Source organism: Lolium rigidum, chromosome 3 (genome assembly GCF_022539505.1).
Source record: "Lolium rigidum isolate FL_2022 chromosome 3, APGP_CSIRO_Lrig_0.1, whole genome shotgun sequence".
In the NCBI taxonomy this organism is placed as follows: Eukaryota; Viridiplantae; Streptophyta; class Magnoliopsida; order Poales; family Poaceae; genus Lolium; species Lolium rigidum.
Genome location: NC_061510.1, coordinates 108,975,096 through 109,036,043, shown reverse-complemented (window position 1 = coordinate 109,036,043; position 60,948 = coordinate 108,975,096). Strand labels below are relative to the sequence as shown.

The following is a 60,948-nucleotide window of genomic DNA, read 5'->3' as shown; positions in this document are numbered from 1 at the left end:
TTTACCATTATTTTGGTTAACAATGTACCGGAGCTATTGTGTGTACTAATGGTTTCTATAAGTGTATACACATGTTTTAGTCCGCATATGAGGTTGCAAGGTGGTGAGAAAGGTTTTTAGTCCGCATACGAGATTGCAAGGTGACGGGAGACCCCCCAATTGATGTTATCAAGAAGCGACAGTGTTTTTACTCTTTTCTCTATTGGTTATATTTGAGTCTATAGGATTCACCACTATATTAAAATGGGTGGTCTCGATGAGCTTAAAGGGGATGTTGCCAAAGCCACATATACATATCCTACCATATAATCTTCACACCAAAAATGTTGAGAGGTATAGTTGTTTCGAGAAACTTTCCATTTGAGCAAAGTTGGGAACCATGGCATAGGGTTCGGGAGAAGGAGACAAAGCTCCAGGCAGACCGAGTGGTGATGTCGGGTCGCTCGTCACACAGCCCGGCATGCCTAGTGCTGCTACCGGGTTACTTGGCATGCAGCCTGGCATACTGGGTGCTTCTGCCGGACAACTCGGTGTGTGACCCAGCCTGTCGGGTTGTATACCGAAATTTTCGGTACTGCCGGGTCCTATGCCGGGTGCCTCGACTCTTACTTCCCAAACGGCTCTTTTCTCGGGAGGACTATATAAGGCTCTTCTTCTTCTTCCTTGAAGAGGTAAGGTGACCAGTGCAAAAAGCTTAAGATTTTTCTCCCTCTCTCATACTCCATTGTTGAGCTCCAAAACCTTCAGATCTCCCTCCTCCTTCGACCAAACTCAAATCCCTTTGGGGAAAAGCTTGAGGAGGCCTTGATCTATGATTCCACCAAGCCAAATCTCATTCCCCCTTGAGTTCATCATGCTAGCTGGGTGCTCTTGTATTTTGGCGAAACCCTAGGTGGCTAGAGTCACTCAGAAGCATCCGGGTTGTGGATTTGCTCCAAGAAGAAGTTTGTGAAGGTTTGGAGGCTGCCTCAAAGTCTACCACAAGTGAGTGAGCTATTCCTTCGTGGGATAGGCTCCGGAGAAGAAGGTGAGCCTTCGTGGCGTTGGAAAATCCTTCGTGGGACCCCACCTCTCCAAACGTGATGTACCTTCTTGCAAAGGAAGGGAACACGGGAATACATCTTCATCTCCGCGTGCTTTCGGTTATCTCTAACCGAACTTGTTACTTGTGCTATCTTGCCTGTGAGAGCCTTCGTGCTTGAGTTACTTCTTTTATCATTTAGGTTGCCTCGCCTAGTTTTTCATTAGGCACACACTTATATTCCACAAAGCCTAATATTGGAAAGAAAGAGTTAAAATTTGTAGAAGCCTATTCACCCCTATAGGTTTACCATCTCTGAACTTTCACTATTTCTTAGAAGTCTTTGATACGTCGAAAACGTATCTACTTTCCCGAACACTTTTGCTATTGTTTTGCCTCTAATTTGTGTATTTTGGATGCAACTAACACGGACTAACGCTGTTTTCGGCGAAGCTGCTCACGGTGTCTCGTTTTTGTGCGAGAAATCCAACTTTCGGGAAAAACCTCGGAATTTATACGAAGGCCCTATTTTCCCGGGAAACTAACGGAGCCGGAAGGGCAATTGAAGTGGAGGCCCGAGGGCCCCACACTACATGGCGGCGCGGCCCGGGGGGCCCGCGCGGCCATGTAGTGTGGCCCCTCGGCCGGCCTCCGACGCCCTCCTTCGGACTACTTATTCACCTCGACCTAAAAACACCGGGAAAAAAGTCGAAGTCGCCGGAAACCCTCCGAACGCCGCCACATCGCGAAACTCCGTCGCGGGAGCCGAAGTCTCCGTTCGGCACTCCGCCGGGACGGGGAATTGGAGGAGATCATCACCGCCATCACCGCCAACACCTCTACATCAACCAGCCATGTTTCCCCCATCCATGTGTGAGTAATTCCCCCGCTGTAGGTGAAGGGGATGGTAGGGATTGGATGAGATTGGTCATGTAATAGCATAAGATTGTTAGGGCATAGTGCCTAGTGTCCGTAGATGGTACTTTTATGATATTGTTGCAACTTGTTATGCTTAATGCTTGTCACTAGGGCCCGAGTGCCATGATCTCAGATCTGAACATGTTATTATTTCATCATGATATTCGTTGTTTATGATCTTACCTGCAAGTTGTATACACATGTCGCTGTCCGGAACCAATGGCCCCGAAGTGACGAAATCGGGACAACCGGAGGGGATGGTAGTGATGTGAAGATCACATGTGTTCACGGAGTGTTAATGCTTTGCTCCGGTACTCTATTAAAAGGAGTACCTTAATATCCAGTAGTTTCCCTTGAGGCCCGGCTGCCACCTAGCTGGTAGGACAAAAGATGTTGTGCAAGTTTCTCATTGCGAGCACGTACGACTATAATTGGAACACATGCCTATTGATTGATTAGTACTTGGATACCGTTTTATTATTATCCGCAAATGCCCTGCTATGATTGTTACATGAGTTTCTCTCATCCATGCAACGCCCGTTATCCGTCCCCGTGCCTACGGTATTTTAATCCTGCTGTTTACTATAATCACTACCGCTGTCTTTGTTACTCTGCTACTTGTTATTTCACTACGCTATCGCTATAAAGCGTTACCTATCGATAAACTCTTGCGAGCAAGTCTGTTTCCAGGTGCAACTGAATTGACAACTCCGCTGTTAAGGCTTTCAAGTATTCTTTGTCTCCCCTTGTGTCGAATCAATAAATTGGGTAATACTTCCCTCGAAGACTGTTGCGATCCCCTATACTTGTGGGTCATCAAGACTATTTTCACGGCGCCGTTGCCGGGGAGCATAGCTTTATTTGGAAGTTCACTTGGATTGATATTGTTCGCTGCAAATTCTCCATCATGGGTAAACCTCGCGATACTAAGATCGCCATATTACCATCCACTACAAGAAAAGGTACAATTCCGAGTACCTCTGCTACACTTGATTCACCATCCGTGATTGATAAACTTGTTTCACCGCCACATGCTTCGCATGCGGGTACATCTGCTTGAATCTGAACACTCTCATAATACTGATAATATTTCTGCTGTGCTTGATGATAGTGGTTCATTGGGAACTTTTCTAGATGCTTCCATTGCTAGGTCTAGACAAATTGAAAATGCTTGAAACTCCTGATGTTACTACACTGTTAATTCACACGAACTTGAATACTCTAGTGATGATCTTGATGAAGATTATGTGGAACTTGATGATGATTTTATTGAAAAATGCAATGCTACTACTGATGCAAGAAAAATTAAAAAGTTGCTTGCGAGAACATCACTGTTAGATATAAACTGTCTCCCGATCCTAAATTTGCCACATCTCCTATAAACATTAGGGATAAAGATTATGATTTTTCTCTTGATCTATCTCATATAGCTATTGTTGAGAAAACACCTTTACGTGGTACCGAAAAAGAAAGTGTTGTTGAACACATGACTGAGTTATCTACCTTGAGTAGCTTGTTTTCTGATGATGTTAAGAAGCGTACTTACTTTGTTGCTAAAATATTTCCATTCTCATTGAAAGATGACGCTAAAACTTGGTATAATAATTTGCCACCTAGTTCTATTAAAAGTCCAAAAGAATTGCTTGCTGTTTTCTTTCGGAAATATTTTCCTGCTAGTGCTCAACATGTCTGCTTTGCAAAGAGTTTATAGTTTTGATCGGGGAGATGAAGAGAAAATGCACGAGGCTTGGGCAAGATTTTGCTCTCTTATTAGAGCTTTGCCGACCATGATTTAGAAAAGCATGAATTACTTGATATATTTTATAGTGGACTAACCATTGATTCTAGGGCATACCTGGATAGTTGTGCTGGTTGTGTTTTCAGGAAAAGAACTCCGGACGACGTCGAAGAATTATTGGCTAAAATAGGCCGGAATTATGATGATTGGAATACGCCTGAACCAACTCCAACGCCAATAGTGAAGAAGAGGGGTTTAATTAAATTGAATGATGAAGATATGAGGGAAGCCAAGAAGTCTCTCAAGGAGAAAGGTATTAAATGCGAAGATGTGAAAAATCTACCTCCTATAGAAGATATATGTGAGATAATTCCCCCTTCATCCATGATTGAGGTAAACTCCCTTCAACGCTTTACTAGGGAAGATATTCCGTATTCGAAACCTCCTGCACAATGCTTAGATGAGTTTGATAATTATATTGTTAAGCAAGAAAATTTTAATATGAGAGTAGAGAATCATTTAATGGAAAATTCTCAAGCTATTAGTGAATTGCATGGTATTGTGGAGAGAACCTCCAATGATGTTAAGATGCTTGTTAAACATTTTCAAATGATTCAAACTCAAATTGATCAACTCACTAAAGTGCAAAATGACTTGTTAGGGAATAATTCTAAAGAGAAACATGCTTATGAAGTAACAACTAGAGGTGGTGTCTCTACCCAGGATCCTCTATATCCCGAAGGGCATCCCAAAAGAATTGAACAAGATTCTCAACGCATTGAACCTAGTGCTCATTCTAAGAAGAAAAAGAAAAAGAAACATAAAAATGTTATAGAATCCTCCGAACCCGTTAATGATCCTAATAGTATTTCTATTTCGATGCTGAAACTGAAAGTGGTAATGAACATGATAATGATAAAGATAATGATAAGAATGATACTCCTGATAAAGAAGAGGTAGAAGAAGAACCTGAAAAGCATGCTAAGAATAAAAAGTACACTAAAGAAGATTTTATTGCTGAGAAACATGGTAATGAAAGAGAACCTTGGGTGCAAAAGCAAATGCCTTTTCCTGCTAAGAAACTAAAATCAAAGGAAGAAGAACACTATAATAAATTTTGCGATTGGATGAAACCTTTATTCTTGCAAATCCCTTTGATCGATGCTATTAAATTGCCACCTTATTCAAAGTATATGAAAGATATTGTTACTAACAAAAGGAAAATCCCCAATGAGGAAATTTCCACTATGCTTGCTAATTACTCTTTCAATGGCAAAATTCCAAAGAAGTTGGGCGACCCGGTATACCTACTATTCCTTGTTCTATCAAGAATAATTATGTTAAAACTGCTCTATGTGACTTGGGAGCCGGTGTTAGTGTTATGCCTTTTTCTCTTTATAAGAGACTTTATCTAGATAAGTTGATACCCTACTGATATATCTTTGCAAATGGCTGATAAATCTACCGCTATTCCTGTTGGTATATGTGAGAATGTTCCTGTTCAAGTTACTACTAACCGCTTGATATTAAGCTGATTTTGTTGTGTTGGAAATGCCCGAAGATGATAATATGTCTATTATTCTTGGGAGACCTTTTCTTAACACCGCGAGGGCTGTTATTGATTGCAACAAAGGAAAGGTTACTTTCAATGTTGATGATAGGGAACATACCGTTTATTTCCCTAAGAGGATTGAGAAAGCGTGTGGAGTTAATACTATTTCTAATGTGAGAACTATCAAAGTGGGAACTATTGATTGTCCTATATATGAGCCTAAAGAAGAATATCAAACTCTCGTGATTGGATCCATATCAATACAATTCAAGGTAACATGATTGATTTGAGGTTTATTTCTTCTTATGCTATGTAAAATTTATTTGGTGGCAAGACTTGATCAACCTTGTTAACAAATACTTTTTATATGCATAGAGGAGGTAAACAACATATCTTTCTTCTTCCACTTGCTCTAGTTGCTGTAGCATTTTTAATTTGCAAAGTTCTTTAGTTATTTGAAGATTTCAAAAATTTTCCTGGCCAGTAATAATAAACTTAATACCCAGAAAATGTGCATTTTTCAAAGTTTTCAAAAATTTGCGAAAATTATACCGTTGGTCCTATTTTTCGACGAGCCACCTGGGAGTACCAGAGGATGACCTGTGGGGCACCAGAGGGCGCCACACCACTGGCCGGCGCGGCCAAGGAGGTGGCCGCGCCACCATGTGGTGTGGGCTCCCTCTGCCCCACTTCGTCATCTCTTTCGCCCGAACAGTCTCTCTCCGAAAAAACTCGTACCAAGTTCATCTCTCTCGCGTTTTTGCTCCGAGCTCCAGATTTTTCGATCTCTTTGCTCAGCCAGATTTCTGTCTGAAATTTGGCACGTTTGCTCTTCGGTATGTGACTCCTCCACCCATCCAAGTAGAATTTCATTTGGTTGAGTATATCTTGAATATTTTGCTGCTGTAGGTAACATGTTTAGTGAGCTTGCATGTTTGTTCTAAGTGATAGAAACCAGTTTTGATGCATGATTAGTACTCTAGCAAGTTTCTATGGTAGTTCCCCTCAATTATATGTCACCAAATCAAATTTTTATGTCATTTGTTGAAAATTTCAGAGAAGCTATGAAGAAGTTTAGCTTTGGAGAGTTGTTCAAGAAGGGGACAACCAGCACCGGGAGGCCTTCTAGGGCCGCCACCCGGATTAGGCAATCATACAATGAAGACATCCTCGCGCCTAGCTTCGCGCCTAAGAGGACCACGGTCCCCTAATGCTTCTACTTTTCCATGTTATGATTTTCTAAGGAATGCGGGGATACTGGAGGATTTCTTGACCCTTGTCAACAGGGCAGGGTTAACCACCTATATGAATGATGAAAGGGAGCAATACCACATGCTCACCAAGATTTTTGTCGAGAGTTTCAAGCTCGACAACAAACAATATGAGCCAACGGTTGCATTCAGAATCTATGGTAAGACTGTGACTATGCCATTGAAGGATTTTTGTTGTGCCTTGGACATTGCCCCTGTAGGTACAGCAAGTAGGATTGATGACAATCCCCGGGACTTGCTGGAGCTCTACCGAGGGATCACCGATGACGACTGTCGCACCATTCAGCGGGGCAAGATAAGGAACATCCAACTTCCCGCCATTAAGTATTTTGCATACTACATTGCTACTAGCATTCTTGGTAGGGAAAACACTAGTAATATTTCTAGCTACCATCTTGCTTTCTTGAACATTGCACTTACTGGTGACACCACCTATCATCTTGGTGCTCTTATTGCTCGCCGCTCGACTACCGAGGGGCCTATTTTTGGAGGAACTATCGCATTGCGTGTTTTAACATATCTTAATCTTCCTCTTGATCCTAATGATGTGCCATTGGCCCCTAGGAGACTCGATATTACTGCTATGAAGAGTCATCATTTCGTTACCACCGACTCTACTTTAGATAATATGGTGTATAGAATGTTGCTTTCTGACGGGAAGGAGAAGGAAATCCCTCTTCCCCAACCTGGTTTGTTAAGTATTGACAGGCAGTCATGGTCGTGCACTAAGGAGGAGGTGGATGAACATATGAAGATACAAGAATTCCACCAGCAACATGACTCCGAGGACGTCGGGACCTCCTACGACCACACCGTCACATATCCGGGTGCTTCTTCTAGCACATACCCGGAATACGACCCATCTTCATATTACGGAGACACTACTTCATGGGATCGATGGGATTGAACTCCACTTAGGCCAAAAGCCTAAGCTTGGGGGAGGTATACCGGCATCACTCATTCTTTGCATATTATGGTTGCTGGATACTTGTACATACTTGTTTTGTTCGTTTGAGTGGTTTTCTAATGAGAGGAAGATGATATTTGGGGAAGTGCTGCCTGAAAACAGATTCTGGAACGTTACTGTAAAAATCGTCAAAAATAGCCAGGGCGTCATTTTGAGCTGCCAATTTTTGTGCAGGTTCCCCAGGTTGTTATCTAACTTTCATTAGTTGAACACTTTTCGATCTGAGCAACGTAAGATTTTTGTTAAAATCGATTTCTGTACTGCTGTCAGGTTTTGGCAGATTTCTGCCATCTCGTTTTTCGTGTTTCTTTTAGTTTGTTATTTCTTGTTTTTGCTTTGTTTCCTTTCCAAAACACAAAAAGACCAAAAATATTTCTGTTGTTTCTCTTCACCATTTGTTTGCTTTGGTTTCTTGCATTTGTTTCACTTTATTTGCTATTGCTAGTTTGCTATAAGAAAACCCAAAAAGATTTTGCTTTGTTTGCTTGTTTCCTCTTGTTCTTATTTGCAATTTGAAAACACCAAAAATATTTGCTGTTCTTCTTTGGTTTGTAAAGTTCATCTTGAGTTCAATGGTCTTCGGTGGCTGGAGCGTGGTTTTCATTTCATATTATCCAAGCTACACAAGTGAAAAGGCAATAATGACGATCTACGACAATCCGATTGTGGTGAGAGGCTGGTATGAACTCTATTTGTTTTCATTTTTGTACATATACTCATCCATGTGAGCATGCTTAGTTGGTTCATGTGAGGTATATGTTATTTGAGAAAGTCTAGTAGTTTATGATCTCTCATGTTTAGCTCCAATCTATTAATATGAGTAGCATGTCATGGATGTTTGCTTGCATTGTTTTATTCATAAGTAAGTATGGCATTGTGGTATCCTCCTCTGAATAATTCATTTATATCGACTTGGCACATGCTCACGCATGCATATGACTGAACAAAAGTCAATTAAGCCTCAATGATCTATATTGCTTCGAGTTCTTGTATCACTTTTATGCCTCCGTTAATTTATTTTGCCGCAAGCATGATTATGACGATTCTTGCTCTCTTGATTTGTCGCTCCCTAGTCTTTTGCTAGCCTTCACTTGTACTGAGCGGGAACGCTGCTCGTGCTTCCAAACACCTGAAAACCAAGTTGTTCCAAAAGTGTCCACCATAAATACCTATGCATGGCATTTCAAACCATTCCAAGTAAATTCTCATGCGCTACCTTTAAAACCTTCAAAATGCTTCTCAATTTGTGTTCATGTTTCATAGCTCATGAGGAAGTATGTGGTGTTTAGCTTTCAACCTTGTCATTTACTTTTGACGGACTCTCATATGGACTAGTGGCACATCCGCTTATCCAATAATTTTGCGAAAAGAGCTGGCAATGGGATTCCCAGTCCCGAATTAATTAACTTAAATAGACACTCCTCCATGGTTTGTGATTGTTGGACGGCACCCGAAGGATTCGGTTAGCCATGGCTTGTGTAAGCAAAGGTTGGGGGAGTGTCATCATCATAATAAAGATAAAATAAAAAGGGCACTCCTTCATGGTATGAGATTGTTGGCGGGCACCCGAGGATTCGGTTAGCCATGGTTTGTGTAAGAAAGGTTGGAAGGAGTGCCACATAAATATGCAATAATTCATGGGAGCCGCTCTTGAAAGTCCGGTTGGCGAGGTAGTTAGTGTACCCATTACCATTCGTTGACAACAACAAACACCTCTCAAAATAATTTTACTCCTGATTTATAAAAATGAAAAGCTCTAGCGCATGTTAATCCCTGCTTCCCTCTGCGAAGGGTCAATCTTTTACTTTTATGTTGTGTCTCCATTATTTCTTTGAGTACTATCTTGAGAGCACAACTGTCATTCTTAGTACAATATGCTTGTCTCAAAATATGATTGATTGTGGTATAACTTTGATGCATTTATCTTTTGACAATCACTACTTCTAGTCTTTCTATGAACTCAAGAGGTGCCCGGGCATTTATGTTTTGCCAACCAAATACAGGAAAGCGAGATACCACTTTATCATACTCTCTTATGAACATTGCAATCCTGCTTATATACATGATTCATGATGCTTATTATTAATTGTTGGTACCTCTCCATGATTGACATAGGCTGTTAGATGATCTTATTTGCATGTATCTCATTATGAACTGCTTAAGTATTAGCCATAGCATGAGAATATATACATCATATGAGCAAATGTGTTCGTGAAAGTTCTTTTATCGCTCGGTTGTTAATCGAATTGCTTGAGGACAAGCAATAAGCTAAGCTTGGGGGAGTTGATACGTCGAAAACGTATCTACTTTCCCGAACACTTTTGCTATTGTTTTGCCTCTAATTTGTGTATTTTGGATGCAACTAACACGGACTAACGCTGTTTTCAGCAGAACTGGCTACAGTGTCTCGTTTTTGTGCGGAAATCCAACTTTCGGGAAAAACCTCGGAATTTATACGAAGGCCCTATTTTCCCAGGAAACTAACGGAGCCGGAAGGGCAATTGAAGTGGAGGCCCGAGGGCCCCACACTACATGGCGGCGCGGCCCAGGGGGGGCCCGCGCGGCCATGTAGTGTGGCCCCCTCGGCCGGCCTCCGACGCCCTCCTTCGGACTACTTATTCACCTCGACCTAAAAACACCAGGAAAAAAGTCGAAGTCGCCAGAAACCCTCCAGAACGCCGCCACATCGCGAAACTCCGTCGCGGGAGCCAGAAGTCTCCGTTCTGGCACTCCGCCGGGACGGGGAATTGGAGGAGATCATCACCGCCATCACCGCCAACGCCTCTACATCAACCAGCCATGTTTCCCCCATCCATGTGTGAGTAATTCCCCCGCTGTAGGTGAAGGGGATGGTAGGGATTGGATGAGATTGGTCATGTAATAGCATAAGATTGTTAGGGCATAGTGCCTAGTGTCCGTAGATGGTACTTTTATGATATTGTTGCAACTTGTTATGCTTAATGCTTGTCACTAGGGCCCGAGTGCCATGATCTCAGATCTGAACATGTTATTATTTCATCATGATATTCGTTGTTTATGATCTTACCTGCAAGTTGTATACACATGTCTCTGTCCGGAACCAATGGCCCCGAAGTGACAGAAATCGGGACAACCGGAGGGGATGGTAGTGATGTGAGGATCACATGTGTTCACGGAGTGTTAATGCTTTGCTCCGGTACTCTATTAAAAGGAGTACCTTAATATCCGAGTAGTTTCCCTTGAGGCCCGGCTGCCACCGGCTGGTAGGACAAAAGATGTTGTGCAAGTTTCTCATTGCGAGCACGTACGACTATAATTGGAACACATGCCTATTGATTGATTAGTACTTGGATACCGTTTTATTATTATCTCGCAAATGCCCTGCTATGATTGTTACATGAGTTTCTCTCATCCATGCAACGCCCGTTATCCGTCCCCGTGCCTACGATATTTTAATCCTGCTCGTTTACTATAATCACTACTGCTGTCTTTGTTACTCGCTACTCGTTATTTCACTACTGCTACTCGCTATAAAACTGTTACTATCGATAAACTCTTGCGAGCAAGTCTGTTTCCAGTGCAGCTGAATTGACAACTCCGCTGTTAAGGCTTTCAAGTATTCTTTGTCTCCCCTTGTGTCGAATCAATAAATTGGGTAATACTTCCCTCGAAGACTGTTGCGATCCCCTATACTTGTGGGTCATCAGTCTTGCAAGCAAACCATCTTAACAAGGTCAACTGTGGAAGCAGAACTCACAACATTAGATACAACTACTATCGAAGCGGAATGGCTTCGTGAGCTCTTGATGGACTTGCCTATGGTTGAAAAACCAATACCGGCTATCCTCATGAACTGTGATAATCAAACTGTGATTATCAAAGTAAGTTCTAAGGATAATATGAAAAGTTCCAAACATATCAAGATCAGATTGAAGTCTGTCAAAAAACTAAAAAAACTCCGAAATTATAGCATTGGATTATGTCCAAAGTGCTAAGAATCTGGCATATCCTTTCACAAAAGTACTATCAAGAAACATGATAGACCTTGCATCAAGGGAGATGGGTTTGAGACCACGTGAGTTGCTGAGGGGGTAACCCAACCTATGTGATCAGAGATCCCGTGAACTAGGACCTGGGAAAACAAACCGAAGCAACTGAGTTGAGAGAAAATCTATATATACTCCCACTTCGCTGCAGATGCAAAACACTCTCATAGTTATTGTAAGGCAGGTTGACAATATCTTAATGTGTTCTGTGCGGCTCTTGATGAGCGAAGACGCTGTCCTACATGGCGATCTTTGAAGAACACACCTATATGAGTGACACTGCTGGTCACAGTGTGGGAGATTTGGGTGAATCTCTAGTAAGCTCATGAAGGGCCGAGGAGTATGACTTATAAGCTCCACCCGAGGGGAAGGCTATGGTAGTCTAGTACCGTGCCAACATTGAGTGAAACTTGGTCCACAAGGCTGACAATTCAAGGCATAGTCCATTGTTCAGTTGTAGTCAAGCGTAGCTCCTTGCCTAGGTGGAAGTTCAACTTAACAGTCTCCACTGAAGTGCAGGTATATTAAACATTGAATGAAACTAATGTTCCATCTGCTGTGCATCTGAGATCTGGTGGGAGATTGTTGGATGTAGATGGGCTGCAGTCCAGTAAGGCAGCTCATATAGCCTACAATTCCTGAAATCTCAAGGCCCATCATGTTGCCAGCTTGGGGACAACCTTGAGGGACAAAGTATAGTCCCACATTGCTAGTTGGGAGGGAGTTGAAGTGGTATATAAGGGCTGCTCTTCTAGTCCTTCCAAGTGAGTGAGAATAGAAGGAGCCCTCGCGCCTCCTCCTCCTCCGCCCGCCCCGCCTCGCCTCGTCACACACGTCGCGTTTTGTGACTCGAGTTCGAGGCACACTCAAGGAAGCCTAAATTTTGCTTGGTGCACCAACTGAGTTGGGTATGTGTCGACCTGCATGTGCATAATCCCCGCGTGTCTCTTGCTTCTTACGCGTGGCAAGCGATCGGGCCGGCTCTCCTCCCAGGCTATACCAGGAGACAGAACAGATCTAGACTTACACACACAGAACACTCTAGTCCGCCTCTCTCAAGAAGAACTTTCTTTTGCTGCGTTCCACTCTGGTCTTCCCCATCCCGGCGACTGTGTGCACAGCCGTCCGGGAGGACACGCCTCCGAAACCCCGTCAGTCGAGATCATGCACCGGGAGGCGGGCGATAAGGTTTTGGGTAGCGTCTCGGCGCGACTGCTCGCTGTTGTTCGCGTTCTTCTTCGCCGGTTCGACTGTTTCCTCGACGAATCCGACTACACCATGAGAGACATCAACGATTCTCATGGTGGTGGTGGTGCTGCTGGTGCGACCTTCCCAGTCGCGATGTACGTGTTTTTCCTCCCTTACCTTGCACTGCTACTTGTTCCATGTTCAGATCTGATCCATGTGCTTAGTCTGATGTATGTGGTTAAGTGTGCTAGTGCATCTATAATATTAGTTTCGGTAATTAAACTCACTCGGAAATTTCCTAATACTCTAACAATATGTTGCTACTATTTTCTATAAAAATGGTCAAATTTTAAAATACCGGACTCAATAGATGTACACTTATTCAAGGACGGAGGAAATACTAGGTTTGTTTCTGTAATAAATTCTTGATCTCTAGGAGAACCATGGCATATGATGAGCATGGATTGATGCATGTCCACCCAATTGGGTTCGAGTCTTCGCACTCGCAGCATTGGCCTATGTTCAAGAAATCTTCTATAAAGAAAATAAGCCATGAGCCTTTTCTTCATTTTTCTCTTTAATTAAATTATTGGTCTATGGAAGTGGTGGCTCCTAATTTCGTGTCTAACTTCCCACATCAACTATAATTTGAAAAACCTCTCAAGCTAAGCCACAAAATACTCTAAAAAGGGATTGCTATATCCCTTCCGTTTATCTAGTTACAATCATTGTTTTCTTTCTTTATGTGCAAACATTACTAAATGTAACTATCGCAATGAAGATAAATAATAATAATTCGACGGAGCGAGATATTGTCTACCACAATACGTCAATACCAATAAGCTTCAACTTTATATCCAACTCATTATTTATAGATATGGTACTCTCTCTATTTCAAAGTAACTTTCTCAACCTTTTCAGATACGGGTGTGTATCTATAACTAAAATACCTCCTCCATGCTGAAAATGATGTTTCATATTTATATAAATTTGAATGTACGTATCTAGATAGTAGATGATGTCTAGATATATCTAAATTTTAACAAATCAAAGACACTATTTTTAGAACGGAGGGAGCACGTCTTTACACTTTCGTATCTAGGCAAAGTTGAGTATGTTATTTTGAGACAAAGATAGTATATAATTTGTAGTTTCTATCCGCCTTTTCTTTCCTCTTTTGTTGCGTCCAATTGTTTTGGCATCAGCACTCATCGGTTCCACTTATCATTATTTGTTTATTTATGACAAAAAGCTCGATGATGGCTGGCAACACGAGGCTAGCCCACTGGGGGCAGGTTGATGTTGAGTGATGTATCGATGACTCTGCAACTAGTCAGGTATATGAATGTCACCGTACAACTTTCCTTTCTTAGAAGTACTAGCTACGACTCTGGTAAGTGCAAATTCACATATGCGCGCGCGCACGGAGGGCCCCTTTGCTAACCTGCGTCAAAGCACTGCGCGTTCCATACAAGCTATGGGTTAAAAATAGGGTGTGTCTATGTCTTAGTTGACTAGATTTTCTTAAGTCTCAGTCAACTCAAAAAAGTGCAACTACAGTTTAAAGAAAAGTGCAACTAGCTCCAGTTGCACATTTCTGACAGAAAACTGCAATTGCACTTTTTTAACAGAAAAGTGCAAGTCAAGCAGTTTTTTGTAAGTGACTTAGACTTAAGAAAATCTCAGTTGACTAAGACATAGCAAATTTGTTTGATAATCTGGGTTGCATCGCTAGCCACTCAAATGACATTTTGTTTGGTTGTATACAAATCTGGGCAGATATAACTTACAAATATTTGGTAGCTCTCTATTAGTGTATGTAGTATTGTCTTGTATCTAGTAATCCTCTAATAACATCTACTTTAGCAGCTAACAAAGGCAACACGACGAGGCTGGTGAGGGTGCGGGCTAACGCGGTAGCAAGGACGCGGCCGGGCACGGGTCCAGCAAGGGTGCGGCGAGGCCGCCAAGGGGTGCGGTCGAGCACATGCCAGCAAGGGCACGGCGAGGCCGGCGAGGGGCCGCCACCGAGCGGTGAGGGCGCGGGGCCTGCGAGGCCGGGCGGGGCTACGGGCGGCGGGCGAGGCCGAGCGCGCCACGGGCGGGCGCGGGGCAGCAAGGGCGCGACAGGTCGAGGCTGAGTGCGCGGTGAGGCTGGCGAGGGCGCGAGCCTCCCACGCGCCGGCACGGCGGAGCACGTCCCTGTCGAGGCCGTGGCGAAGCTCGGTGGCTCTTGCCCCTGTTGAGGCCATGCCGGAGCTCGTGTCGAGGCGAGGCAGAGCTCGTCCGCGGCCGTGGCCAAAACCGTGTCCATGGCGGAGCTGGCCCTCGCCGTGGCCGGCGGAGCTCGTGTCCGTGGCCGTCGCGGATGACAAGTTATCGGCTTGTCAATGCCTACAAGTTGTAGACTAGGGTTTCGTGGAAAGTAGATCTCGAAGGTTTCAGCTGAAAAAGTGCTCGACTGCTAAAAGCTAGGGTTGTGTTGTCAATGAATCGATCCTCTCTTTCTCCCTCGACTCCCCCTTATATAGGAGACGGAGCAGAGAGTTTCGTGATGTACAAGTTACAAACAACGGGAGACTCTTTGAATTCGTCCCGTATAATTACAAGTCTCTATTCATAATATATCTCTAATTACCATATCGACGCTTTATTAGGCTTCCGGGCTTCGTAATCTTCGGGTCGTCTGTTGGAGATATGCCCAAGTGGCAATAATAAATTGGTTATTACCATATCTTTGTGTTTATGATAAATGTTTGCATCCCATGCTATAATTGTATTAATTGAAAACATTAATACTTGTGTGTTATGTAAACATAAAGAATCCCTAGTAAGCCTCTTGTTAAGCTAGCTTGTTGATTAATAGATGATCATGGTTTCCTGATCATGAACATTGGATGTTGTTAATAACAAGGTTATGTCATTGGGAGAATGATATAATGGACACATACCCATTATAAGCGTAGCATTAGATCAAGTCATTAAGTTCGTCTTGCTATAAGCTTTCAATACATAGAAGCCTAATCCTTCGACCATGAGATCATGTAAATCACTTACACTGGATGAGTACTTTGATTACATCAAACGCCACGCGTAAATGGGTAGTTATAAAGATGGGATTAAGTATTCAAAAAGTATAAGTTGAGGCATATGGATCAAGAGTGAGATTTGTCCATCCTGATGACGGATAGATATACTCTGGGCCCTCTCGGTGGAATGTCGTCTAATTGGCTTGCAAGCATGTGACAATGGCACAAGAGATGACGTATCACGATAAGAGTAAAGAGTACTTATCGGTAATGAGGTTGAACTAGGTATATAGATACTGATGATCGAACCTCAGATAAGTAAAGTGTCGCGCGACAAAGGGAATTGGTATCGTATGTTAATGGTTCATTCGATCACTAAGTCATCGTTGAATATGTGGGAGCCATCATGGATCTCCACGTCCCGCTATTGGTTATTGATCAGAGAGGAGTCTCGATCATGTCTGCATAGTTCACGAACCGTATGGTGGCACACTTAAGGTTCGATGTTGTTTAAGTAGATATGGAATATGAGATGGAGCCCGAATGTTGTTCAGAGTCTCGGATGAGATCCAGGACATCACTCGGAGGTCCGGAATGGTCCGGAGAATAAGATTCATATAAGGGAAGTCATCTTCCGAGGTTCGGGAAAAATATCAGTATTTTGACCGAAGCTTCTAGAAGGTTCTAGTGGACCACCGGTGGGCCCACCACCTCGGGAGGGGCCACATGAGCCAAAGAGGTGCTGCCTAGCCTCAATGTGCTGGGCGCACCATGCTAACCATCCCAACCACAAGCAAGCTTAAGGGACAAGTTTCCCATGACTTAAGGGCTAAGTTTCCCCGAAACTTGAGGGTCATGTTTGCCCTCTTTTGCGGGCCGGCCCAAGGAGGAAAAGTAAGGGCCAAGGCATCCCATGGCTGCTCCCTCCCCTATATAAAGAGGGGAGGAGAAATGGTGCTAAGGGTCCAAGAACTAAGAAACCATAGCTGCCATCCTCTCTCTGTCCTTGCTCCTGTACCGGCTTGGCGAAGCCCTGCAGGAAATCTTCTCCACCACCACCACCACCACGCCGTCGTGTTGTTGGGATTCCGAGAAGGATCTACTACATCCACTGTCCACTGGAACGGGGAGAGGACGTCTTCATCGACACCGTACGTGTGACCGAGTACGGAGGTGCTGCCCGCTTGCAGCACTAGAAGGACTACATCTCGAACTTGAGTTCGGCAAGAGTACGACTACATCATCCACGAGATTTGATATCGTTAACACTTTGGATCTTCGAGGGTACGTCTCCTATCTATCTCGTTGCTCAGATCTGGTAGATAAGATCTTGGTGGTATTCGTTCTTGCGGTAGAATTTTTTTGTTTTCTATGCTTCGAACCCCATCAGTGGTATCAGAGCCGTGTCTATGCAGAGATCTGTTGCACGAGTAGAACACAATGAGTTTGTGGGCGTTGATGCTTTTGTTGTTGCTTGCTTTTCGTGTACTTTGCATCTTGCGGGATGGTGGGATGAAGCGGCCCGGGATAACCTTACATGACCGCGTTCATGATACTTGCTCCACGCTTGACATGCAACTTGTATTGCATAAGTGGCTTTGCGGGTGGCAGTTTCTCCCATCATAGTTGAGATCCAATTTACAATCTGCACTTGACAACACTTGTATCAGCGTTGTGGTTCTTGTTCGTAGGTAGATCGTATCTTACTCGAAAGCCCCAAACTACGTAAAACATGCAAACACTTTTAGAGGCGTCTAACTTGTTTTTGCAGGGGCATGTGATGTGATATGGCAATATGATTGTGACTATATTTGATGTATGAGATGATTGTGACTATATTTGATGTATGAGATGATCATTATTGTATTATGACAACCGGCAGGAGCCTAATGGTTGTCTTTTAAATTTTTTAAGACATGCGTGTCTTTTCATCATGTACTAGCTTTATTTCAAGGAGTTGTTATAGTTGGTGTTAATGATGGACAACCATGAAGCGACGTCACTGACCTTGACGCCATGCTGGTAATGATGGAGATCATGTTCGTGCTTTTGGAGATGGAGATCAAAAGCACAAGAGGAAAGGCCATATCATATCACATATTATGAATTGCATGTGATGTTAACCCTTTATGCATCTTATTTTGCTTAGATTGCGACGGTAGCATTATAAGATGATCCTTCTCTCTAAATATCAAGATAATAAAGTGTTCGTCCTTAGTATGCACCGTTGCTAAGACTCGTCGTTTCGAAGCATCACGTGATGATCAAGTGTGATAGATTCTACGTGTGCATACAACGGGTGCAAGCCAGATTTGCACACGCAAATACTAAGATTAACCTTGACGAACTTAGCATGTACAGACATGGTCTCGAAACACGGGATACCGAAAGGTAGAGCATCACTAGTATGTTGTTGGTGCTCCTACCAAGTCTATTCCGTATATGTTCTCCTATCCCTAGTATGTTAGGGATGGTCATTATTCTTTGGGTGCTTGCAATTGACGCAATTGTGCCATGGTTATCATTCCTGCTCGATTGCATATTTAGTTTACTTAGTATTGTTCATGTGTGTAATCTTGATAGGTTATTCATCACGATGTACCTAGTTCATTGCTCGTATATTCAACAGTTTTGAGTTAGAAAGCACCCGCTACAGGACCATTGACGACCGAGACATATATATTCTGAGAACCTAATGACGCCACCATACACACCAACTTTTAACCCGCTCCACTCAGGGACACGGTTGTTTGGCTCATAGGTGTAGATGCACCTATTAGAAAAATTGTATTTTAAATCCATTTTAAAATGTTAAAAATAGAAAAAAATCCTCAGTGTACATTCGGACATCTTATGTTAGCTCACAAAAAAATTGACAGGAAAAACATTTTGTGTGGCCTATGTATAAATTAAAGATTAAAAAGTATTTTGTGAAAAGCTATTTGGAGCACTGGAAATTGTCATTTCCGCACATGCCACAAAAAATAACATTTTTTGCAGTATAGAATATCTGAAAGTACATACCTATACTTTTTGGAATTTTTAGACATTTTTAAATATATGCCCTCCGTAACTTTTTTTACATAGAAGTATCCACATACTAAAAATTTGTTGCAATATTTATTTTGAAACGAAGATAGTACTGTATGTAACATGCGGGGAACTGTTAGTATTTGGGTTTATGGCAGGCTTGCTGCTTACAGCACAGTCCAGTGCATGGGGCAAGGTTGGACATAGAATCCTACTCTTCTGCATCTAGCAAAGCCCACCACACCACGTTCGGTTTGGGCAGGTCTGGTTTATCCATCAGCAGCCGCGAGACGCCGGCGGGAGAAGGTCGACGGCACATTGGCTAGGTACGGCCATCAGTCCGTCGATCGGTTATGCTCGCTCCTACAGGCAGGGTAGGTTGATATTCTCTTCAAACTTTGCATCTCGCATCTCGCATATCCCTTGTCCTTTTAAGCTTTCCGGAGGACTGACGGCAAGGCACGTAGCCCGGACTTGAGGCCGAGACGAGCTCAGACGTGCGCTATCTCACGGATTCACCGGCTCGACGTGTCGTGCCCGGCCCGAGCTTGCAAACGGCCCGCCGCGCTAGCTTTTGAGTTTTGCCCCGGCGCTTCGCGTGGCCGCGGGAGCCGTTCCTCGTCACGGCGGGAGGAGGTGCTGCTGTCCATGTTGCAACGAGAAAGCGGCGCGACTCGCCATCGACGACGGCGTGTCGGACTGTTGGCTCTCTCGGAGAACGCGCTATAGTGGTGCCACCACATTGTGACTTTGTGAGTGGCCGGATGATGCAATTCAGGATACGGCAAACCTACCATTGTGATTACAACCATTTACAACTAAGATCACAGTTGTATCAAATGATGACAAAAGCATGTTTTTTTTATTTACCTCATCTTCAACCTATTTCATCACAGCTTGAATCCTAGAATTTCGAACAGTCAAATCAAAATTGGTTCAATTTCGGGAAATCATCCTACATCAATAAACCCTAGAATACAGATAGCTTAATTACCGCTCCCGTGGCGCTTCCCAGGGCGCCGCCGGGGGCCGATCTCCCTCCTCCCGCCGCCCCTCCCTCCGTTTCTCTCCCTCCGCCGCTGCCGTCGGCGCTGGCCACGGTGGCGGCGGGCCCCGGCGCCAAAGTGCCCGGGGGTTGTTGGAGGCGGCGACCGGCGGTGGCGGCTGGGGCGGCGACCTCCGGCTTCGGCGTGCTCCGCGTCTAGGGCGGCGTCCCTGGATGTGCGGTGGCGGCTCCTCCTCCACGGCCTCCGGCGATGGATGGTGGAGGCGGCGACTGTTAGATCTTGTGCCCGCTGAGATCCATCGTCGGCTTCTGCTGGCGGCGCGAGGAAGGGGGCGGCAATGAGCGTGGCGAGGATGGTGTGGTTGCGGCTTCTGTCGTCCACCAAATTCTCCTTCGTCATCGTTGGTCAGCGGATGGCGGCGTGGGGGCCTGTTCGTCTGCTTCAGGTTTGAAGGTGGTGGTCCTAGGTTTCTTCTTCTGCGAAGATGAAGACCTACCGGATGCTGATCCTTTTCATCTAGCCGGAGTGTTGAGTTTCGGAAGGCTCCGCCGGCGAATGCATCAGCGCATCTTTTGTCTGTAGTTTGCTAGATCGGGTGGTATTCGGTCGCGCGCCCCCATGCTTTTATTCCGACCGTTTGGTTCTGGAGGGAGCGGTGCGAAGCTCTTTTTCTGTGTTGACATCAAGTGACTATGGATCCATGATGAAAGTCGGAAGAAGAGAATTTCATGAAGGCCGGATGGGAGGACTAGCTAAGGGAGGTTCAAGTCTCTACGCTGCTGGGGGACTTGCTTGGTGTTCCGGGCTTTACAACAGCGGTATGAAAGTGGGGCCGACAACACAGGTGAAGTTCAGAGTCCTACCTTTCAGGGTGAAAACCCAAGGTCTGAGCTTAACTGGTTGTGCCTAGCAATGACCTTGTTGGAGGCATTGTTTTGAAAGCGGGGATTATCTTCAGGGTGAAAACCTAAGATCTTTGATCGGGCGACGACAGTGTTAGAGCACTGTTCCCTTCTTGAAGGCGTCGTTTTTGGAGAGTCTGTATTTCAGGTGTTGTCTTGGCAGTGGATATATTGCTGTTGTTAGGCTAGCGGGACTTTTGTTTCTTAGTTTTCTTTTCTTTTTTTAGCTGTGTGCATCCGTAGTGCCATTAGGGTGGTGCGTTGTTGCAGAGGCTGGGTGTAATTGGTATCTTTTGATATTAATATATTCCCTTTATCGAAAAAAGATAGCTTAATTACCGCGTCAGGTTAGTAGGCAGCCCCGATGGTAAATCTGGTGGCGGCGATGTCCGTGCTAACGGACCACGACAACATGGCGATAGCCGGGGCGTGATCACATCCGGCGGTGGCACCGAGGGGAACAGTAGCGACAGTGGGCAAAGAGAACGTGGCGGCACAGAGAGGGCGAGGACGGGGACTAAAGCGGGGCCGTGGGAGGGAGGAATAGTTTTGAAGTGTAGAAAAGACACAACAAATTACAAAATATGATCACGACAACAATTTGAACAACGGTTAAAGTCGCCTCACCTCCCGTTAGATAATTTTGATGCCGCCAGTTGCTATTAGGCTGCAGCAGAGCAAGTTTTACACTTATTTTACACCAAGATTGGCTACAACAGCTTACAGTGGAGCAAGCACGAAGTCACGTTATCTCCCAGCATGTAAGGGAAGCCCCAGACTATGTACAAAGTACAGTGCAAACACAAGTACAAACACAGTGCAGAACTGCAGTTACTTTTCAGGTATTGAATACAACAATTATGTAGATGGTATTTAACCTTGCAGCTGACTACACTCACTGCACAGCTCACATACTTCATTTCTGGAACAACCATGAAGCGGCTTACAGTAGAACCTAAGTGGACAATCACGACATATTTCTGCCAACAGTCACTTATGTTAACATACAGATCGATCATTGCTAGATTATTGACTAAGGTATTGTTCAGGACCAGAACCTATCAGATATTGTACATAAGCAGTCAAATTTGCATCTTGCTGTCACAGCGTAAGCTTCCCCCCTGTATCCTGAAGAACCTACCACATCCTTATAGAGGAAATGACATCTCCATGCTTAGCAACCACTTTCACAATTGTCACTGATCAATAGAGAAACTTAGGGCAATACCATGACTACAAGGTAGTAACAGGTACCAAACAAGGGAATAATGTTGTGGCCATCAATTCTGCCATGATATTTTGAACCAAAATGCATGTTCAGAGTTTAGACAATCATGAATTCATGATGTATGATAGTTTGGCGATCAACAGGAAACGGCATGATCAAATTCAGAAGAGTTCCAACCTCCTATTCAGTCTTACTGAAATTTGAGTTGTTTATATAGGAGAGTGAAGGTTGCGCAGCCACCATGGTCAACTCATGAGTAGAGAACAAAATGTGGTAGGACTATATAGGCAGCCCCTCACATTTTTTGTCTACCTTCAGAATTATAGAACGGTTAAGTCGACGATTAGGATGACATCTCATCTTCGCTTAAAAAGGAAATTTCATCTGAACCTTGGATACACTGACACAAGAACAGCTACACATTCCCATTGTTTTTCATGCGTGCTCAGGCTATTAGACTTGCTCTTATACAAACCAAATAAATTATGAGCATAATATCTAATTCTCAAAGCTTCCCTTCCCAAATTATCCCAATTCCTAAACCAGGGCAGGACAACCGCAGGCAAGAGACCCTAACCAATTACAGGCCACACATTGTAAAGAGGAGAACTTGTCATTCAATTAAAATGGAGGTCAGTAAACGTAGTACAAGGAATTGTACAGATAGAGAGTGAGATGAGATAATTTGAAGCTCCTGTTCAGTGTTACTAAAATCATGATCATTTGAGTTGTTTTTATCAGAATGAAGGCTGTGAAGCCACCAAGGTGAGTTCATGATGGACAAAACAAAACGTGGTCATCAATTCTGCCATGTTGTTTTGAACCAAATGCATGTTCAGAGTTCAACAAAAAAAAAATTTGAACAAGAGGTCAACATTTATGAATTCATTGTGTATGGTAGTTTGGCAATTAACAGGAAACGACAGGTTGCAAGTCAGAAGAATTTGAATCTCCTATCCAGTGTTAACTGAAATCTGAATTCTTTGAGTTGTTTAGTATCGGGGAGTGAAGGTTGTGAAGCCACCATGGTTTTGTGGTAGGACTATATAGGCATACACTCACATTTTTTCTACCTTCAGAATCATAGCATGATTTAGTCAATGATTAGGATGACATCTCATGTTCGCTTAAAAGGGATATTTCATCTGAATCTTTGGATACACCGACACAAGAATAGCTAAACATTCCCATTGTTTTCCATGCCTGCTCAGGCTATTAGACTTGCTCTCATACAAACCAAATTAATTATCAACATAATATCCATTGCCAAATCCTCAAACCTTCTGTTTCCAAATCCTAAAGCAGGACACCCGCAGGCAAGAGACACTACCCAAGTACAGAGGCCACACATTGTGAAGGGGAAAACTTGTGATTCAATTAAAATGGAAGACAGTAAACGTAGTACAAGGAATTGTACAGATAGAGAGTGAGATGAGAGAATGTGAGCCACAACCTACACTAGGCGGCGCCGGCACCGGCCTCCTCCTCGAGCTTGCGCACGTAGGCGGAGAGCACGGCGACCACTTCCCTGGCTGGCGCCTGCAGCGTGGTGACGAGGCCGGTGGCGGGGCCATTGAGGGCGCCGAGCAGCTTGGAGTAGACCTCGGCGCGGCTGGGCATAGTCTCGAGCGACTTGAAGTCGGCGGGCTGGTAGTACTTGCCCTCGAAGACGGCCCCGATGAAGTCGTTGGTGTCCTCGACGCGCTCCTCCTTCTGGAAGGCGCGGTAGGGCTTGAGCGCGGCGGGGACCTCCTCGGTGTGGACGAAGAGCCAGGCGTTCATGCCCTTCATGCACGGCTTGAGCGCCTCCCAGGGCGTGCCCTCGATGGCCTTCCCCACCAGCGTGTTCTTGGCCACCAGCAGGTGGCACGACTCCGGCAGCGCGTCGCGGATGCCCTGGAACTGCTTCACCGTCAGCCCCTCGTACCGGATGCCCGCCAGGAGGTAGCACCCCTCCAGCTGCTCGCGCACGGCCGCCACCGTGTCCTCCTTGCGCCCGCGGGAGATGGCCGCGCGGATGGTGGAGCGCCGCAGAGGGCGCGGGCAGCGCGGGGCGGCGGCGGCGAGGGTTTGGAAGGACGGGAGGGGCCGCGCGGTCGGGAGGAAGGAGGTCTCCATTTTCTTGGCGCCGGGAGGGGTTTGGGTTGGGGAGGGGACGGCGAGGAGGATAGAGTAGAGTGGAAGAGGAGCTTATCTGTGGAGAAGATGGTGGTTTCTTTTCGTGGACGCGGTGTTCGTGGACCTTTGGATCATGTGGGTCCGCCTATCCAGTGAGCCCAACTCGTTTTCTTGGAGAGAGCGGTTACAGTAAGATTTTAAGGGCTCATTTTGATTCAATCATAGGATAGAAAAATAATAGGAATAGAAATCACAGGATTGAAATGCCATGCATTCTTCAATCCTATGAAAATATGAAAATAATTGCAGGATTAGTTGATATAGGAAATATTCCTATGAATCAAACAACTTATATATGAATTTTTTCTATATAATCTAAATTCTACACAATTCCTATAAAAAATCCTATGAATTAAAGGGGCCCTAAGAAGAGGAAATGTGAATTGAGCGGTGGTGTGGTATAAAGCCAAATGGTTAGTGCATTTAAACTATCATTGCTATATTTTCCCTGAATTGCTAAAAACGACAGTTTTAGTTGCCTAAGGCCAAAAAAAGAGTTCCAAAGGCATTGCCAAAATTGGTACAGACCCAAGTTTTTTAGCCACCTTGCTAAAAGAGAATTTCTTATTTGTAACATCTACTGTGTATGTTGCTCATGGTTTGGCTTGTAGGTACTTGACATGCCACAACATCTCTCAAACCGATATGTTAATTCAGAAAAATCAAAAATTGAACCTTTCATGTAATTTGATGTCGTATCCCCTTCACCAACATCTACTTTGTATGTTGCTCATGGTTTGATTGTAGGCACTTAACATGCCCCAACATCTCCCAAACCGAGACGTTAATTTAAAAAAATTAAAAACCGAATAGAACCATTCCTGTAATTCGATGTCATATCCCCTTTTGTCAAATCTAGCATGTCATGGCATAAAGTTACATGTGTGATTGAATAGAATGGAAATTTATGATAGATTGCCATAAGAGTTACTAGTCCAATTGTACGCTTGGATGGTGGCATTATGCCGAAAATCCACCATATCAGTTTCTTAGCTTTGTTTGTTCTTTGTTTGATTGTAGCTGCTATTTTTAGCTTGCCATTACCCCCTAAGGCAATTCTAGTTCATGTTATAGGCGACATTGGCCAACTCACGAGCAAGCAAAAAATTCATCCAATTTTTCTTGGCTAGGGAATATTTTGTTGTCCATCAACACTACCTGAGGTTGGGTGGTTAGGAGGGTGGTTGTACCCCCAGCTCACAAGAGTTCAAACCCCAGGTTTATCATTTGTGTGTCTCATAAATGCGGAATATTCATTCAGTGGGAGGCGACGTTCCCGTCGACAGCGAGGCGCCTGTGGTGACTTCGTTAATTTCAAGATCCAATCCGCCTGCTCAGTATTTCGGAGGTGCTCATAGGAGTAGGGTGTGTGTGTGTGCGTTCATAGGGGTGAGTATATATGTGTGTATGTGAGCACCTACGTTTGTACTGTGTTTCTAAAAAAACAAGTTATTCAAAATGCTTTACCTCAACCGCCCCGAACGACGGGACACATAGAGTTTAGATAAATGTGTGACATCTCACGTAGAGGGGAAAACAATGGCTATCAAACTGGCTGATGGATCAGCTGACTGATGAAGATTGATACCATAAACGTTGTATCTAGGTGAATAGAGTGTTTGTAATGGACTGAGATCTGGTGCCTTGCTGTAGGCGAGGCACGCAGCGCTTTGAGGTATCCCATCTGCCACTCAATACACATCCAACGGGCAGCAGCCGAAAGAGCTGGTCAGATCCCGTCATCTCCTCACGCGGAAAACGAACGAGCCTCCAGGGCAGAGCACTGGCGCCGCCCGTCGCCGCCGCCGCCCACCGTCGCTGCTGCCGCGCGCTGCTCTTCCCGGCCAGCCTCCCTTCATCCTCTGCCCGGTCCGCCTCTCCCATCCGGCGTCGACGGCCGCCACCTCCGGCTTCCTCCTCTGCGTCCCTCCGTCCGCGACGGTCCCCTCCTCCTTCCTCGTCTGCATCCCTCCGTCGGTCCGCTCCGACCATCACGGCCTTCCTACAGCTCACAGGGACAAGGCAAGGAGGAGGAGCAACTTTTACAAAGCAATAGCAGTTTAGTTAGCTACAGGCAAATGAACTACAGACAGGGAGTGGTGTTTTGGAACATGGGAGCATATGCTCCCTATATTTTGAAATGCATCTTACACATATTTTAAATTTCAAAAAAATTGAAACAAAAAATTCGCACGTACATCTTCACGTGCTAAGCGCTCACAAAGTCGTTTCATAAGAAATAAACTTATCATGTGAAGTGTGTAAAAAGGACAAAATTCAGTGCTAAAAACAATGCTTTTCACAGGATAAGTTTTCTCTTTTTTACATAGGCCACAAAAAATATTATTTTTTCGTGAAACTTGACAAACACACATATATTATAGAGATGTACATGTAGAATTTTTTGTCAAAATTTTTCCATACTTTGAAATATGTTTTCTTGGTAGAGGGAGCATACGCACCCGGGAGCCGAATTGAATTTCCGCTACAGACAACTATACATAAAACATAATGCTGGAAAATAAACTGAAAAAGGCAGAGCTCGACCTCATGCTTTAGCAGAAACCTGATGCATACATATATAAAGTGAGCAATAGACAAACTTTGTAGCATTTCACATTGAAATCCCACAACAATCTGCTCTTACATAATCAGTGCATAAACTTGGCCAATCTACACTGGTGGAAAAAGGGCCATTGATCGCGGTTCGCAACTGCCATTAGTCGCGGTTGCGCAACCGCGACCAATTAAGCGCGACTAAAGCCCCCCCCTTTAGTCGCGGTTGCTTACGAACCGCGACTAAAGGCCCGTTCACGTGGGCGCCAGGCGACCGTCGGGGCGGAGGACCTTTAGTCGCGGTTCTCTCGGCCAACCGCGACTAAAGGCCGCCGCAGGTTTAGGGTTTTAGCCCCCACTTCACAAACCTGTTTTCTTTTTAATTTGTATTGTTTTATTTCTTTTGTGTTTAATTTTAATTTTGAAGGAGTTTCACATATTCTACGGTACTACATACATGCATATGAATGTACAATTTCAAACAAATTTGAAATTAGAACCAAAGAAAATTCAAGAGGAATATACAATATATATTCAATATCGGATGACCAGCATATACAATTTTGAACAAGTTTCCATACATAATTTAGTGCATATGAAGTTCTACGTCCTCTACATAGTGTTCTCCTTTAGGATGGACGACTTCCCTCGCGATCCATCCAACTAGTTCCTCTTGAAGTGGTCGGAAGCGAGCTTCTGGACTAAGCATCTTCCGGAGGTTATTCCTCTTGATATTGTTCTCACACGGAACCCGCTCAGAGGTGTATCTCCGGATCATCTCACAAACATAGTATCCACATAGATTGGTCCCCGGTGGCTGAATATCCCCAGTACCACTCACTGACCGCATAAAGTGTAGCTCTTTTTTGAACTCACCGACCTTGGCATCTACGAACCGTCTCCAAACCCTACGAGGCAAAGAAAATTAAATAAACAAGAGAGTTATTAGTTACTTGATATTAGGAAATGAACGAAATAGGCCGATCGATATAGAGCGCAAATGAATGAAAATAATTACTTCTGCATCATTTTTCTCATGTCGACCCAAAGCTTTGTATCCATATTCAGAGAGTCGTGGATGAGAACCGTGGAGTCGTGAAATTTAATTACTAGCGTAATCCGGTGGAACCTGCGGACACGATACATGCACGATCATGCATAACTCATCGATTAGCCACATACCATGCATGGAGTAAACAAAAGAGAATGTGGTCAAGACAGAAACACTCACCCAAAATGGTAAGGAAATAGAATATCACTTTTGAGTTCCTGCTATCAAGAAACCGCCACAGGTCTTCCTCCACGTCGGCGGGGTGATGTTTTAACACATATCCATTAACGATCTGTGGGTCAATGAACCCAACATCATGGATGTTCCTTACTCCGCATTCCTTGATCTTCATTACGCATAATAGCGTACGGAACAATATAGTTAGGACATATATATAGTGCAGGCAATGAACGAGATGGGGTAGAAATAAATCACTTACGTAACGTAGCAACCGATGATAGATTTGGCGAGCTCGCGCGATTGAGAAGCTGGAACAATTCACTCAGATGAATTGTTACATAGTAATGTTTGAAGTGATGCTCATGTCTAACTTCCGCATAAATATATTCTTTGGCGTTTTTATTTTTTATGTAACCCTTGTACCAATTTAGCAAATTTTTCATTTGTTGAGGTAGATCCTCTTCCTGCGCAGTGCTCGACGAGGGGCCCATTCCGCACATATGTAATTACTCGGTTTACTCATTGGCGCCTCCTCAAGGCCTAACACCGCACGAAGAGTCATACCTAAGTTGGCCGCTTGTTCTCTGGCACTCGTTACAGTCAATCCCTGTGCAGCCGCAGCTGCTATGATATCGGGGGCATCCGGACCGGCGGCTTTCACTATGAGCGGGGCAATCGATTGTTTACTTTGTTCCCCGAGCTGGGCAACTCATTTCCCGCTTTTTTTACTTGCTAATTGTAGGATAACGTTGCATAGAAAACAAAAAAATTCCTACCGCGAACACGCAATCCAAGCCAAGATCCAATCTATAAGACGGTAGCAACGAGGGGTTTATCGAGTCTCACCCTTGAAGAGATTCCAAAGCCTACAAGATGAGGCTCTTGTTGCTGCGGTAGACGTTCACTTGCCGCTTGCAAAAGCGCGTAGAAGATCTTGATCACCGGCGCCACGAACGGGCAGCACCTCCGTACTCGGTCACACGTTCGGTTGTTGATGAAGACGACGTCCACCTCCCGTTCCAGCGGGCAGCGGAAGTAGTAGCTCCTCTTGAATCCGACAGCACGATGATACGTCTCCGACGTATCGATAATTTCTTATGTTCCATGCCACATTATTGATGATATCTACATGTTTTATATACATTATATGTCGTATTTATGCATTTTCTGGCACTAACCTATTAACGAGATGCCGAAGAGCCGATTCGTTGTTCTCGCTCGTTTTTGGTTTCGTAAATCCTAGTAAGGAAATATTCTCGGAATTGGACGAAATCAACGCCCGAGGGTCCTATTTTTGCACGAAGCTTCCAGAAGACCGAGGGATAGACGAAGTGGGGCCACGAGGTGGCGACACAACAGGGCGGCGCGGCCTGGGCCCTGGCCGCGCGGCCCTGGTGTGTGGGCCCCTCGTGACGCCCCTTGACCTGCCCTTCCGCCTACTTAAAGCCTCCGTGACGAAACCCCCAGTACCGAGAGCCACGATACGGAAAACCTTACTGAGACGCCGCCGCCGCCAATCCCATCTCGGGGGATTCTGGAGATCACCTCCGGCACCCTGCGGAGAGGGGAATCATCTCCCGGAGGACTCTTCACCGCCATGGTCGCTCTCGGAGTGATGAGTGAGTAGTTCACCCCTGGACTATGGGTCCATAGCGGTAGCTAGATGGTTGTCTTCTCCTCATTTGCTTCATTGTCGGATCTTGTGAGCTGCCTAACATGATCAAGATCATCTATCCGTAATTCTATATGTTGTGTTTGTCGGGATCCGATGGATAGAGAATACTATGTTATGTTGATTATCAATCTATTACCTATGTGTTGTTTATGATCTTGCATGCTCTTCGTTATTAGTAGAGGCTCGGCCAAGTTTTTGCTCTTAACTCCAAGAGGGAGTATTTATGCTCGATAGTGGGTTCATGCCTCCATTAAATCTGGGACAAGTGACGTGAAAGTTCTAAGGTTGTGGATGTGCTTGTTGCCACTAGGGATAAAACATTGATGCTATGTCCGAGGATGTAGTTATTGATTACATTACGCACCATACTTAATGCAATTGTCCGTTGTTTTACAACTTAATACTGGAAGGGGTTCGGATGATAACCTGAAGGTGGACTTTTTAGGCATAGATGCATGCTGGATAGCGGTCTATGTACTTTGTTGTAATGCCCAATTAAATCTCACAATATTCATCATATCATGTATGTGCATTGTCATGCTCTCTTTATTTGTCAATTGCCCGACTGTAATTTGTTCACCCAACATGCTATTTATCTTATGGGAGAGACACCTCTAGTGAACTGTGGACCCCGGTCCATTCTTTTAGATCGAATACAATCTACTGCAATACTTGTTCTACTGTTTTCTGCAAACAATCATCATCCACACTATACATCAACCTCACTGTTTCGTTGGGACAAAGTACTTTGGTTGTGTTGTGCAGGTTCCACGTTGGCGCCGGAATCCCTGGTGTTGCGCCGCACTACATCCCGCCGCCATCAACCTTCAACGTGCTTCTTGGCTCCTCCTGGTTCGATAAACCTTGGTTTCTTTCCGAGGGAAAACTTGCCGTTGTACGCATCACACCTTCCTCTTGGGGTTCCCAACGGACGCGTGCCGTACGCGTATCAAGACTCGTTTTCCGGCGCCGTTGTCGGGGAGATCAAGACACGCCTGCAAGGGGAGTCTCCACAATCCAATCTCTTTACTTTGTTTTTGTCTTGCTTTATTTTATTTACTATTTTGTTTGCTGCATTATATCAAAACACAAAAAAATGAGTTGCTAGCTTTACTTTATTTACTGTTTGCACTCTATATCAAAAACACAAAAAAATTAGTTACTTGCATTTATTTTATCTAGTTTGCTTTATTTACTACTGCTAAAATGGCCACTCCGGAAAATACTAAGTTGTGTGACTTCACACAAATAATAATGATTTCTTATGCACACCTATTGCTCCACCTGCTACTACAGCAGAATTCTTTGAAATTAAACCTGCTTTACTGAATCTTGTTATGCGAGAGCAATTTTCTGGTGTTAGTTCCGATGATGCTCGCTGCCCATCTCAATAACTTTGTTGAATTGTGTGAAATGCAAAAGTATAAAGATGTAGATGGTGACATTATAAAATTAAAATTGTTTCCTTTCTCATTAAGAGGAAGAGCTAAAGATTGGTTGCTATCTCTCGCCTAAGAATAGTATTGACTCATGGACTAAATGCAAGGATGCTTTTATTGGTAGATATTATCCCCCTGCTAAAATTATATCTTTGAGGAGTATCATAATGAATTTTAAACAATTGGATAATGAGCATGTTGCACAAGCTTGGGAAAGAATGAAATCTTTGGTTAAAAATTGCCCAACCCATGGACTCGACTACTTGGATGATCATCCAAACCTTTTATGCATGATCGAACTTTTCTTCGCGGAACCTATTGGATTCAGCTGCTGGAGGTACCTTTATGTCCATCACTCTTGGTGAAGCAACAAAGCTCCTTGATAATATGATGATTAATTACTCGAATGGCACACGTGAAAGAGCTCCACAAGGTAAGAAGGTAAATTCCGTCGAAGAAACCTCTTCCTTGAGTGATAAGATTGATGCTATTATGTCTATGCTTGTGAATGATAGGACTAATGTTGATCCTAATAATGTTCCGTTAGCTTCATTGGTTGCCCAAGAAGAACATGTTTATGTAAACTTCATTAAAAATAATAATTTCAACAACAATGCTTATCGGAACAATTCTAGTAATAACTATAGGCCATATCCTTATAATAATGGTAACGGTTATGGTAATTCTTATGGGAATTCTTACAACAATAATAGGAACACACCCCCTGGACTTGAAGCTATGCTTAAAGAATTTATTAGTACACAAACTGCTTTTAACAAATCCGTTGAGGAAAAGCTCAATAAAATTGATATTCTCGCTTCTAAGGTTGATAGTCTTGCCTCTGATGTTTATCTTTTGAAATCGAAAGTTATGCCTAATAAGGATATTGAAAATAAAATTGTTACTACAGCAAATTCCATCCAAGTTAGAATTAATGAGAATATAAGATTGATGGCCGAATTGCATGCTAGGTGGGAAAGAGAAGAAAATGAAAAACTAGCTAAAGAGAATAATATAGCTAAAGTTTGGACTATTACCACCACTAGTAATGTTAATGATTCACATGTTGCTGCACCTCCTACTATCAATGGTAAAATAATTGGTGTTGGCAATTACTACTTCTAATGCAAAGCCTGCAAAATTGCCTGAAACTGCTAAAACTGCCTGTGATAAAACTGCTGAAATTTTTTCCAACATTGGGGATGATGATCCCATTGCTTTAGATTATAATGGTTTGGATTTTGATGATTGCCACATCTCTGAAGTTATAAAGTTCTTGCAAAAACTTGCTAAGAGTCCTAATGCTAGTGCTGTAAACTTGGCTTTCACAAAACATATTACAAATGCTCTCATAAAAGCTAGAGAAGAGAAACTAAAACTTGAAACTTCTATTCCTAGAAAGCTAGAGGATGGTTGGGAGCCCATCATTAATATGAAGGTCAATAACTTTGATTGTAATGCTTTATGTGATCTTGGTGCAAGTATTTCCGTTATGCCTAAGAAAATTTATGATATTCTTGACTTACCACCATTGAAAAATTGTTATTTGGATGTTAATCTTGTTGATAATGCTATAAAGAAACCTTTGGGGAGAGTTGATAATGTTCGCATTACCGTTAACAATAACCTTGTCCCCGTTGATTTTGTTGTCTTGGATATTGAATGCAATGCATCGTGTCCCATTATATTGGGAAGACCTTTTCTTCGAACTCGTTGGAGCTATCATTGATATGAAGGAAGGTAATATTAAATATCAATTTCCTCTCAAGAAAGGTATGGAACACTTCCCTAGAAAGAGAATGAAGTTACCTTTTGATTCTATTATTAGAACAAATTATGATGTTGATACTTCGTCTCTTGATAATACTTGATACACACTTTCTGCGCCTAGCTGAAAGGCGTTAAAGAAAAGCGCTTATGGGAGACAACCCATGTTTTTACTACAGTATTTTTGTTTTATATTTGAGTCTTGGAAGTTGTTTACTACTGTAGCAACCTCTCCTTATCTTAGTTTTGTGCTTTGTTGTGCCAAGTAAAGTCTTTGATAGTAAGGTTCATACTAGATTTGGATTGCTGTCTCAATAACGATTTCTTTGCTGTCACGAATTCCGACCTGCCTCTCTGTAGGTAGCTCAGAAAAATATGCCAATTTACATGCGTGATCCTCAGATATGTACGCAACTTTCATTAAATTTGGGCATTTTCATTTGAGCAAGTCTGGTGCCTCAATAAAATCTATCTTTACGGACTGTTCTGTTTTGACAGATTCTGCCTTTTATTTCGCATTGCCTCTTTTGCTATGATGGATGAATTTCTTTATACCATTAATGTCCAGTAGCTTTATGCAATGTCCAGAAATGTTAAGAATGATTGTGTCACCTCTGAACATGTTAATTTTTATTGTACACTAACCCTCTAATGAGTTGTTTCGAGTTTGGTGTGGAGGAAGTTTTCAAGGATCAAGAGAGGGAAATGATACAATATGATCAAGGAGAGTGAAAGCTCTAAGCTTGGGGATGCCCCGGTGGTTCACCCCTGCATATTTTAAGAAGACTCAAGCGTCTAAGCTTGGGGATGCCCAAGGCATCCCCTTCTTCATCGACAACATTATCGGGTTCCTCCCCCGAAACTATATTTTTATTCCATCACATCTTATGTGCTTTGCTTGGAGCGTCGGTTTGTTTTTGTTTTTGTTTTGTTTGAATAAAATGGATCCTAGCATTCATTGTGTGGGAGACAGACACGCTCCGCTGTTGCATATGGACAAATACGTCCTTAGGCTTTACTCATAGTATTCATGGCGAAGGTTGAATCTTCTTCGTTAAATTGTTATATGGTTGGAATCGGGAAATGCTACATGTAGTAATTCTAAAATGTCTTGAATAATTTGATACTTGGCAATTGTTGTGCTCATGTTTAAGCTCTTGCATCATATACTTTGCACCCATTAATGAAGAAACACCTAGAGCCTGCTAAAATTTGGTTTGCATATTTGGTCTCTCTAAAGTCTAGATAATTTCTAGTATTGAGTTTTGAACAACAAGGAAGACGGTGTAGAGTATTATAATGTTTACAATATGTCTTTTATGTGAGTTTTGCTGCACCGGTTCATCCTTGTGTTTGTTTCAAATAACCTTGCTAGCCTAAACCTTGTATCGAGAGGGAATACTTCTCATGCATCCAAAATCCTTGAGCCAACCACTATGCCATTTGTGTCCACCATACCTACCTACTACATGGTATTTCTCCGCCATTCCAAAGTAAATTGCTTGATTGCTACCTTTAAAATTTCCATTCTTTACCTTTGCAATATATAGCTCATGGGACAAATAGCTTAAAAACTATTGTGATATTGAATATGTACTTATGCACTTTATCTCTTATTAAGTTGCTTGTTATGCGATAACCATGCTTCTGGGGACGCCATCAACTACTCTTTGTTGAATATCATGTGAGTTGCTATGCATGTCCGTCTTGTCTGAAGTAAGGGAGATCTACCACTTTAATGGTTAGAGCATGCATATTGTTAGAGAAGAACATTGGGCCGCTAACTAAAGCCATGAATCATGGTGGAAGTTTCAGTTTTGGACATATATCCTCAATCTCATATGAGAACATTAATCGTTGCTACATGCTTATGCATTAAAGAGGAGTCCATTATCTGTTGTCTATGTTGTCCCGGTATGGATGTCTAAGTTGAGAATAATCAAAAGCGAGAAATCTAAATGCGAGCTTTCTCCTTAGACCTTTGTACAGGCGGCATGGAGGTACCCCTTTGTGACACTTGGTTAAAACATGTGTATTGCGATAATCCCGGTAATCCGAGCTAATTAGGACAAGGTGCGGGCACTATTAGTATACTATGCATGAGGCTTGCAACTTGTAAGATATAATTTACATGATACATATGCTTTATTACTACCGTTGACAAAATTGTTTCTTGTTTTCAAAACCAAAGCTCTAGCACAAATATAGCAATCAATGCTTCCTCTCGCGAAGGGCCTTTCTTTTACTTTTATGTTGAGTCAGTTCACCTATCTCTCTCCACCTCAAGAAGCAAACACTTGAGTGAACCGTGCATTGATTCCTACATACTTGCATATTGCACTTGTTATATTACTTTACATTGACAATATCCATGAGATATACATGTTATAAGTTGAAAGCAACCGCTGAAACTTAATCTTCCTTTGTGTTGCTTCAATACCTTTACTTTGATTTATTGCTTTATGAGTTAACTCTTATGCAAGACTTATTGATGCTTGTCTTGAAAGTACTATTCATGAAAAGTCTTTGCTTTATGATTCATTTGTTTACTCATGTCATTACCATTGTTTTGATCGCTGCATTCATTACATATGCTTACAATAGTATGATCAAGGTTATGATGGCATGTCACTCCGAAATTATCTTTGTTATCGTTTACCTGCTCGGGACAAGCAGGAACTAAGCTTGGGGATGCTGATACGTCTCCGACGTATCGAAAATTTCTTATGTTCCATGCCACATTATTGATGATATCTACATGTTTTATATACATTATATGTTGTATTTATGCATTTTCCGGCACTAACCTATTAACGAGATGCCGAAGAGCCAGTTGATGTTTTATGCTGTTTTTGGTTTTAGAAATCCTAGTAAGGAAATATTCTCGGAATTGGACGAATCAACGCCCAGGGTCCTATTTTTGCACGAAGCTTCCAGAAGACCGAGGGATAGACGAAGTGGGGCCACGAGGTGGCGACACAACAGGGCGGCGCGGCCTGGGCCCTGGCCACGCGGCCCTGGTGTGTGGGCCCCTCGTGACGCCCCTTGACCTGCCCTTCCGCCTACTTAAAGCCTCCGTGACGAAACCCCCAGTACCGAGAGCCACGATACGGAAAACCTTACTGAGACGCCGCCGCCGCCAATCCCATCTCGGGGGATTCTGGAGATCACCTCCGGCACCTCGCCGGAGAGGGGAATCATCTCCCGGAGGACTCTTCACCGCCATGGTCGCCTCCGGAGTGATGAGTGAGTAGTTCACCCCCGGACTATGGGTCCATAGCAGTAACTAGATGGTTGTCTTCTCCTCATGTGCTTCATTGTCGGATCTTGTGAGCTGCCTAACATGATCAAGATCATCTATCTATAATTCTATATGTTGTGTTTGTCGGGATCCGATGGATAGAGAATACTATGTTATGTTGATTATCAATCTATTACCTATGTGTTGTTTATGATCTTGCATGCTCTCCGTTATTAGTAGAGGCTCTGGCCAAGTTTTTGCTCTTAACTCCAAGAGGGAGTATTTATGCTCGATAGTGGGTTCATGCCTCCATTAAATCCGGGACGAGTGATGTAAAGTTCTAAGGTTGTGGATGTGTTGTTGCCACTAGGGATAAAACATTGATGCTATGTCCGAGGATGTAGTTATTGATTACATTACGCACCATACTTAATGCAATTGTCTCGTTGTTTTACAACTTAATACTCGGAAGGGGTTCGGATGATAACCTCGAAGGTGGACTTTTTATGCATAGATGCATGCCGGATAGCGGTCTATGTACTTTGTCGTAATGCCCAATTAAATCTCACAATATTCATCATATCATGTATGTGCATTGTCATGCTCTCTTTATTTGTCAATTGCCCGACCGTAATTTGTTCACCCAACATGCTATTTATCTTATGGGAGAGACACCTCTAGTGAACTGTGGACCCCGGTCCATTCTTTTACATCGAATACAATCTATCGCAATACTTGTTCTATTGTTTTCTTGCAAACAATCATCATCCACACTATACATCTAATCCTTTGTTACAGCAAGCCGGTGAGATTGACAACCTCATTGTTTCGTTGGGACAAAGTACTTTGGTTGTGTTGTGCAGGTTCCACGTTGGCGCCGGAATCCCTGGTGTTGCGCCGCACTACATCCCGCCGCCATCAACCTTCAACGTGCTTCTTGGCTCCTCCTGGTTCGATAAACCTTGGTTTCTTTCTGAGGGAAAACTTGCCGTTGTACGCATCACACCTTCCTCTTGGGGTTCCCAACGGACGCGTGTTGTACGCGTATCACACGACGGCGTGGTGTCGGTGGCGGTGGAGAACTCCGGCGGAGCTTCGCTAAAGCACGCGGGAGCTATGGAGGAGAGGGGGCGGCTAGGGTTTGGGAGGGGGTGGCCGGCCACTTAGGGGGTGCGGCCAGCTTGTGGTCTTGGGGTGGCCGGCCCCCTCCCCTTGGCCCCTCATTATATAGGTGGAAGCCCCAAGTGTTGGACTACAAGTCTCCGAATAAGACCCGAACCAAAAACCTTCCATGTGATAGGGAAACCTACCTAAGGTGGGAATCCCACTTGGGGTGGGATTCCCCTTCCATGTGGGGGTGGCCGGCCCCCTTTGGGGGAGTCCACTTGGGACTCCTCCCCTCTAGGGTTGGCCGGCCATGGAGGTGGAGTCCCTCCGGGACTCCACCTTCCTTGGTGGTTTCTTCCGGACTTTTCTAGAACCTTCTAGAACCTTCCATAGAACCTTCCGCATCATTTTAAATCACATAAAATGACATCCTATATATGAATCTTATTCTCCGGACCATTCCGGAACTCCTCGTGATGTCCGGGATCTCATCCGGGACTCCGAACAAATATTCGAACTCCATTCCATATTCAAGTTCTACCATTTCAACATCCAACTTTAAGTGTGTCACCCTACGGTTCGCGAACTATGCGGACATGGTTGAGTACTCACTCCGACCAATAACTAATAGCGGGATCTGGAGATCCATAATAGCTCCCACATATTCAACAATGACTTTAGTGATCGAATGAACCATTCACATACGATACCAATTCCCTTTGTCACGCGATATTTTACTTGTCCGAGGTTTGATCATCTTTATCACTCTATACCTTGTTCAACCTCGTCTCCTGACAAGTACTCTTTACTCGTACCGTGGTATGTGGTCTCTTATGAACTTATTCATATGCTTGCAAGACATTAGACGACATTCCACCGAGAGGGCCCAGAGTATATCTATCCGTCATCGGGATGGACAAATCCCACTCGTTGATCCATATGCCTCAACTCATACTTTCCGGATACTTAATCCCACCTTTATAACCACCCATTTACGCAAAGTGGCGTTTGGTGTAATCAAAGTACCTTTCCGGTATAAGTGATTTACATGATCTCATGGTCATAAGGACTAGGTAACTATGTATCGAAAGCTTATAGCAAATAACTTAATGACGAGATCTTATGCTACGCTTAATTGGGTGTGTCCATTACATCATTCATACAATGATATAACCTTGTTATTAATAACATCCAATGTTCATGATTATGAAACTAATCATCCATTAATCAACAAGCTAGTTAAGAGGCATACTAGGGACTCTTTGTTGTTTACATATCACACATGTACCAATGTTTCGGTTAATACAATTATAGCATGGTATATAAACATTTATCATAAACATAAAGATATATAATAACCACTTTTATTATTGCCTCTTGGGCATATCTCCAACGAGTCTCCCACTTGCACTAGAGTCAATAATCTAGATTACATTGTAAGGAACCTAACACCCATGGCATTCTCGGTGTTGGTCATGCTTTGCCCTAGGGAGAGCTTTAGTCAACTGGATCTGCTACATTCGGATCGCTGTGTACTTTGCAAATCTTTACTTCTCCATCTTCGATGTACTCGCGAATCGAGTGGTAACGCAGCTTGATATGCTTTAGCCTCTTGTGTGACCTTGGTTCTTGTGCATTGGCGATGGCACCCATGTTGTCACAGTATATGACTAGTGGGTCCAATGCACTAGGAACCACACCGAGCTCTACAATGAACCTCTTCATCCATACCGCTTCCGATGAAGCCTCTGAAGCCGCTATGTACTCCGATTCTGTTGAAGACTTTGCCACCGTGCACCGCTTCGAGCTTGCCCGGCTTCATCGCAAGCACCATTCAATATAAACACGTACCTGCGACCGTGACTTAGAGTCATCGGGATCGTTGTTCCAACTTGCATCGGTGTAACTTGTTACAACGAGCTCTTGGTCACCTCCATAACAAAGAAACATATCCTTAGTTCTTTTTAAGTACTTCAGGATATTCTTGACCGCTGTCCAAAGTGTTCCATTCCCGGATCACTTTGATATCTACTAGTCAAACTAACAAGCATGCGCTATATCCGGTCTTGTACATAGCATGGCATACATAATAGAGCCTACCGCCGAAGCATAGGGGATCCGACTCATCCTTTCTCTTTCTTCTGTCGTAGCTCGGTCCTTGAGTCTTACTCAAGACCTTGCCCGGTAACATAGGTAAAAACCCTTTCTTACTTTCGTCCATTCTAAACTTCTTTAGAATCTTGTCCAGGTATGTACTCGTGATAGCCCTATTAGGCGTCTTGATCTATCTCTATAAATCTTGATGCCTAATATATATGATGCTTCACCAAGGTCTTTCATTGAAAAACTGTTATTCAAATAACCTTTTACACCGCTTAATAGTTCTATATCATTCCCAATCAATAATATGTCATCTACATATAATATCAGGAATGCTACAGAGCTCCAATACAGGCCTCTCCAGGGAACTGTATAAACCCGAAGTCTTTGATCACCTTATCAAAGCATCGGTTCCAACTTCTTGATGCTTGCTTCAGTCCATAAATTGAACGCTGAAGTTTGCATACTTTGTCAGCATTTTTAGGATCGACAAAACCTTTGGGTTGTACCATATACAACTCTTCCTCAATGTCTCCATTAAGGAACGCCGTTTTGACATCCATCTGCCAAATCTCATAATCGAAAAATGCAGCTATTGCTAACAAAATCCTCACAAATTTTAGCTACGCTACAGGTGAGTGATGACCCACAAGTATAGGGGGTGTATCGTAGTATCTTCGATAAGTAAGAATGTCGATCCCAACGAGGAGCAGAAGGTGTTGACATGCAGTTTTGATGAAGGATTCACTGTTAATGCTCACAGACAAGTATTCAGGGGGTTTTGATGTAACAGATGAATAAAGTACGAGTAAGTAAAATGCGAGAGAAATAATTGCAGCGAGTGGCCCAATCCTTTTTAGCACAAAGGACAAGCCGGTTTGTTTACTTATAATGACCAAACGTTCTCGAGGACACACGGGATTTTAGTCTAGTGCTTTCGCTACATACAGCTTGATTAATCTTCATTGTTTTGATAAGTGTTGTGTGGGTGAACCTATGCTAATGTACCGCCCTTCCTAGGACTAATACATACTTGTGATTATACCCCTTGCAAGCATCCGCAACTACAAGAAAGTAATTAAGATAAATCTAACCACAGCCTTAAACTCGAGATCCTCGCGATCCCTCCCCGCATCGATATACCAACGGGGTTTAGGTTTCGTCACTCCGGCAACCCCGCAATTGGCAAACGAGTACAAGATGCATTCCCCTAGGCCCATAAATGGTGAAGTGTCGTGTAGTCGACGTTCACACGACACCACTAGAAGAATAACACCACAACTTAAATATCATAACATTGAATATTACTCAACCATAGTTCACTACTAACATTTAGACTTCACCCATGTCCTCAAGAACTAAACGAACTACTCACGAGACATCATATGGAACATGATCAGAGGTGATATGATGATGAATAACAATCTGAACATAAACCTTGGTTCAATGGTTTCACTCAATAGCATCAATAACAAGTAGAAATCAGTACCGAGAGAGTTTCCCCTATCAAACAATCAAGATCAAACCCAAATTGCTACAGCGGTGACGGTGTCTAGCGGTGGAGATGGCGGTGATGATGGTGGAGATGATGATGATGGTGATGGAGATGATGTCCAGCTCGATGGCGGTGACGATGGCGTCGATTTCCCCTCCGGGAGGGAATTTCCCCGCTGGATTCCTGCCCGCCGGAGAGCTCTTTCTCTCTCGGTGTTCTCCGCCCCGCGAGGCGGCCGTAACCCTTCGTGAGGATTCCTCTGTGGCTTAGGTCTTCGGGACGAAGGGTTTCGCGAAGAAAAGGAGGCGAAAGAGGCCGAGGGGGCCCCACACCACATGGTGGTGCGGCCAGGCCATGGGCCGCGCCACCCTATGGTGTGGGCCCACCTTGGGTCCAGCTGGCTCCCCCTTCTGGCTTCCTCCGTCATTTGGAAAAATAGGATTTTTGGTAAAACTTCCTTCCACAGTTGATCTTCCGAAATATTGCATCCTGACGGTGCTTTTTCCAGCAGAATCCTGGCTTCGGTGCTCGATCCCCAAATAATCATGAAACATGCAAAATAGATGAAATAACATAAGTATTGTGTCCCAATATGAAATATATCAATGAATAACAGCAAATTATGATATAAAATTGTGATGCAAATTGGACGTATCAGTGAGAAAGTCTCATCGTAGTCAACACCTTGAATTTGTCGGAAACCCTTTGCGACAAGCCGAGCTTTATAGACAGTAATATTACCATCAGCATCTGTTTTTCTCTTGAAGATCCATTTATTCTCGACAGCCTTGCGGCTATCAGGTAAGTCTACCAAAGTCCATACTTTGTTATCATACATGGATCCCATTTCGGATTTCATGGCTTCTTGCCATTTGTTGGAATCTGGGCTCATCATCGCTTCTTCATACGTCGCAGGGTCCTCATCATTGTTGTCCACAATCATGACATTTAGACAAGGATCATACAATCAGGAGTGGCACGTTCCCTTGTCGATCTGCGAGGTTCAGTAGTTTCCTCGTTTGAAGTTTCATGATCATTATCATTAGCTTCCTCTGTTGCCGGTGTAGGTGGTACAGTACAACTTCCGATACTCGCGCTACTCGATCAACGAGTATAGATTCATCAATCTCATCGAGTTCTACTTTTCTTCCAATCACTTCTTTAGTGAGAAATTCTTTCTCAAGAAAGGTTCCGTTCTTAGCAACAAAGATTTTGCCTTCGGATCCGTGATAGAAAGTGTACCCTATAGTTTCCTTAGGGTATCCTATGAAGATGCATTTCTCCGCTTTGGGTTCTAGCTTGTCCGGTTGTAACCTTTTTACATAGGCTTCGCAACCCCAAACTTTAAGGAACGACAGCTTAGGTTTCTTATTAAACCATAATTCATACGGTGTCGTTTCTACAGATTTTGATGGTGCTCTATTTAAAGTGAATGCGGCTGTCTCTAATGCATAACTCCAAAATGATAATGGAAAATCAGTAAGAGACATCATAGAACGAACCATATCTAAGAGAGTTCGATTACGACGTTCGGACACACCGTTTCGTTGTGGTGTTCCCGCGGTGTCAATTGTGAAAGTATTCCGCATTTCTTTAAATGCATGCCAAACTCATAACTCAGATATTCACCTCCGCGATCGGATCGTAGAAATTTAATCTTCTTGTTACGTTGATTTTCTACTTCACTTTGGAATTCCTTAAACTTCTCGAAAGTTTCGGATTTATGTTTCATGAAATAGATATACCCATATCTACTCAGATCATCTGTGAAGGTTAGAACATAATGATAACCACCGCACGATGCTACACTCATTGGTCCGCACACATCGGTATGTATGATTTCCAATAAGTCAGTAGCTCGCTCCATCATACCAGAAAATGGAGTCTTAGTCATTTTTCCCATTAGAAATGCTTCGCATCTATCAAGTGACTCAAAGTCAAGTGATTCAAGTAATCCATCAGTATGGAGTTTCTTCATGCGCTTCACTCCAATATGACCAAGACGACAATGCTACATATAAGTAGAATTATCATTCAATTTAATTCGCTTAGCATCAATGTTATGTATATGCGTATCACTACTATCGAGATCTAACAGAAATAAGCCATTCTTTTCAGGTGCTCGACCATAAAAGATATTATTCATAAAAATAGAACAACCATTATTCTCAGACTTGAATGAATAACCGTCTTTCATTAAACAAGATCCAGATATAATGTTCATGCTCAACGCGGGTACAAAATAACAATTATTTAGGCTTAAAACTAATCCCGAAGGTAGATGTAGAGGAAGTGTGCCGACAGCCGATCACATCGACTTTGGATCCATTTCCAACGCGCATCGTCACTTCATCTTTCGATAGTCTTCGTTTATTCTTTAGTTCCTCGTTTCGAGTTACAAATATGAGCAACCGAACCCAGTATCAAATACCCATGTACTAGAACGAGAACCAGTGAGATAAACATCTATAACATGTATATCAGATATACCTTCTTTCTTCTTCTTGACAAGGCCGCTCTTCAGATCCGCCAAATACTTGGAGCAATTACGCTTCCAGTGTCCCTTCTCCTTGCAAGTAATAGCACTCAAGCATCGTGCTTAGGGCCGTTCTTAGGTTTCATAGGAGGCGTGGCAGCTTTCTTGCCACCCTTCTTGAATTTTCCCTTAGACTTGCCCCTGTTTCTTGAAACCGGTGGTCTTGTTGACCATCAACACTTGGTGCTCTTTCTTGATCTCAATCTCAGCAGCTTTTAGCATGCCAAAGAGTTCGGTAACTCCTTGTTCATGTTCCGCATATTGTAGTTCATCACAAAGTTCTTGTAACTTGGTGGCGGTGATTGAAGGACACGATTAATCCCCGCCTATTAGGAATCACTATTCCCAAGTCACCGAGTTTCTTCGCATGCCCGGTCATGGCGAGCATGTGCTCACTAATGGAGCTGCCTTCTTCCATCATACAACTCGAAGAAATGTTTCGATGCTTCATAGCATTCCACGGCCGCATGAGTCTCAAAAATAGCTTTCAGCTCATTCATCAACTCATGAGGATCGTGGTGCTCAAAACGTTTTTGAAGATCGGATTCCGGATCGCACAGGATGGCACACCGAACTTGAGAGTACCGAGTTTTCCGAGTCTCGTAAACAACTTTTACTTCATCGGTTTCAGTTTCGCAGGAGGGTCACCTAGTGGTGCATCAAGCACATATTGCGGATTTCCGCCGGAGAGGAAGATCCTCACATGACGGAACCAGCCGGTGAAGTTGCTACCGTTGCTCTTAAGCTTTTCTTTCTCTAGGAACTCGGTTAAAATTGATTGGGGACGCCATCTCTACAACGTATATTTGCAATAGTTTAGACTAAGTTTATGACAAATTGAGTTCAAATTTTAATTCAACATAATTAAAAAACTAGGTGAACTCCCACTCAAAACAATATCCCTCGCATTGTCTTAGTGATCACACGAACCAAATCCACCACACCTAAGTCCGATCATCACGAGACAAGGTGTAATTTCAATGACGAACACTCAAAGTGTTCATCATATCAATCATATGATTCATGCTCTACCTTTTGGTATCACGTGTTCCGAGACCATGTCTGTACATGCTAGGCTCGTCAAGGCCACCTTAGTATCCGCATGTGCAAAATCGGCTTGCACCCGTTGTATGCACTTGTTGATTCTATCACACCCGATCATCACGAGATGCTTCGAAACGACAAGTCTTGGCAACGGTGCTACTAAGGATGAACACTTTATTATCTTGAGATTTTAGTGAGGGATCATCTTATAATGCTACCATCACGATCTAAGCAAAATAAGATGCATAAAAGGATTAACATCACATGCAGTTCATATGTGATATGATATGGCCCTTTTGTCTTTGCGCCTTTGATCTTCATCTCCAAAGCACGGACATGATCTCCATCATCGTCGGGCATGATCTCCATCATCGTCGGCGTAGAGTCAAGGTCAATGGCGCCGTCTTCATGATTGTCCTCCATGTAGCAACCATTACAACTACTTTGAAATACTACTCAACATGAAATATAAAGACAACCATAAGGCTCCTGCCGGTTGCCACAATACAATAATGATCATCTCATACATATTCATCATCACATTATGGCCATATCACATCACCAAACCCCGCAAAAACAAGTTAGACGTCTCTAATTTGGTTTGCATATTTTACGTGGTTTAGGGTTTTCGAGAAAGATCTAATCTACCTACGAACATGAACCACAACGTTGATACTAATGTTGTCAATAGAAGAGTAAATTGAATCTTTACTATAGTAGGAGAGACAGACACCCGCAAAGCCTCTTATGCAATACAAGTTGCATGTCGAACGAGGAACAAGTCTCATGAACGCGGTCATGTAAAGTTAGTCCGAGCCGCTTCATCCCACTATGCCATAAAGATGCAAAGTACTCAACTAAAGATAACAAGAGCATCAACGCCCACAAAACCATTGTGTTCTACTCGTGCAACCATCAATGCATAGACACGGCTCTGATACCACTGTAGGATAACGTTGCATAGAAAACAAAAATTTTCCTACCGCAAACACGCAATCCAAGCCAAGATGCAATCTAGAAGACGGTAGCAACGAGGGGTTTATCGAGTCTCACCCTTGAAGAGATTCCAAAGCCTACAAGATGAGGCTCTTGTTGCTGCGGTAGACGTTCACTTGCCGCTTGCAAAAGCGCGTAGAAGATCTTGATCACCGGCGCCACGAACGGGCAGCACCTCCGTACTCGGTCACACGTTCGGTTGTTGATGAAGACGACGTCCACCTCCCGTTCCAGCGGGCAGCGGAAGTAGTAGCTCCTCTTGAATCCGACAAAGCACGACGGCGTGGTGCTCGGTGGCGGTGGAGAACTCCGGCGGAGCTTCGCTAAAGCACGCGGGAGCTATGGAGGAGAGGGGGCGGCTAGGGTTTGGGAGGGGGTGGCCGGCCACTTAGGGGGTGCGGCCAGCTTGTGGTCTTGGGGTGGCCGGCCCCCTCCCCTTGGCCCCTCATTATATAGGTGGAAGTCCCAAGTGTTGGACTACAAGTCTCCGAATAAGACCCGAACCAAAAACCTTCCATGTGATAGGGAAACCTACCCAAGGTGGGAATCCCACTTGGGGTGGGATTCCCCCTTCCATGTGGGGGTGGCCGGCCCCCTTTGGGGAGTCCACTTGGGACTCCTCCCCCTCTAGGGTTGGCCGGCCATGGAGGTGGAGTCCCTCCGGGACTCCACCTTCCTTGGTGGTTTCTTTCGGACTTTTCTAGAACCTTCTAGAACCTTCCATAGAACCTTCCGCATCATTTTAAATCACATAAAATGACATCCTATATATGAATCTTATTCTCCGGACCATTCCGGAACTCCTCGTGATGTCCGGGATCTCATCCGGGACTCCGAACAAATATTCGGACTCCATTCCATATTCAAGTTCTACCATTTCAACATCCAACTTTAAGTGTGTCACCCTACGGTTCGCGAACTATGCGGACATGGTTGAGTACTCACTCCGACCAATAACTAATAGCGGGATCTGGGAGATCCATAATAGCTCCCACATATTCAACGATGACTTTAGTGATCGAATGAACCATTCACATACGATACCAATTCCCTTTGTCACGCGATATTTTACTTGTCCGAGGTTTGATCATCGGTATCACTCTATACCTTGTTCAACCTCGTCTCCTGACAAGTACTCTTTACTCGTACCGTGGTATGTGGTCTCGTATGAACTTATTCATATGCTTTCAATACATTAGACGACATTCCACCGAGAGGGCCCAGAGTATATCTATCCGTCATCGGGATGGACAAATCCCACTGTTGATCCATATGCCTCAACTCATACTTTACGGATACTTAATCCCACCTTTATAACCACCCATTTACGCAGTGGCTTTTGGTGTAATCAAAGTACCTTTCCGGTATAAGTGATTTACATGATCTCATGGTCATAAGGACTAGGTAACTATGTATCGAAAGCTTATAGCAAATAACTTAATGACGAGATCTTATGCTACGCTTAATTGGGTGTGTCCATTACATCATTCATACAATGATATAACCTTGTTATTAATAACATCCAATGTTCATGATTATGAAACTAATCATCCATTAATCAACAAGCTAGTTAAGAGGCATACTAGGGACTCTTTGTTGTTTACATATCACACATGTACCAATGTTTCGGTTAATACAATTATAGCATGGTATATAAACATTTATCATAAACATAAAGATATATAATAACCACTTTTATTATTGCCTCTTGGGCATATCTCCAACACTAATTCTTTCTCGGCCTCCTCCAAGGCTTTCTTCTCCTGCTTCTCCGCCCGCTCTTTCTTCTCCTTCAACATGAGTGCCTGCCTACGAAGTTCACGTGCATAGTCATCAGGCATATTCTTCGCGGCTTGGGACGGTGTGCTCAAAAATGACTTAGCCCACTTCTTTTGCTCATCAGAAAATACTGGCTTGGGCTCGGGCTCTCTTTTCTTCTTGCAGTCCGCCTTCCATTTCTCATAATCAGCAGTCGCGGCCGCGTCGACTTCCTCGGCACTACGTTCCCAAGGCCTTCTGGGGAGAGGCTTCAGTGATGGCTCCGGTACCTTTGTGGTTTTAGGTACATAAGGGTCCGGGTTAATAATCCAGGACTGATTCTGCTTCTTTGTCGGAGGTGGATTGGGGGGCGGCGTCTGATCACCCACCGGACGAGGACTGGGGGGCGGCGGCTGATTACCCGCCGGAGGTGAATTGGGGGGCGGCGTCGGCTGACGTGAAGGAGGTGTAGGTGAACCACCACCACCACCACCACTACCACCACCACCGCCGCCACCGCCACCACCACCCGAGGGGGGTGGCCTTGTTTGCCTTGGCGCCTCGCCTGGAAACTTGATTAACTTCTTTTTCCATAGAATGAACTGGCGCTTGACACCTCCAAGTCTTCTCTCCCCTTCGGGTGTAGCAATGTCAATCTCCAATTCCTCAAACCCTAGGACTATTTCCTCCACTGTGACACGAGCATAGCCATCTGGAATGGGGTTGTTGTGGTGGAGTGCTCCGAGCTCACATGGTAAAGCACTGCCGATGGCTACCTTCGTGGACATGTTCCCAATTGGATAATGCAGATGACATTCTTTCACCTCCTTTACATCGTCCACGGGGTAGCGAGGAGGCTCCGGTGCAGTAATATCGATCTCCGGTGCATTATCAGTAGCCGGCGGGGCCTCTGTGGAAGCCACGCTGCTTCTCATCCGCTGCTGGCTTCCGAGATCCGCTGGATGATCTTCATGCGCCCCAGCTGCCGATCTTTCTTGTACTAGTATACTGTTACCACCAGAATTTAACCATGTCTGGAGATGGGCCGTGATTGAATGGGCTTAGAAGATATACATAGAAAATACTCCCGAATCGGCCTTGTATAAGAAGTTTGGGCAAGATTGCCCGTGTATCTGTAAATATAGTAGGATACGTGTCGGTTAGAAATAGGAGATAGAGTTTAGCTCGTACACGGTTGGGTTTATTCCCAAGTTAGAGAGTCTATGGACTATAAATATGTATCTAGGGTTATTGAGAAAGGAGGACGATCACGTTCGCAACAAATCAATCTAGGCGCATCGCCACCCCTTGTTTCGAGGGTTTCTCCCGGGTAAGCAACATGCTGCCTAGATCGCATCTTGCGATCTAGGCAGTATCAGTTTATTCGTTCTTGGTGTTGCTCGTGCTGAAGCCTTTTTGATGGCGAGCAACACCCTCATCTTAGGTGTTTTGGGGTTGATCGTAATGCTTTCACGATGCACTTGTTTAGCTACGCTTCCCCTCGATATCTAGCTGCCCTTACACCTATGTTAGGTGTAAGGGCAGCACCTTGCTTGTTCGTTATTTAGTAGATCTAATCCGTTATAGTCACTCCTTGTTCTTCAAGGATTGGTTTGATATCCGTATGGTTAGGCCTTATAAACGGGTTGAAGGATCCGGTAGTGCGTAAGGTGTGGTTTACTAAGCTCTAGAGGGATTGTTCCGGGATCAACTTCACGTTGGTTTTTAGGCCTCTTTAGTGTTGGTTTTCTATTATCTTACGTATCTGTTAGGCTCAATTACGCATAGGATGTTCCGATTATATGGTGAAAACCCTAGACTATCGTAGATTAGCTTAGCTTGATATCGATAAAGCATGATCCCCATGTCCTTATAAATCTAACATGAACCATGGGGCAATCGGCTCTTTGAGCCGATCCACAGAACAACTTAAGAGCCGATTGGGGCTCGTATTTAATGTTTACGTGTTTGCCATGCAGGAAACTAGTCAAAGCAATCCATCACCTTCCTGACTAGGTATAGGTCAGGTGGCACGCCGTCGTAATCACCAGGACGCGTGTACCAGAAGGCATTGCGGGCCGTCGCCCGAGGGACCAGGGTCAGCCGCAATCCTGGGAGCCTCCCGGCTCTACTGTGTTGCCCGTCGATACTCGCCGGTGGGTTTCTGACCGCAACACATTCTGGCACGCCCGGTGGGACACTCTACAACAACGACGACATCGACATCTGCAGCAACCATGTCAAAAGCTGCGGAGGAGGTGGTCGGCGAACCAGTCACGTACGCAGATCTGCCGGAAGAGCAAAAGAAGAAGTATGATGAGATGAAAGCCGTCTTGGAAGCCGATCTCATCGGCTCATTCGTGAGGACCCGTTCCCATAGCGTAAGGTGGAAAGGGTTCTCCTCTGAAGGTGTTCTTGACGGAGTAGACCTGTCTACCCCTTCGGAGGAACGTACCAGAGCTCTGCGCCAGGAAATCAACTACATGGCATCTCATTCTCTACACCGCTATTCTGAGAGCTTGGTGAATACTCTCGAGCGCGTCGCGGTCCGTGTGGTGCAGGAAATCATGAAGCATCAATACTCCCCGTCGGGACCTACCCTAGGGACTCACCAGGGAGAAGTACCGCTCCAGATCAGGCCGCCGCTACCATTCGCGCTCGCAGCACCAGAGCCGCCGGGTTCACCGGCGTACGTTTTCTACAAGGTTGGAGGCGATCCTAGTGATTGACAGTTCCTATATGAGCCGCCTAAGGAGATCCCACATGGATACGTGTGCACATACGTGCCGGGCTGCAATGCCTTGGCGCGCACAGGCCAGATCGCACCAACAGGGATTTCTGGAGTAGATGCTGATAAACAAGCATGGCTGGCTAAATATGCTACTGGAACGAGTCATGAAGGCTCGGTCCCTACAGCTAATACCATGGAACAGATCAGCACCATCTTGAGAGACCAATTCGGCATTCTGCCGAAGAGGAAGACAATCAGCTATTCCAAGCCGTACCCTGACGAGTATGACCTGATCCCGCCGCCACCCAAGTATCGGCTCCCTGAGTTCTCAAAATTCAATGGAGCAGAAGGATCTAGCTCAATAGAGCACGTAAGCCGATATTTGGCGCAGCTGGGCATGATTTCAGCGTCAGACCAGTTACGTGTGAGGTTTTTCGCACAATCTCTCACGGGGTCAACCTTTGGATGGTACACGTCGTTGCCACCAAACTCAGTCCGGACGTGGAAGAAAATGGAAGAGCAGTTTCACGTGCAATATCACTCAGAAGCTACCGAGGCCGGCATTGCCGATCTGACACAGGTACGGCAGAAGCGGGGAGAAACAGTATCTGAATACATCCAACGTTTCAGGACCGTCGAGAACCGATGTTATTCGGTTCGTTTATCCGAGAAGGAAGCGATCGAACCGGCAAGATCGGGCCTCGCAACGCCAATCAAAGATCCGACTTCCCAAGCGTAGTACAGCTCATTGTCGCACATGGTGCGTAAACTCACATCCTATGAGCAGCGGCACCCCGAATTGTACCGAGACAAGTTCAAGCGGCCGGTGGGTCCGGTTGAGATGGAAGAAACTCGAAGATCCCGCACCGGACCTAGAGGTGGCCGTAGCTGAATGGGCTCGGGGGCACATCCCGTGTCTTGCAAGTGGGTAAAACCACAAGGGCCTCCAAAAGGGTTTGACTTCGATTTGAGCAAAGCCGAGCAGATTTTCGATCTATTGCTTAAGGAGAAACAGCTGAAGTTACCCGAAGGCCATAAAACCCCTACAGCACAAGAAATGAATGGGAGGCCGTACTGCAAATGGCACCATTCGTTCACCCATACCACCAATGATTGAAGGTGTTTCGTCAGCAGATCCAAATGGCAATTGAGCAAGGCCGATTGCTTTTCGGACAGTTTGCCATGAAAGTGGACACACATCCGTTCCCTGGCGTCAACATGGTGGAACCTAATCACTCCGTGAGGCGTCGACTGGATTCTCGTGCAATGTCAACATGGCAGGGCCTGTGCGCCACCGTGGCAAGGATACACAGGAAAGCAGTCACTCCCGCAACAAGGAAAAGGAGGAGGCCGATCCAAGCGACCGGCCCCGATATGATGATAAGCGGTACCTCACCAAGGAACAAGTGAGAAGCGTGCGATACCAAAAGCCGCTTTTCACGCATCTCCTCAACAAATATGAATATCAGTATGACCGACGTCGGCAGTATGACAGAAACGACGAAAGATACAATCGGTCCAATGAGGATAAAGGAAGGTACCGTCGGCATGACAAAAACAACGAAGGGCGCGAGCACCGAGCTAAGGAGAGGTCAAGGGAACAGGAAGATATGGATAAACACTGGGACTGTCCCTTCTTTAAACACTGCTGGGACTCAGGGATGAGCCGATTGCCTACAATCGAAACCGCCTCGAGTGTAGACGCCGGAAGAAAGATGCAGGGGAAGTTTCAGTTTTCAAGCGTCTAGGACCTCTCCCGCCACAGGACAAGCGTGCTGAGTCCTCTCAAGATGAAGACTTTGAAGAGTCAGAAGATGAAGAAGAGGATAGGTACCACCGGCCAAGGTGGTGCCCCGATGGACTCAGCCATTCCCAGAAGCATAGGGTTCAGCGCCTACGCAGCTTGGAGCAAGCCGAAGCGCGATACTTGCACACGTTGAGGAAAGCGCGGCCTGATCTGGCCGTGAAAATTCAACAGACTTTGGACGAAGAGTCTCGTCCGCCAAAGAAAGTTTGGCGTCCCAAGCAAACGAAAGCCGATGCAGACACATCGGCTGGCACAAACATGGTGTTCTTCCTCCCATCAGAGTTTCGTGCCCCAGGGATGGAAGAAGTGCCAATAGCACAGTTTGACTGCGGTCCCCGGCCAGTCATCTTTGAGAAGCCACGGGAAAAGGGGTACAAACACATGAAGGCCCTATACCTCAAAGGTTATATCAATGGGCAGCCCGTCGGCAGAATGTTGGTTGACACAGGAGCAGCGGTAAATATAATGCCATACTCCATGCTGCGGCGTTTAGGACGCTCCAGTGCCGATCTGATCAAGACCAACGTCACACTAAACGATTTCAACGGCCAAGCATCAGGGACGCAAGGTGTCCTGAACGTGGACCTAACCATAGGCCGGAAGACAGTCCCAACGACATTCTTCATCGTCGACAGCAAGAGCACCTACGCTGCCCTGTTAGGAAGGGACTGGATTCACGCTAACTGATGTATTCCATCTACAATGCACCAATGCCTGATACAGTGGGATGGAGACGACGTAGAAGTCGTGCATGCAGATGACTCGATCGACGTCTCGATAGCCGGCATGAACATTTGGGATTCAGAAGACCAAGAGCCGCTCTCTGGAATCAGTTTGGACGGCTGTGATCGCATCGAGGTGACAAAAAACGGGGTGAGGCTGGTCTTATCCACCGGCCTGATAGAGTAATAAGAGCAACATCCATCGACATACGTGGCAAGGCCGATCCCTGCGATCGGCCCCAAAAAATGAAGAGCAAGGATCTCACTGCACACATGTCACGCAGTCGTGGTAGGGAGACTCCCTCCTTTAAGGGAGCACATGCAAGTTGTAAACCTTCATTGAGCAATTCAATCAACATGGAGGCCGATTCCAGCAATCGGCCAAGATTATCCTCGCCGTACGTTCTGCCTGTGTTCAACGTCGATCTAACGGGCGACGGAAAGCTGGGATATGGGTTTACGTCAGCTGATGAGCTAGAAGAGATCGACATTGGTCCTGGGGATAAGCCACGACCAACATTTATCAGCAAGAAGTTAGATCCGCATCTGAGGGGCCTGATGATTGCTCTGTTGAAAGAGTACCCAGATTGTTTTGCCTGGGATTATACAGAGATGCCCGGGCTAGACAGGAGCATCATTGAGCATCGGCTACCTCTCAAGAAAGGATTTCGGCCGTTCCAGCAACGAGCACGGCAGATGAAGGCCGAAATTCTAGAAGAAGTCAAGAAGGAGATTGAGAAGATGTTGAGCGCCGGGTTCATCAGGCCATGCAGGTATGCTGAGTGGATATCTAGCGTCGTACCTGTGGAGAAGAAGGACGGCCGATGGCGAGTCGCCATAGATTTTCGCGATCTCAACAGAGCCACTCCGAAGGATGAGTACCCTATGCCGTAGGCCGAGACGTTGATCAATGCAGCAGCTGGTCATAAGGTTTTGAGCTTCATGGATGGCAACGCCGGTTACAACCAGATTTTCATGGCTCCGGAAGATATACATAAGACAGCCTTCAGAGTACCAGGTTCGGTGGGCTTGTTCGAATATGTGGTCATGACATTTGGGCTGAAGAATGCCGGTGCAACGTACCAACGAGCCATGAATTATATCTTTCATGATCTGATCGGCAAGTTGGTAGAGATCTACATCGATGACGTGGTGGTCAAGTCTGTCTCAGTGGAAGGACACCTGGAGGATTTGCGACGCATCCTGGACCGAACTAGAAAGTTCGGACTTAGAATGAATCCAAAGAAGTGTGCTTTTGGTGTGACGGCCGGTCAGTTCTTGGGCTTTCTAGTTCATGAACGTGGAATTGAGATCGGCCTGAAAAGTCAAGAGGCAGTACGAACGATGAAGCCACCAACGACCAAGAAAGAACTCCAAAGTCTCATCGGCAAAATCAATTTCGTCAGAAGGTTCATCTCTAATCTGTCCGGACGAATTGAGCCGTTTATGGGATTGGTACAAATCAAACCTGATGAGGAGTTTCATCGGGGGCAGAGCAACAACGAGCGTTTGATGAGATTAAAGAATATCTAACGAAGCCGCCCGTGTTGGTTCCGCCCCAGCAAGACAGGCCATTTTATATTTACCTGTCAGTAGCCGATACTTCTATCGCCTCAGTGGTAGTGCAGATCTATGATGGCATGGAAGGAGTGGCTTTCTACCTCAGCAGAAGGATGTTGGATACAGAGACGAGGTACCCGGAGATCGAGAAGTTGTGCCTCTGCCTATTTTTTACCTGCACCAAGCTTCACCACATCTTTCTGACGGCAGAAATCATCATCATCTGCAAATCGACGTCATCAAGCACATGCCGTCGGCTCCCGTGTTGAAAGGCCGACTTGGTAAATGGATGTTTGTGTTATCGGAATTGGATCTCCGATATCAACCTGCGAAAGCGATCCAAAGGACAGGCCTTAGCCGATCTAATCGCTGAACGGATCAACACTAATATAGCAGCACTATCTATACGTGCATGGGCCATGTTCTTCGATGGATCGGTTTGCGACGGTGGCTGCGGCATAGGCATCCTACTCGTGTCGCCCCGGGGGGGGAACCTACACCTTCTCCATCAGGCTATCTACCCCTTGCACCAATAATGTTGCTGAGTACGAAGCAGTACGTAAGGGGATGGAGTTGCTAATTGAAGCCGGGGCAGAAGCAGTAGAGCTCTTTGGACACTCGAAGTTGGTGATCTCCCAGCTCACGGAAGAATACAAGTGCGAGAGCGAGTCACTCTTCCCGTTATGGATGCATTGTCGCGAGCCGATGACACAGCTTCAGTGTACATAAACTTCAACTGGGTCCCAAGGTCGCAGAACACGGAGGCGAACGATCTCGCACAGATGGCGTCAGGCTATAAGGAGACGGTGGAAGGAGCCGATGTCCAGATACATTTCATGGAGCCAGACGATTGGAGAGCCGATATCTTCAATTACTTGAAAGATCCGGCTCGGGGGGCACCTAAACGGATAAGGTACAAGGCTATGAAGTATGTCCTTATCGGAGATGACATGTTCTATAGGACCTTGGAAGGGTTACTTCTCAAATGTTTGGGGACAGCCGAGGCAAATCGGCTCTTACACGAGGTACATGAAGGCGCTCGTGGAACTCATCAATCGGCTCATAAGATGAAGTGGTTGATCAGGCGATCAGGGTTTTATTGGCCTACCATGCTTGAGGACTGTTTCAAGTACTACAAAGGGTGTCAAGCATGTCAGAGGTTTGGGAGCATTCAGATGGTACCCGCATCAGCAATGAACCCCATCATCAAGCCTTGGCCATTTTGAGGATGGGGCATGGACATGATCGGCAAAATTCATCCTGCATCGAGCAAAGGCCACGAGTGGATCTTGGCCATTACAGATTATTTTACTAAGTGGGTGGAAGCCGTCCCTATGAAGTCAGTAAAATCAGAGGATGTTATCAACTTTGTGAAAGAGCATGTCATTCATAGGTTCGGGATTCCCCAGACTATCACGACCGATGGAGGTTCGGTCTTCATCTCTAAAGAATTCAGAAAGTTCTGCGATGACATGGGAATTAAGCTGATCCGATCGTTTCCATACTACGCTCAGTCGAATGGACAGGCTGAAGCGTCCAACAAAAGCCTTATCAAGTTGATTAAGAGAAAGATCGAGGAGTATCCTAGGCGTTGGCATGAGGTATTATCGGAGGCTTTGTGGGCTTATCGCATGTCATGTCATGGAACAGTAAAGACCTCGTCGTACCATCTGGTCTATGGACAAGAAGCCGTGTTACCCTGGGAGATCACGGCTGGATCGAGACGTGTCACGTTTCAGAATGACTTGACAACTGAAGAATATGCAGCCCTGATGAGTGATAGCGTTGAGGATCTGACAGAACTCAGACTTTGGTCACTAGAGAAAATTAAGGAGAACAAGGCCAACGTAGCTCGTGCATATAATAAGAAGGTGAAGCCAAAGGAGTTCCAGGTTGGTGATCTGGTGTGGGAAGCTGTACTGCCGTTGGGGACTAAGGACAAGGCGTATGGCAAATGGTCTCCAAATTGGCACGAGCCGTACAGGGTTGACCAGGTCCTAAAAGGCAGTGCATACATGCTCGAGCAGTTGGATGGTGTGAAGTTCCCAGTGGCCGTCAATGGCCAGCATCTCAAGAAGTATTTCCCAAGTATGTGGGATGATGGGCAGTGAAATATGGGGGCCGATTTTAAATCGGCCAGTAAAAAAAAATTCACATCGACCTGAGCAGTGGAATATGGGGGCCGATATATGAAATCGGCCAATATAAAATCTAAGCAAAAGCATAGCCGATGTACTGACCATCGACTTTAGAGTTGAAAGAGCCGATGCAGAGTCATCGACTATAGAGGAACAACTGTTGCTTCAGGATACCATTCAGTTTTACATTCAATTGTGGAGCTGGCCTTCTTGACGTTTTTGGGCAAAGACCGATGCATTGCCATCGGCTTCTCGAACAATGATAATTAGAAGAATTAAGCATGGAATCCTTCTTCATTGATTTTCAAAAGGGAATTTTTTACAAGGAGGAGCCGATTGCTCAGGAGCGGAGGAACAAAAGGAGGACAGATTGCTACTACTAGTTCTATACTAAGTGGCCCCTACTCTAGGGACCGTCGCTGTCCTCATCGTCGCCATTGTAGCCGCCGCCGGTGCTACTGCTGGCAAGCTCCTCGTCACTACTGCCGTAGCCCTCGACGGGGGCCTCCTCCTCCTCGTCATCATCGTCTTCGTCATCATCCGACCAGGCCCAGCCGCGGAAGCGCTTCGCCGGCGGCTCGTCGGAGGAGGTGTCGCCCTCCTCTTCCTCCTCGTCGGAGGAGGCGTCGTCCTCTTCATCCTCCTCTTCTTCCTCTTCACCGGAGGGGGCGAAGCTACCCCAGGAGAGGAGGTCATCCTCACTCTCCGCCACCAGTTCCCCGTCGATGAGGAACCGGAGGTCGTCCTCCCCATCGGTCAGGGGCAAGTCGCCATCTGACCCGACGAGGGCCTCAGGTGGACCGTCGGGCACGAAATCGAAGTCCCACTCTGGCTCATTCCATTGGTTGTGCTCTAGCATCGGCTCGCTTGAGGAAGAGGATTGGAAGGAGAGAGCCGATGCAGCAGAGGAGGAGGATGAGTCCATAGTGGAGGAGGGCTTTTCGGTGTCTAGTACTGAGGAAGGGGATGAAGAAGCGAGTTGCTCGACGTGGTTAAATAAAGGGAGATATGGTGGAGATTTAATGCTGTGACGGTTTTCGAGGACATGGTGCCGAATCTATCAAGTCGCGCAGGGGAGCTAAGAAGGCAAGGCATCATGATGAAGGATACTGCGGCGGTTTTGCTCTGCCACGACGTGACCCTTCGAGGAAAAGCAGAGTGGTTTTGAAATTATCATTGCCAAAACCAGGGGGCATGTGTTACCACCAGAATTTAACCATGTCTGGAGATGGGCCGTGATTGAATGGGCTTAGAAGATATACATAGAAAATACTCCCGAATCGGCCTTGTACAAGAAGTTTGGGCAAGATTGTCCGTGTATCTGTAAATATAGTAGGATACGTGTCGGTTAGAAATAGGAGATAGAGTTTAGCTCGTACACGGTTGGGTTTATTCCCAAGTTAGAGAGTCTACGGACTATAAATATGTATCTAGGGTTATTGAGAAAGAGGACGATCACGTTCACAACAAATCAATCTAGGCGCATCGCCACCCCTTGTTTCGAGGGTTTCTCCCGGGTAAGCAACATGCTGCCTAGATCGCATCTTGCAATCTAGGCAGTATCAGTTTATTCGTTCTTGGTGTTGCTCGTGCTGAAGCCTTTTTGATGGCGAGCAACACCCTTATCTTAGGTGTTTTGGGGTTGATCGTAATGCTTTCACGATGCACTTGTTTATCTACGCTTCCCCTCGATATCTAGTGTGGTGACCCGGCATACCACTGCATGGTGTAGTATGGAAGTCTGATATAACACCAATGAAACACCGTTCCACTAGTATTATATCGCTCAGAGTGGTACAACAGAAACATATGCGGGTCCAAGGCATGTCTATAGAATTACAACATTGACTCTATTACATAAGATCATCACAGCTTCCTACTTTATAATGAGGTAAAACTGCAAACAAACTCCAGAAGAACGACTCGTAGTCTAGTCTTATCACGAACTCTATTTGTAGAGTATTTAACTAGCTATAGAGGCTATGAATAGATTCTAGCTAAATAGGAGCTAGGTTTAGGAAACTAGTTCCTTTCTATAGCTAATCTAGGTTTTCTCCTTGTTGGATGTGGTATCTGACTCCTCCGACAGGTTCATGTCCCTTGAAGTAGTTGTAGACTCCTTGGTCTTCGAGTTGTACTGTAGATCCTCCTTCGATGCTTCCATATCTAAGCAGGGGATTTAAGAGTGGGATGAGTACGAGCGTACTCAACAAGTTCATTATAGGAAAGAGGTGTTTGATGCACTAGCTACAACATTAGACCAGAAAGTCTAATACCAATGCAAGTTTTCATAATCATTTCTTCAAAAGGTTGCTTTTATTCGGAAGAACTATGTCCGTCGGCCTTCACCGGTTTACTAGAACTTCATGGAGCTCCTTTCCGGCCGCGTTCGCAGCTCCATATCCCGGAACAGGGAGTGACAGTCACGGTTCTTTACACTCTGCAGAGGTGTGTTGCTTTACCCATAAGAGATCTTAACCTTGGTGCCAACCGGGCGCGCAACCCGTCCACACTTCCTATGGTGTGAGGCCCGGTATAAGGTCTAGCCAATCATGTTCCTCCGCTACCTCGAACACCCACCCTTTGTTGCATGCGCCGACCCTGGGTCCTCGCCGGTCCCATTATTCCCACTCACGGGTGGACCCCGACCACGACGACGGCTTGGGATCGAACCAAACTCCTTCGCCGGTAGCTGCAACCCATCATAGACCGCAATACCGTGGGGACTTAAGGCTTCCCCAGCCAACCGCTTGCACTTCGAGCGACAAGTGTCTACGGACTATGTCGTGGGGACTTAAGGCTTCCCCAGCCAACCGCTTGCCCTGACAGATACAAGTGTCTACGGTAAAGCGCATCCGTTGATGAACGAGAGGTGGAAACACTTTTGACTACTCCGTCCCACTCCGGATCTTATGGTTAACACGGGTATTACGGCACAAGAATCACTGGCGACATTTGTTGTTTAATCCTAGATGGATATAAGCCCGTGCAATGGAACCTCCACCATATCAACACAATCCATGGTTCCATTGCCCACCACATAGTCATATTCATAGTTATGAAAGTAGTGGTTTTGGTTTTTATGCAATAGTGATAACCATAGTACTTTGCAAGTAATTTGGTAGAAATACTCAAATGACATGAGCAAGTGATGAACTTGCCTTTCTTGACTGCAAGATTATGCAGACAAGGTCTTCGATTCGCAATAACTCCAAATTCTGAAATAACATCATCGTCCGGTAAGGACGATGTTTAAAAGATTGGCAAGGATGCAATAATGCATAAGTATGAGATGCAATCGCTCTAAATGTGACTTAACCCCGATGATTTAGGATTAGTGAGTGGTAATGATTAGTTCAGGGTGTGTTGCACTTTTAGAGTGATTCACAAACAAGGTTCTTATTCAGAGTTTGTGTTGCTTTAGAATCATAAGCAAGTGGTATAATGTAAAGTAACAGTCATACACACCAAAGATTAGTAGTAGTATAGTAAGTAAAGAGCAGTTGCCAGTTTTAATACTATATGGCATGGTTAATGATTACTTGTTATATTCTTCAAAAGAATCACTTTTGAAGAACATGTTCTTTAATAAAGACCAAGTATGACAATATGGTTGTGGAGCTCTCTGGTTTACGATGGTTTCCAAATTAACTTCTTGAGTAGGTATTAGGTGGATCTTAACAAGGTTGGAAGCACAATAGCTAAAGATTATAAGGTTTCTGTGAAACATATCATAAGCAATTTATTATACATAGGGGCTATCAAGGTTGGTATACCTTGCTGATGATAGCTGGCTAGGGTTTATAAATCTTGTTAGGTATAGTTGATGATTATTCTATATTTTCTTCAAAAGAATAACTTTTGAAGAACATACTTCTTAACTCATAAGAAGTATCTCAATTAGAGTTGGGTTGTCTAGGGTTTACTAGTGGTTTCACTAGGTAATGAACACTTGGTTCCTAAATAAGATGGTTCGTAAATATCTCACACTAGTAGGGTTTAGTGTGTATAGTATATGATGCACAATATTGGGTATGGTTGCTATTATGGTTCATCACAAGGGTGTGATGCTAATTAAGGATGAGTAAGGATAAGATTCTTGGTACTAAGGACTAGGGTTGATCCTATTTGATCGTCTAGGTGGGATAGGTATGCATACATGGAATACTAAATTATAGAATATAGGGCTCCTACATTTTATGTGAACATGGCAAGTATTTAATTGCTAATTATGGTTCTATGGATCAAAAGGAAAATATCATGATCACATGTTATTTGGGGTTTTGGTTTGGAAACAATTTAGGGTTCACACATAAAATATTTGAACTATGGTTTCTAGTGGAATTAGGGTTTGGGGTTTCACATACAATTGTGAGATTGTATTCTTCAATCAATATGAAATTAGGGTTTCCGAATTACCATGTGGTTCTATGATTAATAACTTCATGTTAAAGTTGAAGTTATTAATAACTTTAAAGTAGAATTAATATTGCATTTGACATATTATTATTTTTGAACAGTTAATAATTAAGATAATTATTAATCAGGGTTTAAATCCTTCTGATAATAATTTAATAAGTTAATAGTAAAGGAAAATTAATTTTAATGTTTTCCTTATTTACTTTCTGGTTTTTATTTATTTTATACCTTTTTCCTAATTATTGAATTTTAACTAAATTTAGAATTAAAATTAAAGACTTTAAATAATAAGTATTAAACAATTAAATTTTTATTAAAATAAAAATTTCATTTTATATTTTTATTGGATAGAGTTTACTTTTCTAAGAATTTTGATATATTATTTACCTTTTTCTGAGTTATAATAAATTTTATATGAATTTGCAAAGTTTCAGATATTTCCTGGATTTAATTTTAAATGAAACGAATAACTACACCCGGCTATTCTACCCACAGAGTCACTGACTCGTGGGCCAGTGGCCATGTCACCTGCCACACGTGCATTGACCAAGGTCAAAATTGCCACGGTGGCA

The 60,948-nt window shown here is 44.5% G+C and overlaps 1 protein-coding gene across 1 annotated transcript; it reads right to left on the bottom strand.

Moving 5' to 3' along the window:
* Positions 1-23,229: 23,229 nt before the first annotated feature.
* On the bottom strand, positions 23,230-24,060 carry LOC124702137 (50S ribosomal protein L10, chloroplastic-like). Its single transcript, XM_047234249.1, has one exon. The coding sequence runs from the start codon at positions 23,992-23,994 to the stop codon at positions 23,335-23,337; it is 660 nt and encodes a 219-aa protein (XP_047090205.1). The 5' UTR covers positions 23,995-24,060; the 3' UTR covers positions 23,230-23,334.
* Between the last annotated feature and the right edge of the window lie 36,888 nt (positions 24,061-60,948).

Excerpts from the sequence above, each read along its gene's own strand:
- LOC124702137 (XM_047234249.1), bottom strand. The coding sequence starts at position 23,994 with ATGGAGACCTCCTTCCTCCCGACCGCGCGGCCCCTCCCGTCCTTCCAA.